General features: G+C 34.7%; 2 non-coding genes and 1 pseudogene across 2 annotated transcripts; all 3 read left to right on the top strand.

Moving 5' to 3' along the window:
- Nucleotides 1–26,691: 26,691 nt before the first annotated feature.
- LOC149516128 (18S ribosomal RNA) lies at nucleotides 26,692–29,617 on the top strand (annotated as a pseudogene).
- Nucleotides 29,618–29,910: 293 nt separating this feature from the next.
- LOC149516129 (5.8S ribosomal RNA) lies at nucleotides 29,911–30,066 on the top strand. The gene has a single exon (XR_016346729.1). It is a non-coding gene; the product is annotated as a 5.8S ribosomal RNA (ribosomal RNA).
- Nucleotides 30,067–30,298: 232 nt separating this feature from the next.
- On the top strand, nucleotides 30,299–33,676 carry LOC149516130 (25S ribosomal RNA). The gene has a single exon (XR_016346719.1). It is a non-coding gene; the product is annotated as a 25S ribosomal RNA (ribosomal RNA).
- The last annotated feature ends 38,413 nt before the right edge of the window (nucleotides 33,677–72,089 follow it).

The raw sequence follows: 72,089 nt of genomic DNA on the forward strand, positions 1-72,089 counted from the left end.
CCAAGGGTGACTCGATCTCCTTTTCCCTTGGCTCCTCATACTTCAAGGCTGCCAAAAAGGTGTCTTCCTCTCTACTCACCGTCTTGGCAAATTGGATGGCTGACACCACCCTTGACCTAACTCTGAACCCTCTCTTCAATGGTACTAGGCATTGGCACTGTACATCCAAGATGCAAATACAATTGGCGAAAGGCATAAGGAGGCTATTAATCCGAACAAGAAAATCTAACCCAATCACAAACTTATAGTCGTCAAGGGGTATTACCTTTATGGTCTCTATGCCTTTCCATTTTCCAAGCTATAACTCCATTCCTCACATTACTCCAATGGCTGGAACCTTCTTAGAGTTCACCATTTTAATGGTATAAGTCCCTTTCTGCACGTTTAGTCTGAGCTTTTAGGCTCCATCATCTGAAACAAACAAGTGTGAGGCACCTGTGTCCACCAGTGCACTCACCTTCTGACCCACAACCATCAGATCAGCAAACATCAAGCCCTTTTGCTTATGGTTCCCCTTACTCTAAATAGCATTGAGCATCAACGACCCAAGCTTTGCTACCCTTATCTCCAGCTCCTCGTCAAACTCTTTTTCTACAACAGCCAGTTTGCCCTTTTATGGGTAGTTGCATGCTATGTGGCTTCCTTCACATAGGTAGCATGCGAGTGGCTCTCGCTCCCTCTTCGCTTTCCACTTGCCTGCTGGTGGCTTCCTTTCACCATCCTTGTTTGAAGGCTCTTAATCCCAATCCTTAGACTTTCGGTCATGGTCCCTACCCTTAGACTGCTTCTTTCGATCCTTCTCGTCCTTACCCTTACCCTTAGGCTTGGAAGACTCGAACTTGTTCAGTAACTTAAACTTTATCAAGGACTCAGCAGTAGTCATGGCTTTAGCCAAGTCATGAACTCCCCTCTGTTATAGCTCATGCTTCACCTATGGCTTTAACCTGTCCATGAAAGCAAACAAGGTAGTGAGCTCCTCTATCCTCTTGTTCATGGCCTCCAGGCCATCGCGCATGGTCTCCACCACAACCTCCAAGGACTCATTCTTTTGAGTGATCACGTCTATGACTTGGTTGAAAGCAGCTTGTAACTCACCTTTGAGCTTCTTCTCCATAGAATCTAGTGCTTCAACACAAGTCTCTACCTCATCAAGCTTCTCTCCCATGTCACCCATAGTCACCTCCATCTTGGCCAGCCTACCATCCATGGTAGACCAGATGTCTCTCAAATTAGCCTTCTTGCCTCCTCCATGCCCCTACTCCTAGGCCTCTAGTTGTAGGCTAGCAATGTCACTCTGAGATACCATCTCCTCGACTGTGATCTAACTTGAACAACATAAACACGTAGAATCAAACTCGCTTTGATACCAATTATCACGGGCTTTGACTTTAAACTTAGAATCTGTGCGGCCTTAGACTTGAAATCACCTCCTTCTAGCCTAAGTCAGCCTAAAACACCAGTATGCGGGCACTAGAACAAATGGAAAGGTAGAATGCGCAAGTTTGAGAAAAACAAGAAAACAAGATAGCTTACTAAAATATGCTCTATATTCACTGAAATCGAAGTGTATGATGATGTACAAATAAGGGTAGAGCAGCCCTCTATTTATAGTTGAGGCTTCCAACTACACTTATGGCTAAATCCCTAGTATTAAGGCTAAAATCAGGGAATTACAAAGATTACAATCAATCAGGATTCTATCTCTTAATTCTAAGGTTTAACCAAATCTGCCAGAAGGCTCTTGCTAATCCTGAGGGCTTCTAAAAGATCCCTTTGCGCATCTTCCCTCTTGGGCCCTTCTGGATGTGGTGTGGGCATCATGTAGGCTAGGCCTTGGCCGTGCGGGCTGGCCTGCAAGTTGTGCAAGCGTTTTGGCCTTCCCTCCAAGGTCTTGTGCCCAAACTCCCACCAGTGTGCCTGGTGTGCGAGCTTTAACCTCGTGTGTGCATGTTGGTGCACCTGATGTGCCTAGCGAGCCCGCCCAGGGCGTGACACTTGCACCATGTGTATCATGATTAGGTAATAGGTAGGTTCAAGCACATATTTATATTTTTGCCATGCCATGCCATTTTTATGGCTTGTAAATTCATATAATGGTCCCCTAAGCCTTCATGTGAAGTTTCATGGCAAGATGACTTGTATTTTATTTTTTCGTGATTTTTAAAATTTTTTACACTATAGGATTTTTTAAAATTTTTTAAAAGGAATTTTGGCCCCAAATTGGTATATGTGATCCTTGTATTTTTGTTTGCATGCATAAAAATTTTAGCTAAAAAATCAAAATGGTTATTGAAAAAAGCTTTTGTGGCAATTTGAAAAAACTGTCCTCATTTTAAACACTTCAATGGTTATTGGCTCCAACCCTGTAAAAGCTCTTATATTCTTTAAGGGAGTGTGAGTTGTCGAGGTTTCTTTGGGGATAAAGGCCCAATAGGAGGGCCAAGGACCAGCACCATCACACATCATGCATACACACCCCTGGCCTCCTAGCCTCAATTGCCAAAATCCCCAATGCCATCAGTCATGTTTTCTGGTGATGCTCTGACTATGGTGCCTTAGGCAAAAAAATACAGAACCAGCACATGCCCGAGCCCAACATATGCACTATGGCCCACAATCAAACTTTGGCCAAGTCCTCAATCATCAACAGCACACGCAAGTGCATGGTATAGGTGCCACACACTGGGCGGGCACGCCAGGAGCCAAGGCTCGTGTACCAGTGGCCCAGGCTCAAACACCAGGGACAAAAGTTAAGGTTTGTGCAATAGTCATGATAGAAGCATCTAGACAACTAGCTTGTAGCAGGCCTACCCGTAACATTAGGGTCATACCCGCATCATGCCTGCACCACACCTAGGTGGACCAAGGGAGTAGGATCACTCCAGAATCATCTAGAAGCATCTAGAATTAACAACACACAGCAGGAGATTTGGTCAACCCTTAGAATTTGGAGAGGATCCTTAGAATCAAGATGTGATCTATATTTTAATGTGTAATCCCTTAATTCTAAGAATTATGTAATCTCTTAATTTTAGGACTAGCCACACCAGTGCTAGGGCCTCAACTATAAATAAAAGGTCACCCCACCCTCATTTGTACCATCTAGCTTTTAGTAATATATAGATCATTCTAGCATTCTCTTATTTTCTTAGCTTGCATATTTTGCCTTTCTAGTTGGTTTAGTGCCCACATGCTTGGTTCATAGGCTGACTTAGGCTTAAGGAGTTCAATTCTAGTCTAAAGCCGCACAGATTTTGGCTTAAAGGTTAGAGCCCGTGAGAGTTGGTATCAAAGTAGGTTATGTTCAAGTTACACCCAAGGCATTCACAAGAATGGCGTCTCAGAGTGATGTTGCTAGCCAACAACCAGAGGCCCAAGAGTAGGGTCATGGAAAAGGTAAGAAAGCTAGTTCGAGGGACATTTGGTCTACCATGGATGGGTGGCTATCCAAGGTGGAGTTGACAATGGGTGATGTGAAGGAGAAGCTTGACGAAGTGGAGGCTCACATTGAGGATTTGGACTCCATGGAAGAGGTACTCAAAGGTAAGTTGCAAGCGGCTCTAAATCAAACCATTTACATGTTCACCCAGTGAAATAAGGCCTTGGAGGCCCTAGTGGAGACATTACGTAAAAAGATAGAGAAGCTCAAAAGGGAGGTCACTACCTGTAAAATAGCCATTGGGAATGGTGTGATCGCTCGAGTGCCTAAGCCTTATGTGGATTTCCCCAAGCCTAAGGAGTTCAAGAGGACCAGGGCTACCAAGGAAGTGGACAACTTTTTATGGGAGATGGACTAGTACTTTTAGGCAACGGGCATGTAAGATGATGCTACCAAGGTAAGCATTGCTTCAATGTATCTTACTGATGTTGCCTTGTTGTTGTGGAGTTGCAAATGCGATGATGTAAGGTGTGGTGGTGCCTTGATTGGAACGTGGGAGGAGTTTCAAAAAGAATTTAGAGATCAGTTCTACCATGAACACGCCAATGATAAGGCACGGGCAAAGTTACACTGGCTTACTCAACAAAGGGAGATACAGAAGTATGTCTAGAGTTTCTCTAAATTGATGCTATAGATTTCATATTTGAGTGAGACTGAGGGTCTGTTTGCCTTCGTGGATGGACTCAAGCCATGGGTAAAGCACGAGTTGCAAAGAAGGGGAGTTCGTGACCTAGCCAAAGCCATGATCGCCACTGAGTCCCTGGTGGAATTCAAGTCACAAAACAAGTCCAAGTCTACCAAGCCTAAAGGGAAGGGCAAGGGTAAAAGGGACCAAGAACAATAGTCCAAGGGTAGAGACTGTGGTCGACAGTCCAAATATAGAAATCAAGACTGTTCAAACAAAGATGGCCAAGGGAAGCCATCAACAGGGAAGTGGAATGCTAGGAGAGATTGGGGATCAATCTCTTGCTTTATATGTGATGGGCCACATAGAGCCCAAGCTACCCCAAGAAGGGTAAGCTAGCTACCATAGATAAAAGGTCAGATGAAGACTTGAAAAAAAGACCACAAAGCTTGGCTCGATTGTGCTTAATGTAGTCTAAGATAAAGGGAGTTGCAAGCCAAAAGGACTGATGTATGTGGATCTATTGGTTATGGGCAAGAAGGTGAACACCCTGGTGGACACAATGGCTTCACATTTATTCATTTCAGCTAATAGAGCCCAGAAACTTGGCCTGAAGGTGCAAAGGGGACTAGTACCATTAAGATAGTCAACTTTAAGGAGGTTCTAACCATTGGAGTGGCACATGGGGTAGAGCTACAGCTTGGAGATTAGAAGGGCAAGGAGACCATCGAGGTAATATCCTTGGACGATTATGAATTTGTGGTTGGTTTAGATTCGTTGTTCAAATTAATGCCCTCATTGTGCCTTTTGCTAATTGCATATGCATTCTGGATGTATAGTGCCAATTCCTTGTACCACTGAGGTATACCTTCTTAGCTACCTTGAAGTACGTGATACCCCAGCCTAAATAATAATTAAGCTAGACTAATACCAAAGCCCATCAATTTATTAAGAGATTAATTAGTAAAAGAAAAAAGGTTGAGGTATTAAATGAAAGAAAACCTAGCTATCGAGAAACATAAAAGAAATAGGAGTTCTTCTTTCTTATCTTTCTTAGGGTTAAAGAATATGAAAAATCAAGTTGGCAATTCAAAATTAGAGGCTACAATCAAGTTAATCCCCTAAAGGTGAGTATATGCCATCTTTTTATTTAAGAAAAAAATTGTATGTTGATTGCTATTATATGAAGTTAAAGTTTTGAGAGAAAAACCAAGAAAATTATGAAACCTTTCATTAATCTTCATGATCTATTTAGGTAAATTACTGGGCTTTGTTTAATTCATGTTTATAAGATTTATTGATGATTATTGAATGGAGTTTAAAGGCTGAAAGTGAGGATTTGAGTTTTTAAAGATTAAAAGAGAAATTATGTTTTTGGATGAGATGCTATGATCTGCAATAATGAATTAAAATAGAATTCTATATTAATGGATAGATTATTGCTATGGTTATTATATCATTGGAAAGCATGTTGAATCTACTTTCTAATGAAATAAATGAAAGTCAAATCCGAGTTTTCTATGAAAAGTTGTCTAATTTTTACTTAAAGATATATAGGCTGTAAGGCAACAATATTAGGGTTGAATTACGAAAATTGCCTTAATTTTTATACAAGGAATTACAGATTAAGCCATATATATTTGGAAAGCTTATTGAGTCTACTTTCCAATAAAACAAACCAAAATTGAATTTGGAGTTTCTTATGAATAAATACATAATTATTTTATAAGAAGGTAAATAGGCTATCTAGCAGCAACATATAACATGGATTGAAAAATGGATATAATTAAAATATAATGAGTTACAAGGTGGATTTGAAAGCTTATCAAGTCTAGTTTCTAACACATTAAAGAGATCTTAATTTCGATTTAGATATATTAAGATATGGTCAATTTAATGAAAGACACTCAGGCTGCCAATATTAGTTAGTTTAGTTAACTTTTGTCTAACTTAATTGTTTTGGTATCATTGGTCTTGAATGGGTGTATTAATTTCTATTATGTTGAAATTATCTTGAATAGGCCATTAATTATTTTGGGGGAAAAAAAACTAAGTGGTGGAATCAAAATGTGGTAAGTAGACTCTCACAAACTTTACTTTTGAATGATGTAAATGAGGTAAATGATGGATCATACTTTTAAATGAAATGAGAAAATGATTTATGTTTAACAAACCATTTTATGATAGCTACATTTTTACATCCCTGCAAAGTGGGATCATCGACACTAGAACTAGTTCTACGGCCATGGCTAACGAGTAATAGTAGTTAGTATAGACATGATCTTACGGCCTTGCTAACGGGTTATAGCAGTTAGCATAAGGCCCTGGCTAGCAGGTTATAATAGTTAGCAATGATCATGAAGATGAAATTGTTAATACGGCCAATGTCACGGATTATAGCAATGACCGTAGCTAACGATAAACAAATGATAATGATGATTTATGATGATGATTTATGATGATTTTAAAGATTGATCCATGATTTGTATGAAATATGTATTTAACCATGATTTATGATTCATAACTAATGAATTGACATGTTCTGATATTGATTTATGATCTATGAAATGTCTGACATAATGATGATTTTTAAAATATTTTGACTTTATGATTTGATGAATATTTTGAATGATCTATATGATATGTATAAAAATGATGCTTGATCTGATAAGGTGTGTGAACCTATACTTGTTAAGTTGTGGATTGCTTATTTTCCTTTTACTTTTTCTTTACTAATGAGTAAGCGATAAGTTTGCTTAGTTTTGTGAAAAGCTAGAAGATCAAATAGGAAAGATTACTTAGTAGTCGGAGATAATGTTGGCCAGTGAGATCTTATGAAATGGTTTTGTATTTTTATATGGTTTGTATTTGGATTTATAAAGATGCATCATTAGTTAGATTAAAGATATGGATTTTACTTGGTAGACTATATCAATTTATTGAAGAATTTTAGAATGATTAAAAAAGAAAGCTTTGTATTACTTTGGGGTTTACTTCAAGGTAATATAATCGTGTTGCGTCTTGGTCTTAGGGCATGACAAAGTATGATGAAACAAGTGAGCCAAAAACGGACACCCCTTTGGAAATGCAAGAGGTGCTGGAGGTGTTTAGCGATATGATGCCTGCACAGTTGCCTAGCAAGCTACCATCAAGAGAGAGGTGGACCATAAGATCAAGTTAGTGCTGGAGGACAAACCACCAGCCAAGGCTCCTTACTGAATGTGACACCTAGAGTTGGAGGAGTTGAGGAAGTAGCTTAAGGAGCTAATTGATGCTGGCTACATCAAGCCATCTAAGGACCCATATGGTGCCTCAATCATATTCCAACACAAGCATGATGGGTCCTTGCAGTTGTGTATCAACTATCGAGCATTAAACAAGCTGACCATCAAGAACAAGTATCCTATCCCCCTTATTGCTTACTTGTTCAACCAACTTTAAGGCACAAGGTGGTTCACGAAGCTGGATTTGTAATCAGGGTATTACCAAGTTAGGATTGTAGGGGGAGATGAGCCTAAAATTTGCTCATATCACTTGCTATGGCTCTAATGAGTTCTTGGTCATGCCATTTGGACTCACTAATGCTTTGGCCACATTTTGCATGCTTATGAACAAGGTATTGCAAATGTTCCTTAATCATTCTATTGTGGTTTATCTTGATGATATTGTGATCTATAACAAGACATTGGAGGAGCATGTGGACCACTTGAGGCAGGTGTTCTAGGTTTTGTGGGTAAATGAACTATTCATAAAGAAGGAGAAGTGCTTATTTGCCTCAGCAAGAGGCACCGTTTCTAGGCCACATAATGGAAGGTGGCAAGATGTGCATGGATGCTAGCAAGGTTCGTACAATTCTAAATTGGGAACCACCAGCCAACATCATCGAGCTGAGATCATTCCCTAGGCTGGTTAACTACTACCAACACTTAATCAAAGGCCACTCAGCCACCACCACACCATTGACTGATTTCGAAGAGCCATTCTTGGCCTTGCCAAACCATATAAGATGCATACGAATGCATCAAACTTTGTGATAAGGGGTGTGCTAGTGCAGGAAAACCATTCGATTGCATCTGAGAGTTGGAAGTTCAGTGAGACTGAGCACAGATACATGGTCCAAGAGAAGGAGATGACAGCAGTGGTGCATTGCTTACGCACTTGGTGGCATTACCTATTGGGGTCAAGGTTTGTGGTCAGAACCAACAATGTTGCAACTAGCTATTTTCAAACATAGCAGAAGCTATCCTCGAAGTAGGCTCACTGGCAAGACTTTCTTGGAAAATTGAATTATAGGTTGGATTACAAGCCTAGGCATACAAACACAATGGCTGATGCCTTTAGTTGAAAGGCAAGCCTTGCTACCTTCAGCCAACCATAAGGGTCATTGGTGCCACGCATCAAAAAAGGGCTATCACATGATCCTACAGCAAAGACTCTCATCGACCATGCTAAGCAAGGTAAAACTAAACAATTTTGGCTACAAGATAATTTATTGTACACTAGGGGCAATAGATTGTTTGTGCTCTAGCATAAAAAGCTCCGTAGGAAGGTTATACAATAGTGCCATGACTCAAAGTATGTTGGTCACCCAGGCGTGCATCACACCTTAGCCTTGCTAGAGGATCGATACTACTAGCCGCACATGAGGGATGATGTTGAGGCCTATATGAAGACTTGCCTTATGTGCTAGTAGGACAAAGTAGAGCTCAAGCCACCAGTCGATCACTTAGAGCCTTTGGCCATACTAGAGTGACCATGGGAGAGTGTCACTCTAGATTTCATAGTTAGTCTATCCAAGGTGGATGGGTTTGGGAGCATTATGGTAGTGGTGGATAGGTTTTCCAAGTATGAGACTTTCATTTTAGCAACCAATGAGTGCATAGCTAAGGAGGCAGCCTGTTTGTTCTTGAAGAACATGTTAAAGTACTAGAGAGTACCAAGACCATTGTTGGTGATGGGATGAGTGATTCACAGAGTAGTTCTAGATTGAGTTGTTCAAGCTATTGGGGTCAGACTTGAACTTTTTCACTAGCATGTACCCCCAGACCAATGGGCAGATCAAATGCATAAATGGATTGTTAGAGGTCTACTTCAAGCACTATGTGAGTGCCACACAATGGGACAAGCCCAAGCAAATTAATATCACCCAATTCTCATACAACCTACAGTGGAGTGAAGCAATGAACCATACCCCTTTTGAGATCATGACAAGGCAGCAATCATTGACACCTGGTTCAATTGTAGTAGGTTACACAGGGCCTAACCTAATAGCATATAAGCTTGCCAAGGCTTGGTAGGAGCCATCTAACTTGGTCAGAGTCTATCCATACAAAGTCACAAAGAAGTCCAAGAAATGGGCAGACTAGAAAAAGAGGGACGTTTAGTTCCAAGTGAAAGACTTAGTCTTGGTGAAGCTACAGCTTATCGTGCATGACAAGGGCCTGCATAAGGGCTTAGTTTAGAGGTATGAAGGACCTTTCAAAGTTCTTAAGAGGGTAGGCAAGGCTACCTACAAGCTAGATATGCCACCAAAGCTGTGGGTACCCCCAACTTTCCATGTTAGCATGCTCAAGCCATTACATGAGGACCAAGGGAATCTAGGGCAGGCAAAGTCCAAGAATGCACCATTAGGAGCCAAGGCCTCAAATGAGAAAGAGGTCCAGTGCATTCTGGTTGATTGATTTGTAAAGTAGCAGAATTATCAACCAAGACAAGAGTACTTAGTACAATGGAAGGGATTTCTAGACAATGAAGCTAGTTGGGATCCAGTAAAAGATTTATGACAATTCTAGGACCAGATCAAGTAGTTCCACATAGAAGATGCGACAGAGGCATCACAAGATCAGGTGGGGGAAAATGTCATAACCTGGGTGGGTGTGCCGAGAGCCAAGCCCGTAAACCAACAACCTAAGCTCAAGCACTAGGGGTAGAAGTGGGGGTTTACATAATAACCATGGTAAAAGCATCTAGATTGCCCACCCAGTAGTTAGGCCTACCCAGAGCATCAAGGTCATACCTGCATCATGCCTGTACTGCACCTAGGTGGACCCAAAAGAGTGGGGCCACTCTAGAATCATCTAGAAACATTAAGGATCGATAGCACACAACAAGGGATTTGGTCAACCCTTAGAATCATAAGAGGATCCTTAGAATCAAGATGTGATTTATAGTTTAATGTGTAATCCCTTAATTCTAGGAATTATGTAATCCCTTAATTCGTTGGAACCTCAACTATAAATAAAGGGCTACCCCACCCTTATTTGTATCATCTAGCAATATATAGAGCATTCTAGCATTCTCTTGTTTTCTTAGCTTGCGTATTCTACCTTTCCAGTTGGTTTAGTGCCTGCACGCTTGGTTCATAGGCTGACTTAGGCTTAAAGGGTCTAATTCCAATCTAATGCTACATGGATTTTGGCTTAAAGGTCAGAGCCCATGACATAGGCACATGCTTCGACCATCAACGGCACTTGCTGGCACATGGTGCGAGCATATGCCTTGACCACCATCGGTATAAGCTAGCCCTTGGCATGGGCACTTGTCTCGACCACCATTGATACATGCATGCCCCGACTAGCATCAGCACAATCTAGAACTGATGCGAGTGCATGCCTTGATCAACATCAACAGAAGATGGCCCTTGGTATGAATAATTTCTTTGAACACCAACGACTCATGCTCGATGTCATAGGTCGCACATTCTTTATTCCGAAACCATACGTCATTACAGCACCAAGACTACTCATAGTTGAGGTCAGCCTTTCTCGAGTCCATTTTCCCATAAACAGCTCGATATCTATCCTTCAAACTGCATACTTATGAGCCTTTCTTAGCTCTGACCCTATAGGGTCACACTTCGATGGGGAGGAATCCAACTCCTATCAACACATCAACCTACGATTCTTAGGGTGGCCTCGACCACCCATCTATGCCCACAAGCATCAGGGTCCTGAGCATCGACCATTAGATTCTCATAGGGGCTTGTAGCCTCGGTTCTTATAATATTATTGCTTTTTGGCATGGTGAGAATCCAACATCATGCCTACCCACATTGTACACAAGCTCTTATACCAAATCCCGCAGGCACAACTCCAATGCAGGCCAACAACCAGCCAGGAACATCTAGCTCATCTCGTCCCACAAAATTCATTTTTTAGGGCCTCAGCCCTTAGCCTTATTTTAGGTTGCCCGCCCGCATGATGGATACTCAACATCATGCCTGTCCCGCATCAGGGACTCAGGTGTGCCACTTCAGCTGTAGCACCCCTCTACCAATGCACCACAAGGGTCTAGCAGCATGCCTACCTGCTATCTCGCTCATCCTTCAGGCTTGATGGTGCCCCTCCTAGACAAACACCATCTATGATCCTTTTGGCTCAAAGAGGGGAAACTAAAGGGCATAGCAAACACTATCACCTAACCCTATGGCTCAATGCAAAGGTGCAATATAAGGCCTACCGACCTTAACCATCCCTAGGCTTACCATAACCAAGGAGACACCGTGCCACACTCATGACCCTACGATGCCCACCTACCTAAACACCACATATGCCTAGGAGTAGCACACTTCATACTAGCTAGGCCCCCACCTACTCGCTAGCCAAAGGAGTGGTAGAAAGCTGACACTAGTCATCCCCCCATAAAGAGTGTAAGAGATTTTTCAAGTCTCCTACCAGGAGCCATAAGATTGTCTGAAATGGGGACACTTTTCTCTATTATCATCTTAGGGCATTTCTTTCCTCTAGGTCACCATGATTCTCTAATCCTGCTTGTTGCTCCACCAACCCACTCGAAAGAGCTTGCACATGGCTTCAAATGATAGCACTGGACTCTTTAACTCGCTCCAGGGTGCCCACCTACTAGCTTGCACTTACCCACGCATCTTGGTGCCTAGGGCTCACATTGCCCACACACAATATCAGCACAATGTTCCCATGCTCAAAATGCCCTCACATAGCTCCAGGAACACAGTTTCGCCAATCAGGCCTCAACCCCTGTTCAGCTCAAGATCAGTCATGGCAGGACCGAGGCACACCAGGGCCTAACCATGACACTTTCCCCTGCTTACTATGTCGATGCCCTCATTGACACCAAGACCACACCCAATTCTCTTGTTGCACATAGTTGACATTTTCCCATATGTCTCTCACTTGTGCCCTCAAGGATTGGGTCAAGATCCTGTCACATGAGGCATCACCCATAATATTCATCCATTATCGATGTAGAGGGATCATCCCAGCTTCGATGCACCTCTACCTTGATTCCCCTTCTGCTCTATGCACTCAATCTATTCCTTATTTGTGCCACTGCACCAACACAACCTTGACCTTATAATGTTGCAACCTTGAGGCACCCTTGTTGATCATGACCCTTAATAAAATGAATGACCACCCACTTTGCCACACATTGGTGTGCCCCGCTAGATGTGACCCATCACACCAACTGCACACCTGTGGCACCAACTCTTTGATGCACCCCTTTGGATGTGGTGCTTAGGTCAACCGCACTCATACAACACCACCCATGATAGACCCTAGCTTAGTGGTATTTAAACACTTTGGTCATCTCACAACTTGGGTCTTTTGGGCCTCTACAAGGTCACCTCTCTAGGTGTGGCCTTAGTCTCTATCTCAAACTCAAGCACAGTGCTCAATAAATGCAGACTTCACTACCTTGGCTCAATCCCATGAGAAATCACAATTCTCCCCCACTTTTACTCAAACTCAGCTTGGCTCTGCATGCAACCATGTCTGCTCGATGGTTCCACAAGTCATTTGCTTTAACTCTGGCATAGCTCATAGGGTATCTCAAAGCCCATTCAATGCTTAAGGATCCACTGATCCAAACAATCACATTGTCCACTAACTTTCTCTACACAAGGGTTCGCCAACCCATTCAATTTTCAAGGTCCACTAACCTACTCAAACTCAAGGCTATCCTATAGGCTGACATTTTGCCCAAAGACTCCATATTTGGCTCAACCCAATCAGCTTATCCTTTGCCTTGCTCAAACTCATACAATCCACTAACTAGATGCACAACTCAAATGCCTATACCCTTGGCTAACTCAACTCGATCAATCCTTTAACCAATACATCTCAAGGCCTTGTCCACTGGCCAAATTCTTGCTTGCTCATTCCATTGAACAACACATTATCATGGCCCACTGACCACCACCACCCATAATGCCATCTCTCTTAGCCAACACAAGGCATGGTCCATTGATTGGCACACTTTCGTGATACTCTAACCACTATAACTAATGGTTCACTGATTGTCAAAACTTAAGGTTCAATCATCAGCCAACTCAAACTCATCTACCTCTATAAAATGGCTCCACACTTGGACCGAAATACTTGGCTTGTACTCCTACTAGGGCACCTACACCATACAACAAGTGCACACATTAGTAACTGATTTCAATAAGCATTACTCATGTCCCTTAGGATAAAACTTGTTTAAACTCACATCAACCCTCATGGCCTTACTTAACACCATTTCATGGTGATGCCTTATTTGCATTTCGGTCTCACCATGGTTTTCCCACCGTAAGGGCATCACATACCCATACATACCAACACCTTCTACTAGGTAAGGCTAGACTCCCATGCCCTTTCACATGGCATCTAGAAGCCTAATCAAAGGCCTTCCACCTAGGCCAATTTTTCCCACAGCATGCATCATTGGCTCATTCTCTAGCCTTTATAGCCACAGAACCACATTCACATTGTGATAGCTATCTTTGAGCTTAGCACTACCTCAATTTCACATTATCATGCCCACACATGGGGCCATGTTAGTCCCACCACTAAGCTAAACATGGCTTTGATACCAAAATGTCACAGGCTACACGTTCCTTATTTTGAAACCACGTGTCCATGTACCACCAAGACTACTCATAGTCGAGGTCAGCCTTTCTCGAGTCCATTTTCCCATAGACAGCTCGATATTGTGAGCCTTTCCTGACTTGGCCTCGTAGGGTTACACCTCGATAGGGAGGAACCCAATTCCCATCAACGCATCAGCCCACGATTCTCAGGGTGGTCCTGAACACCTATCTTTGCCAGCAGGCATCAGGGTTTCGAGCACCAACCCTCAAATTCTCATAGGGGCCTGTAGCCCCAGTTCTCATAATATTATTGCTTTCTAGCATCGTGTGAAAACAACACCATGCTCGCTCACATTGTATGCAAGCTCTCATACCAAGATCCCATAGGCATAACACCAATGCTGGCCTACAGGCAGCCAGGAGCCTCTAGCTCATCTCATCCCATGAAACTCATTTCTTAGGGCCTCAGCCCTTAGCCTCATATTAGGTTACCCGCATACATGATGGACACTTAGCATCATTTTTGTCTGGCATCAAGGACTCGGGTGTGTTACCCTATTTGTAGCACCCCTCTACTAGTTTGCCATAAAGGTCTAGTAGCATGCCTGCCTGCTAGCCTACTCATCTCTTAAGCTCGATGGTGCCCCTCCTACACAAACACCATCTCATGATCTTTTCGACTCAATGAGTGGAAACCAAGGGGCATAATGAATGCTACCACCTAACCCCATCACTCAATGCAAAGGCATGATATGAGGCATGTTGGCCTCAACCATCCCTGGGCTTACCATGACCCAAGAAGACACTGTGCCACACTAGTGACCCTATGACGCCAACCCACCTAGACACCGATGTGCCTAGGAGTAGTTTACTTCAAACTAGTCAGGCCCCAGCCTGCTCACTAGCCAAGGGGGTGGTGGGGAGTTGGCACTAGTTGTCCTCCTATAAAGAATGTAAGATATTTTCTTTGTCTCTTACTAGGAACCGTAAGACTATTTAAAATAGGGACACTTTTTTCTCCAGTCATCTTAGGGCCTTTCTTCAGCTAACTCAAGGCCTTGTGACTTTCCTCTTACTCACCATGATTCTTTGATTCTGCTCGTTGCTCCACTAACCCACTCGAAGGTGCCCGTATACCAGTTCGATCAATAGCACCTAATTGGCTAATCGACTCTAAGGTGCTTGCCTATTGGCTTACACTTACCCGTGCATCTTGGGGCCTAGGTCTCACAATGCCCACACACAACTCTAGGACCACAATCCCGCCAACCAAGCCTTGATCACTGTTCAGCTCATGGCCAATCATGGCAAGACCTGGCACATCAGAGCCTGACCATGACATTGTACTTGGTGCGGGCACATGCCTTCACCACCATCGGCACCTATGGACCCTCAGTGTGGGATATGCCTATTTGAAAGAAGTGTCCTTATTTGAAACACTTTAATGTCTACTACTAACATATCTATAAAATCTCTCATGCTCTTTAGGAGGTGGTAGTTTAGGCCCCCCTCTCCCCTTATGAGGGAGTAGGTGTGCCTGATAGGCCTATCATTGCATACATCAGGTCATGCATGCCTTTTGGCTATTTTATTAGGTGATTGGTTACCCTAGTGACCTGCAAGTACCCATGGCCTCAGCTGGTTGGCATGCATGCATAAAAGGGGAGCCAACCTCAAGCCCGTGTGTCACAGGCCGTGCATTCCTTAGACCAAAACCATGCATCTATGCAGCACTAAGACTACCCATAGTCGAGGTCAACCTTTCACGTGTCCATTTTCCCATGGATAGCTCAATGTTGATCCTTCAAGTTGTATGAGCCTTTCTTGGCTTTGATCCCATAGGGTCACCTCGATGGGAAAGAACCTAACTCCTATCAACTCATCAACCCATGATACTCAAGGTGGCCCCAAGCACCCATCTCTACCCCATGAATCAAGGTCTTGAGCACCGACCCTTAAATTCCCATAGGGGCTTGCAGCTTTGGTTCTCATAATATTATTGGTTTTTGCAATGGTGGGAAACTAACACCATGTCCACCCACATCGTATGCAAGTTCTCATGCCAAGATCCCACAAGCACAACATAAATGTTGGTCAGCAGCCAACCTGAAGCCTCTAGGCTCATCTCGTCTCATGAAACTCATTTCTTAGGGCCTTAGCACTTAGCATCATTTTAGGCTATCCACATGCATGATTGACACTCAACATCATGCCCATCTCACTTTGGGGACTTGGGTGTGCTACCTCAACCGCAGCACCCCTCTATCAATTGGCCACAAAGGTCTAGCAGCATTCCTACCTACTAGCCCGCTCATCCTTTAGGCTCGATGTTGCCCCTCCTACACAAACACCATCTCATGATCTTTTTAGCTTAAAAAGGGAAAATTGAGGGGCATAGCAAATGCCACCGCCTAACCCCATGGATCAATGCAAAGGCATGTTACGAGGCTAGTCGACCCCAACCGTTGCCCGACTTACTATGACCTGAGGAGACATTGTGCCACTCGTGACCTATAATGACCACCCATCTAGACACCATATGTGCCTTAGAGTATCTCATTTCAGACTAACCAGGCCCTCGCCTATCCACTAACCAAGGGGGTGGTGGAGAGCTGACACCACTCGTCCCCTTATAAAGAGTATAAGAGCTTTTCCATGCCTCCTACCTGGAATCATAAGAATGTCTGAAATGAGGACACTTTTCTCCCTAGCCATCTCAGGGTTTTTTTTCACCCAACTCAGGGCCCAATGAGCTTCCTCTTGGTCACCATAATTCTAGTGTTCCACTCATTGCTCCACTAACCCTCTTGAGGGTGCCCATATATGGCTTCGATTGACAGCACCCAACTGGTTAACCGGTTCTGAGGTACCACCCACTACCTCGCACTGGCCTACACATCTTGGGGCCTAGGGCTCACACTGCTTGCACACAATATTAACAATATTTTCCCATGCTTAAAATGCTCACACATAGCTCTAAGACCACTGTCTCATTAATAATTCATTGACTGTTACGTAGCTCTGGGTCATTCATGGTAGGACCAAGGCACATCAGGGCCTGACATGACACTCTTCCCCACTTACTATGTTGATGCCCTCATCGACTTCAAGACCACACCCAACTCTCTTGTTGCACATAGTTGACATTTTCCCATATATCTCTCACTTGTGCCCTTAAGGATTTAGTCAAGATCCCATCACATGAGGCACCATCCATAATACTTTTTCATTGTTGATGTAGAGGGATCATCCTAGCTTTAATGCACTTTCATGTTGTTTCCATCTTGGACCATCAAACTCTATCTCAATCACTCAGTATGTCCCACTGCATGTTTTTCTCCATAATCTCATAATGTTGCAACCTCGAGGCACCCTTATCATTCATTACCCTCAGAAGAATGAATGACCACCAGCTTTGCCACATATTGGTGCACCCCACTAGACGTGACCCATCACACCAACCGTACACCTGTAACATTGACTCTTTGATGCACCCCTTCTGGATGTGGTGCTTAGGTCAACCACACTCATATGGTACCACCCACGATAGACCCTAACATGGTGGCATTCAAATGCTTCGATCATCTCACAACTTAGGTTCTTTCGACCCCTTCAAGTTCACCTTTCTAGGTGTGGCCCTCTAGCCAACCACCCTCATGGTGGCACCTTAACGCGTGCTACTCGATCTCTATCTCAAACTCAAACATGGTGCTCAATAAACTCAGGCTTTGTTCCACTTGGTATCACAAGTCTCTGCCACTTTTACTTAATCTTAGCTCTGCATGTAACCATGTCTCAACGATGGTTCCATAATTCTTTTTGCCATACTCTAGCATAGCTTAAAGGGGCAACCCAAAGCCCACACACAACTCAAGGATCCATCGATCCACTCTAAACACAAGGTCGCCTAATCGACTCCATCTTAGGGTTCACCAACCCACTTAATACTCAAGGTTCACTGACCTACTCAAATGAAAAGCCATCCCATACGTTGGTATTTACTCAAACTATCCCATAAATGGCTTAATCACCATTGGCTTATCCTTTGCCTTTACTCAAACTTGTCTAGTTTACTAACTGGATGCCACTCAAATGCCATTACCCTTGGCTCACTCAACTCAATCAATCCTTTGACCCACATAACTCATAAGGCTTTGTCAACGAGCCAATTCCCACATGCACATTTCACTAAACTACACATTGTCATGGTCTATTACCACCATATCTCATAAGTCTTTTTCTCTCGACCAACACAAACTCATCTGCTTATACAAAAAAGCTCCATGCTTAGACCCAGATACTTGGTTCGCACCCTTACTAGGGCACCTGCACCATACAAAAGTGCAGACATTAGTAATTGATCTCAAAACACATGACACATATCCCTTAGGACAAAACTCACTCAGCCTACATGGCCTTACTCAACACCATTTCATGGTCTATGCCTATTTCACATTTTAGTCTCACCATAGTTTTTCCACCATAAGAGCATCACATGCTCATATGTGCCAACATTTTTCAGTAGGTGAGGCTAGACTCTTGTGGCCTTTCACTTGGCATCCAAAAGCCTACTCGAAGGCCTTCCACCTAAGCACACATCGTTAGCTCATTCCTGAGCCCTCATAGCCACACTATCACAATTGCACCTCAATAGCTCTCTTTGAGCTTAGCATCGCCTAATTTTCACATTATCATACCCACACCCAAGGCTAAGTTAGTCCCACCGCTGAGCCAAACATGGCTATGATACTAAAATGTCATAGGCCATGTATTCCTTAGACCAAAACCACATGTCCATGACCAAGACTACTCATAGTCAAGGTCAGCCTTTCGTGAGTCCATTTTCCCATAACAGCTCAATGTTGATCCTTCAAGCAACATACTAATGAGCCTTTCCTGGCTTTGACCCCATTTGGTCACACCTCAATAGGGAGGAACGCAACTCCCATCAACTCATCAGCCCACGATACTCAGTGTGGCCCTAAGCACATATTTCTGCTCGTAGGCATCAAGGTCTCAAGCACTGACCCTCAAATTCTCATAGGGCCTGTAACCTTAATTCTTATAATATTATTGCTTTCTGGCATAGTGAAAAACTAACACTATGCCTGCCTGTATTGTATGCAAGCTCTCATGCCAAGATCTTGCAGGCACAACATAGATGTTGGTCAAAATCCAGCTTGGAGCTTCTAGGCTCATCTCGTCCCATAAAACTCATTTCTTAGGGCCTCACCCCTAGCCTCATTTTAGGCTACCTGCATACATGATAGACACTTAACATTATGCTTGTCCTACCTCAAAGACTCAGGTATGCTACTCTAACTGCAGCACCCCTCTATCGATTAGCCACAAAGGTCTAGCAGCATGCCTGCCTACTAGCCCGCTTATATCTTAAGCTCGATGATGCCTCTTCTACATAAATACCATCTCATGGTCCTTCTAGCTCAAGAAGGGGAAACCTAAGGGCATAGCAAATGCTATCGCCTAACCCCATGGTTTAACACAAAGGTGCATTACAAGTCCCACCGGCCTCAACCATCCCCGAGCTTACCATGATGTAAGAAGACAATGTGCCACACTCGTGACCCTACAATGCCCTCCCACCTAGACACCACATGTACCTAGAAATAGCTCACTTCAAACTAACTAGGCCCTATGTACTTGCTAGCCAAAGGGGTGGTAGAGAGCTAACACCATTCGTCTCCCTATAAAGAGTGTAAAAGCTCTCCCAAGCCTCCTACCTAAGACTATAAGAATGTTTGAAATGGGGACACTTTTCTCTATAGCCATCTTAAGGCCTTTCTTCACCCAATTCAAGGCCCCTTGACCTTTATCTTGGTCACCATAATTCTAGCATTTCACTTGTTACTCCATCATACATGGCTTCGACTGATAGCACCCAACTGGCTAATCAGCTCCAAGGCACCCACCCATTGCCTTACACTTGCTCGTGCATCTTGGGGTCTAAGGCTCACACTGCCTACACATAATATCAGTAATATTTTCACATGCTTAAAATGCCCACACACAGCTCTAGGACCACTATCCTGCCAATAAGTCCTCGACCATTACTCAACTCAAGGTTAATCATGGCAGGACCAAGGCACACAAAGGCTTGACCATGACAGCGTGCCTACAATTGATGCTACCCGAAACCTCAGACCAAGTCCCTATGTCACACCCAAGGTGGGTGCACTAGGAGCCAAGGCCTGTGCACTAGTGGCCTAGGCTTGAGCATCAAAGATAGAAGTAGAGGTTCATGCAATAACCATGGTAGAAGCATATGGATCATCCGCTCAACAATCAGGCTTGCCCAATGCACTGATGCTAGACTAACAACATGTCTGCACTACACCCAAGTGGGACCAAAAGAGTGAGGCCAAACCAAAACCACCTAAAAGCCTCCAAGATCTACAGTATATAGAAGGGGACATGATCAATCCTTAGCATCAAGATGTAATTTGTAATTTGTAATTTTAAATTCAAAAATGTAATCTTTTGATATTAGAAACTACCATACAGAGCTGGGGCCTCAATTATAAATAGAGGGCCACCCCTCTCTTATTTGTATTCAATTCACCATTGATTAATATATAGGGCATTCTAGCATTCTTTTATGTTCTTAGCTTGTGTATTCTACCTTTATGTTTTGGTTTTGTGCTCGCACATTTGTTTTATAGGTTGACTTAGGCATGCGAAGTTCATTCCCTATCTAAGGCTACATAAAGTTTGGCTTAAGACTGGAGCCCATGACAGTTAGTATCAGAACAGGTTCTGCTTGAAGGTTGTATTTGGGTCGCACTCAAGGCATTTGTAGAAATGACATCCCAAAGTGATGTTTCTAGCCAATAATTAAATGCCAAGATCAAGGCCACGAAAGGGGCATGAAAGCTAGTTTGAGGGACATTTGGTCTACCATGGCTTGGTAGTTGTCCATGGTGGAGCTGACAGTGGTTGATGTGAAAAAAAAGCTTGATGAGGTGGAGACTCACATTGAGGATTTGGAATCCATGGAGGAAGTGCTCAAAGGTGAGATGCAAGTGACTCTAAACTAGACCATTGACATGTTCACCTAGCAGAATGAGGCCTTGAAGGCCTTGGTGGAAACCATGCATAAGGAGATGGAAGAGCTCAAGAGGGAGCTTACTACTTGCAAAATTGCCATTGGGAATGGCGTGATCACTAGAGTGCCTAAGGAGTTCAAGGGTACTCATGCTACTAAAGAAGTGGATAACTTTTTATGGGGGATGGACTAGTACTTTCAAGCCATGGGCATGCAGGATGATGCTACTAAGGTAAGCACTACTTTGATGTATCTTACTGATGTTGCCTTATTATGGTAAAGGTACAAGTACGATGATGTAAGGTGTGATAGTGCCTTGATTGGAACTTGGGAAGAGTTTCAAAAGGAATTCAGGGAATACTTTTACCTTAGTTCTACCCCCATCTCATTCAAATCTAAAATCTATAATATCAATTCAGTAAGGTAAGAGTAAGAGTTTATCTAGAAGTTCTCTGAATTGATATTACAGACTTCAGATTTGAGTGAGATCGAAGGTCTTTTCACCTTCATGGATAGACTCAAGCCATGGGTGAAGTATGAGCTGTAGAGAAGGGGAGTTCGTAATATTGCGAAAGCTAAAATCACTGCTGAGTCTTTGGTAGAGTTTAAGCCACAAAACAAGTTCGAGTCTTCCAAGCCCAAGGGGAAAGGCAAGGGTAAGAAGGATCAGAAATGATAGTCTAAGGGTGGAGGCCGTGGCTGACAAGCCAAAGATAAGGACCAAGATCATTCAGCCAAAGATGGCCAGGGAAGGCCACCAACAGGGAAATGGAAGGCTAGGAGAGACTGGAAGTCGATCTCTTTTTATATGAAAGGCCACATGTAACATAAGACTACCCTAAAAAGGGTAAGCTGACTACCATAGACAAAGGGTCAGATAATGAGCTAGAAAAGGAGACTATAAAGCTTGGCTCTATTATGCTCAATATAGTCCAAGGTAAAATGAACCATAAGCCAAAAAGGCTAATGTATGTGGATCTGTTAGTTTGGCAAGAAAGTGACCATTCTGGTAGACACAAAAGCTTCACATTTGTTCATATCTAGTGATGGAGCCTAGAAACTCTATCTGAAGGTGCATAAGGAGACTAGTACCATCAAGATAATTAACTCCAAAGAAGTCCCAACCATTGGATTGGCACATGGGGTAGGGCTACAACTTGGAGCTTGAAAGGGCAAAGAGACCATTAAGGTAATGCCCTTAGATGATTATGAGTTTGTGGTTGGTTTAGATTTCTTTGTTTAGATTAACATCCTCATTGTGCCTTTTGCCAACTACATAAGCATTCTAGATGCACGGTGCCTATGCCTTGTACCATTAAGGCGTGGCTCTAGGCTTGAGACCAAGGTGCTATCGACCATTCAATTTACCAAGCTAGTGAGTAGGAATAAAGACACCTTTTTGACTGCCCTGAAGTATGATAAGCATAATAAGATAGAGTCTAAAACCACCTTGGAAGTGCTAAATGTGTTAAAGAACTTTAGCGATATGTTGCCTATACAGTTGCTGAGCAAGCTACCACTTAAGAGAGAGGTAAACCATAAGATCGAGCTGGTGCCTGAGGCCAAGCCACCAGCCAAAGCCCATTATTGAATGTCACCCCTAGAGTTGGAAGAGTTAAAGAAGCAGCTCAAGAAATTGATCGATGCTAGCTACATTAAGCCATCCAAGGCCCCACATGGTGCCTCAGTTTTATTCTAACGCAAGCATGATGGGTCCTTATGGTTATGTATTGGCTACCAGGCATAGAATAAGCTGACCATCAAGAACAAGTATCCTATCCCCCTCATTGCTAACCTGTTTCACTAACTTGGAAGCTAAAAGTGGTTCATCAAGTGGATTTGTGATCAGGGTATTACCAGGTTAGGATCGTAAAGGAAAATAAGCCTAAAACCACTTGGGTCATCCGCTATGGCTCTTATGAGTTCTTGTTCATGCCATTCGAACTATCCAATGCTTTGGCAACATTCTGCATGCTCATGAACAAGGTACTACAACCATTCCTTGATCGTTTTGTTTTGGTTTATCTTGATGATATTGTTACCTATAGCTAGATATTGAAAGAGCATATGGACCACTTAAGGTAGGTATTCCAGGTTTTATGGGTGAATGAACTATTTGTAAAAAAAAAAAAAGTGTTGATTTATCCATCGATAGGTACTATTTTTAGGCCATATAATGAGAGAAGGCAAGATACACATAGATGCTAGCAAGGTTCATGCAATTCTAGATTAAGAACCATAAGCCAAAGTCAAAGAGCTGAAATCATTCCTTGGGTTGGTTAACTACTACCAGCGCTTTAACAAAGGCCACTCATCCATCACCACAACATTGAATAACTTGCTTAAAAAAGGGAAAGTGTGGGATTGGAGCACCAAATGCTAGCAGGCCTTTGATCAGTTGAAGTGGGTAATGACTAAAGAGCCAATCTTAGCCTTACCAAACTGTATGAGGTGTATACAAATGCATCAAACCTTGCAATAGGGGGTGTGTTGATGTAGAAGAACATCCAGTTGCATTCGAGAGTTGGGAGCTCAATAAGATCGAGCATAGATACATGGTATAGGATAAAGAGATGATAACAGTGGTGCACTACTTACGCACTTGGTAGCATTACTTATTAGGGTTGAGGTTTATGGTCAGAACTGATAATGTTGAAACTAACTACTTTTAGACACATAAGAAGCTATCCCTTGAGCAGGTCCATTGGCAAGACTTCCTTGTAGAATTTGATTATAGGTTAGAATACAAGCCTAGGCATGCAAACATTATGGCTAACACCCTCAACAAAAAGGTAAGCATTGCTGCCATCAACCAACTAGAAAGTTCCTTGATGCTACACATTAAAGAAGGGCCATCCCATGATGCTACAACAAAGATGCTCATTAACCGTGCTAAGTAAGGTTAGAGTAGGGGCAGTCAGTTGTTTGTGCCATAACACAGGAAGCTCCCTAGGGAGGTTATGCAAGAATGCTATGATTCAAAGTGGGCTGGTCACCCAGGAATGCACCACACCTTAGCCTTACTAAAAGATCGATACTACTAGCCGCACATGAGGGATAATGTTAAAGCCCATGCGAAAACCTATCTTGTGTGCTAGCAGGATAAAATAGAGTTCAAGCTACCAACTGGTCTCTTTAAGCCTTTGCCCATATTAGAGCGACCATGAGAGTGTGTCACTCTGGATTTCATAGTCAGTCTACCCAAGGTGGATGGGTTTGGGAGCATTATGGTAGTGGTGGATAGATTTTTGAAGTACAAGACTTTCATTCTAGCAACAAAAGAGTGCCCAACTAAGGAGGCAGCCTATTTATTCTTGAAGAATGTGGTAAAGTTCTAAGGAGTATCATAGACCATTGTTAGTGATTAGGATAGGTGATTCACATGGCAGTTTTGGATTAAGTTGTTCAAGCTATTAGGGTCAGACTTGAACTTTTTCACCAGCATGCATTCCTAGACTAATGGGCAAACTAAACGAGTAAATAGACTATTAGAGGTCTACCTTAGGCACTATGTGAATGCCACATAGTGGGATTGGCCCAAGCTGTTTGATGTCACCTAATTGTCATACAACCTATAGTAGAGTGAAGCAATGAACCAAAGCTCTTTTGAGATCATGACAGGGCAGCAGCCACTAACACTAGGTTCAGTTGCAACAAGTTACATAAAGCCTAACATAACAGCATATAAGTTTACCATGGATTGGCAGGAGCAAACTGACTTAGCCAAAGTCTATCTACACAAAGTAGCAAAGAAGTCCAAGAAATGGGCAAACTAGAGAATGAGGGATGTGCAGTTCCAAGTAGAGGACTTGGTCTTGGTGAAATTGTACCCCATCATGCATAACAAAGATCTATATAAGGGCTTAGTCCAGAGGTACGAAGGACTTTTCAAAGTTTTTAAAAATGTAGGTAAGGTTGCCTATAAGCTAGATATACCGCCAAAGCTGAAGGTGCACCTAATTTTCCATGTTAGCATGCTCAAGTCATTCCATAAAAACCAAGAGGATTTATGGTGGGAAGAGTCAAGGCATGCACCATTGAGAGCTAGGGCCTCTTATAAGAAGGAGGTCTAATGCATTCTTGCTGATCAGGTAGTGATGCAGCAAAGTTATAAACCAAGATAGGAGTACTTAGTGTGATAGAAGGGGCTTTCAAACAATGAAGCTAGTTGGGAACCAATAAAAGACTTATGGCAGTTCTAGGACTAGATCAGGTAGTTCCACATAGAAAATGAGATAAAGGCATTACAATATCAAGTGGAGAAAAATGTCACACCCAAAATGGGCACACCTAGGGCGAGCGCACTAGGAGCTAAAACTCGCACACCAATGGCCTAGCTCGAGAGATAGAAGTGGAAGTTTGCACAATAACCATGATAGAAGTGTCTGGACCACCTACCTGATAGTCAAGCCTACCCACAGCATTGGGACTAGGCTCGTAACATGCCCACACTGCACCCAAGTGGGCCCAAGAAAGGGGCTGAACTAGAATCATCTAAAAGCCTTCAAGATTTGTAGCACATAGAAAGAGACCTAGTCAATCCTTAAAATCAGGATGTAATCTATCATTTTGAAATCAAAAATGTAATCCATTGATATTAGGAACTACCATATAGAGCTAGGTCTTTAACTATAAATAAAGGGCCAGCCCCTCATTCGTATTCAGTTCATCACTAATTAATATACAAAGCATTCCAACATTCTTTTATGTTCTTAGCTTATGTATTTTGCCTTTCAATTTTGGTTTTGTGCTCACATGCTTATTTTGTAGGCTGACGTAGGCATACGAAGTTTATTCCTAATCTAAGGCTACATGGAGTTTGGCTTAAGATCAAAGCCTATGACACCTGAATTAGGTAACGACTCCTTGGGGTGGTACAAGCAGAACCTATAGTCATGGGCTTGGCTTGGCCAAGTCTCTCAAGTATGTGGCAGTCTATGGTTCTTTCTTATCGACCATAAAAATGGCTTGGCCTAACTAAGCCCATGCATGTAGCCAATTCTACCCAAGACCCTAGGAACAAGTCTCTGAATTGGGCAATGTCTCATTGGGGTGGTGATAGTGGAGTTTGCATGTACGGTCCTGGCTAGACCAAGCATTAGTGGTGTTATGGCATTATTGCCTATTGGATGATAGGGGCAGTCTTGTGGCCTTTGCTTGTGTTTTCTATGCCAAACGATTACGGCATGGCCTCATACATTGTTTCCTCTACTTGCTTATTGAGTAATCAATCAGGTGGGCTATGGATCGATGCACGTGGATGCTACCACTTATACACAATGGGCATATGAGTGTTGCTATGATTGTTCATGTTGGCAGGCTTTATGCTTCATGCATCAAACTATCGATCGGTCATCTTCTTCAATCTCACCCTATGTGGTCATTGTACCCTAGAGGCACAATCAGGATCCTATGCTACATACCTAAATTAATGAAAACTAGATGTCTTGCCATCTTTTATCTATCTTGTGTCCTTAGGGGCTATGAGTTGGACCTCAATCGTGCCTCGTGTCCTAAGTGTGCCACCCAAACCTCTATGGCTGCATTGGTGCATTAGTGTTCAATCATGTTCTCAAATGCAGAACATTTTGTAGGTGTGAGCTCTTGACCCTTGTTCATCCAATGCTATGCATTTCACTTGCTCAACACGCATGATGCTTGTGCTCTGTGTTGGCTCTCTCCAACACTCAGTCAGTGCATTAAGGCCCAGCGATGCCAACATCCTGAAGGAATGCTACATGGTTGATCCTACCAATAGTCATATGCTTGTCTCAAATATTAAGCCATACATGTATAAGTATGAACTAATTTAGATTGTGAAACTGTAAATGGCTCATTAAATTAGTTATAGTTTGTTTAATGGTATCTACTACTTAGATAATCGTAGTAATTCTAGACTTAATACATGTAAGAAACCTTAACTTTTGGAAGGGATGCATTTATTAGATAAAAGGTTAACGTAGGATTTGCCCATTGCTTTATGATTCACGATAACTCAACGGATCGCATGTCCTTTATGCCAGCAATGCATCATCCAAATTTTTACACTATCAATTTTTTATAGTAGAAGAGTGGCCTACTATGGTGGTGATGGGTGATGGGTGATGGAGAATTATGGTTCTATTCTAAAGAAGGAGTCTTATGGTCAGGCCCTGGTGTGCCTCAGTCTACCCTGACTAACCCTTAGCTGAGCAGTGGTCAAGGCCTTATTGGCAAGATGGTGGTCTTAGAGCTATGTGTGGGCATTTTAAGCAAGAGAACATGTTTCTAATATTGTGTGAGGGCAATGTGAGCCCTAAGCCCCAAGATGCATGGGCAAGTACGAGCTAGTGGGAGGGATCCTAGAGCCAGGTAGCCAGTCGGGTGATATCAATCAAAGCTATGTGTAGGCACCCTTGTATGGATTAGTAGAGCAATGAGTGGAATACTAGAATTATGGTGACCAAGAATAAGATCACCGAACCCTGAGTTGGTTGAAAAAAGGCCCTAAAAAGGTTGGCAAGAAAAGTGTTTCAAATATTTTTATAGTGCCTGGTAGGAGGCCTAGAAAAGCTCTTACACTCTTTATAGGGGGACGACTAGTATTAGCTCTGCACCACCCCCTTGGCTAGTGGGTAGGCAGAGACTTGCCTAGTCTGAAGTGAGCTATTCCTAGGCACATATGATGTTTAGGTGGGCAGGCATTATAAGATCATGAGTGTGGCACAGTGTCCCCTTAGGTCATGGTAAGCCTGAGGATGGTGGGCAACAGCAAGCCTCGTATCGTGCCTTTGTGTTAAACAATTGGGTTAGAAGGTAGCATTTGCTATGCCATTCAGTTTCCCCTTCTTGAGCTAAAAAGATCATGATATGGTGTCTATATAAGAGGGGCACCAATGAGCCTTAGATATGAGCAGGCTAGTAGGCTAGCACATTACTAGACCTTTGTGGCCAATTAGCAAGAGGATGTTGTGGCTGGGGTAGCACACCCAAGTCCCTGAGGTGGGATGGGCATGATGTTGAGTATCCATCATGTGTGTGGGTAGCCTAAAATGAGGCTAGGGGTTGAGGCCCTAAGAAATGAGTTTCATTGGATGAGATGAGCCTAAAGGCTCTAGGTTGGTTACTAACCAGCATCTGTGTTGAGCTTACGAGATCTTGGCACGAGAGATTGCATACAATGTGGGCAGATATGTATTGGATTCTCACCATGCCAAAAAGAAATAATAAGATGAGAACCAAGGTTGTAGGCCCCTATGAAAATTTGAAGGTCAGTGCTCGAAAACTTGATGCCTATGGGTAGAGATAGGTGCTCGAGGCCACCCTTAGAATCATGGGCTCATGAGTTGATGAGAGTTGGGTTCCTCCCTATTAAGGTGTGACCTTACAATGTCAGAGCCAGGAAAGGCTCATGAGTATGCAGCTTGAAGGATCAACATTGAGTTGTCCATGGGAAAATGGATTCTTGAAAGGTTGACCTCGACTATGAATAGTCTTGGTGCTACACGGACAAGTAGTTTTGATCTAAGGAACACATGGCATGTGACAAGGAGCCTGAAAAATGGCTACCACATCCAAGAAAGGCAATAAGCATGCAAATTACCCAATCCTCACAAGAGGAAGTAGTGACAACAAATAACAATTTTGGGCTCTATGAGTCTAGTAATTGGAATGAGTACAATCTAAATCCATTAACGAGGATCCATTGGAGGGCAAGTTTGGTGCAAGTAGCCGTGGTAATTCTAGCTCTAATAACGTATATTTAAGATGTTATAGTTAAAAAGCTTATAGTTGGAACAAGGGTTGGATCATCTGGTCTGACTCACGATAAGCATCGGTTTACTCGTCCCTATTGTTGGTGATGCATTCCTGGCTTTAATTGGCTAGTTCATTCATCTAGTGCTATTACTTTGAAAAAATTAGAGTGCTCAAATTAGGGTTTAGGGTTTAGGCACAAAGGGCGGTATTAGTATTTCATAGTCAAAGGTGAAATTCTTGGACTTATGAAAGATGAACAACTATGAAAGCATTTTCTAATGATGTATTCATTAATTAAGAATGAAAGTCAGGGGCTCAAAGATGATCAGATACTGTCGAGACATAGTAAGGATTGACAAAATGAGAGCTCTTTCTTGATTCTATGAGTGGTGGTGCATGGCTGTTCTTAGTTAGTGGAGCGATTTGTCTAGTTAATTCCATTAATGAACAAGACCTTAGCCTGCTACCTAGCTACGCGGAGGTGATCTTTTGTGGCTAGCTTTTTAAAGGGACTATGGTAGCTTAGGCCAAGAAAGTTTGGGGCAATAACAAGTCTTGATGCCCTTAGATGTTCTGGACCACACGCACCTACACTGATGTACTCAATGAGTGTATAGCCTTGGTCAATAGGCCCAGGTAATCTTTGAAATTTCATTGTGATAGGGATATATCATTGTAATTGTTGGTCTTCAATGAGGAATTCCTAGTAAGCACAAGTCATCAGCTCACGTTGACTATGTCTCTGCCCTTTGTACACACCACCCGATGCTCCCACCGATTGAATGGTCCAATGAAGTGTTCAAATAGTGATGATATGATGGTTCACTACCCACGATGTCATGAGAAGTCCTCTAAACCTTATCATTTAACAGAAGGAGAAGTCGTAACAAGGTTTACATAGGTGAACCTGCAAAAGAGTCATTGTCAAAACTAGCTTAATGAACAACCCATGAATGTGTTAATGAAACACTGAGGGACCGAGGGAGCCTCAATGCCCCGAGCCTCTTCTGACCCTGGACAGGCATGACAGTCACTATGTTTTACCTCTCAGGTGGGCAATACGATCGGCATCATTGTCCATGACTGAATAAAATGAACCCTCAATGCAAATCACTCAAAGGAACTGGAATGAAAAAAAGTATGTGCACCATCACCATCCCATTCATGGTGCATGTATGGGTGGCACTATGAGACGTTTTGTCATGAAAAACCAAAACAACTCTCGAAAATAGATATCTTAACTCTCACATCAATGAAGAATGTAGCAAAATATGATACCTTGTGTGAATTGCAAAATTCCATGAACCATCAAGTCTTTGAAGGCAAGTTGCACCCTAAGCCATTAGGTCGAGGGCACACCTACCTAGATGTCATGCATCATCACCCCTTCCAACCCCCCGCCCATCGGGCTTCAAGTGAACGGGTAGAAGATGGCCTCTCATGATCTCATTGATCATGGTTAGCCCAAAAGTGAGTCATCGACAACGATAGCACCGTGATCGTCAGTAGTAAAGCTCTCGACATGCCTCTTCTCTGATGATGTGTGCTCATTATCCATCTAAACCCCATCAAAGCCCCCACATCACTCAATCGATGCTCACTTCACAACCTCAGGTCAGGCGTAATTACCCGCTAATTTTAAGCAAACCAATAAGTGGAGGAAAAAAACCTTACCAAGATTCCCCTAGTAACGACGAGCAAACCAGGAAGAGCCTAGCTTGAGAATCAGGTGCCCCTAGCATGTAAATTATAGTCTAGTGAAGCGTCCTCAATGGTGGACCGAGCCCAACTCTTCTTGAAAGAGGCACTAGAGAGGGTTAAATCCTCGTTGTGTGTAGACCCTGTCGCACTATAAGAGGCTATCTATAAGTCAAGTTATTTATGATGCAGCCCTAATCGAGCAGTAAGTTCCATCCTAGGCTGAATATGGGCGAGAGACCAATAACGAACAAGTACCATAAGGGAAAGATGAAAAGAACTTGAAAAGAAAGTCAAAGAGTGCTTGAAATTGTCAAGAGAGAAGTAAAAAGGGGCTGATGATACGTCCCATTCGGATATGAATGGCGAGAGCCAGTCCGTCAATCAATTCAAGGCATGGATCGATGCAGGTCATGGCTGTGGCCTAAGCCTGGGTTTCTGATATGCCCATGGAGACATCATCTCCATGATGGTGGAATGCAACACGCGTCATCTTGGCATGCCTTGGCACAAGCATGCTCCTAACATCAGCTTGCGGGCTCCCCATCTAGCCCATCTTGAAACACGAACTAAGAAGTCTAACATGTATGTGAGTCAATAGGCTAGAAAACCCATAAGACACAAAGAAGCTGATTAGCAAGATCCCTCATAGGTGCATCATTGATCGACCTTGATCTTTTGAGAAGGATTCGAGAGTGAGCATGCCTGTAAGTCCTAAAAAATGGTGAACTATTCATCAGTAAGGTGAAGCCAGAGAAAACTCTAGTGGAGGCCTGTAGCAATACTGACATGCAAATCATTCATCTAACTTGGGTATAAAGGTGAAAGACTAATTGAACCACCTAATAGCTAATTCCCTCCAAAGTTTCCCTTAAGATAGCTAGAACCTTTAGTGAGTGCTATCGAGTAAAGCTAATGATTAGAGGCATCGGGGATGCAATGCCATTGACCTATTCTCAAACTTTAAATAGGTAGGATAGCATGGCTGCTTCATTGAGCCATGCTATGGAATTAAGAGCTCTAAGTGAGCCATTTTTGGTAAGTAGAATTGGCAATGTGGGATGAACTAGAAGCTGGGTTATAGTGCCCAACTATGCACTAACCTAGAACCCACAAAAGGTGTTGTTCGCTTAAGACAATAGGATGGTGGTCATGGAAGTCAAAATCCACTCAAGAATGTGGAGCAACTCACTTGCTGAATCAAATAGCCTTGAAATGGATGGTGCTTAAGCACGTGACCTACCCAGCCATCGAGGCAAAGGCTAGGCCCTAATGAGTAGGAGAATGTGGCAATCGCCACAAAACCTAAGGCATGAGCTTGGACGGAGTGGCCATTGGTGCAAATCTTGTCAATAGTAGCAAATATTCAAATAAAAACTTTGAAAGCTTAAGAAAGGAAAGGTTCCATGTTAATGGCACTTGCACATGGATTAGTCGATCATAAGAGACGGGGGAAACCAATCAGATAGCGTATATGGCACGAGGTTTAAAAGGGAATCAAGCTAAAATTCTTGAACTGAGATATGATGACTGATAGCAATGTTAGAGAGTTCAGAGATGTCAATGGGAGCTTCAAAAAAGGTTTTCTTTTCTGTTTAATGACCTACCCACCATGTAACAGCTTAGCCAGAGGTAAGGTCTAGTGGCCAGAAGAGCACCGCATGTCATGTGGTGTTTGGTGCACCCCTTACGACCCTTGAAAATTTAAAGGACTGAGTGTTATCTGTGCCCAATTGTTCTCATAACTGCATCAGGTCTCCAAAGTGAACAGCCTCTAGTCGATGGAACAATGTAGGTAAAGAAAGTCAAAAAAATGGATCCATAACCTTGGGAAAAGGATTGGCTCTAAGGGCTGGGGATGGGGGGGCCTAGTCCCAAACCTATCAGCTACCGGTGCATTGCTTGAGCTCCTCCCAAGGTGAGAGCAGGTCATTACATGTCGGTGGAGGGATGGACTGGGAACAGCTCCCTCGAGGGCCTTCCCTGAGGGATAAATAATCGATTCAAAATTGGTACAGATAAGGGGAATCTGACTATTTAACTAAAACAAACTATTGCGATGGTCTCTGTGGATGCTCAACAATACGATTTCTGCCAGTGCTCTGAATGTCAAAGTGAAAAAATTCAACCAAGTGCGAGTAAACGATGAGAGTAACTATGACTCTTTTAAGGTAGCCAAATACCTCGTCATCTAATTGGTGACACTTATGAATGGATTAATGAAATTCCCACTATCTTTGTCTACTTCCCAGTGAAACCATAGCTAAAAGAATAGACTTGGTAGAATCAACAGGGAAAGAAGACCCTATTGAGTTTGACTTTAGTCTAACTTTGTGAAATGACTTGAGAGGTGTAGGATAAGTGGGAGCCCTCAAGAGAAATTGAAATACGACTACTTTTAACGTTATTTTACTTATTCTTTGAATCAAAAAAGAGGCACGACCTCTTCTTTTAGACCCAAGACTAGCCTCGGCCAGTTGATCCTAGTGGAAAACATTGTCAGGTAGAAAGGTTAGCTAAGGTGGCATATCTATTAAAAGATAATGCAGGTGTCCTAAGATGAAATCAATAAGAATAAAAATCTCATGTGAAACAAAAGGGTAAAAGCTCATTTGATTTTGATTTTCAATATGAATATGAATGGTGAAAACATGACTTATCGATCTTTAGATCTTTAGATTTGAAGCTAGAGGTGTTAGAAAAGTTACCATAGGGATAACTGGCTTGTGGTAGCCAAGTGTTCATAATGACATTGTTTTTTTATCCTTTGATATCAACTCTTCCTATCATTACGAAGCAAAATTCACCAAGTGTTGAATTGTTCACCTTTCAATAGGAAACGTGAGCTGGGTTTAGATCATCATGAGATAGGTTAGTTTTACCCTATTGATAGCAGCGTTACAATAGTAATTCAACCTAGTATGAGGGGAACCGTTGATTCGCACATTTGGTCATCATGCTTGGTTAAAAAGCCTATGGTATGAAACTACTGTGCACTAGATTATGACTAAATGCCTCAAAGTTAGAATCCATACTAGAAGTGACACTCAAGTCCATTCCCCGATTATTGACCCATAGTAAGGGCCCATGGCCCCCAAGGGCATGTATCATAAGTGCAGCCCCTGTGGTGGACAACTTGTGCAGGCCTTCTTAAAGCTCAATTCCCATCGAGCGATAGGTAGAATCCTTTGTAGATGACTTAATATGTGACAGAGTATTGTCAATGGTAGAATGGCCTTATTGCCATGATCCACTGAGATTTAGCCCTTTGTCACTTTGATTCATCCCTCTCTCCCCCCTACACCTACCAAAGTCCTCTCACTTTATTTTTTACACTGCACACCTCTGGGGTTAGGGATGAATGGTGTTTTCCATTGCAACTGATTTAGTTGAGCGATGACATCCTTCCTTCAAGCATCCAAGTAAACAACAATCGAATGCCCTTAGTATTCATTATAGGGATGAGCTTGTCCTTAGTGCAAGAACTTGCCTCGAACTCCATTGGCCCTCGTTGGCCCTTGGTGTGGGTTGTTGGCTTGAATGCCATCGATAGCATCTGGCCTTTGGTTGGCATGGGCAGTTGCATCCAACACCATTGACAGTTGCTAGCTCGTTGTTGCCTCAGACACCATTGCCAAATGCTGGCCCCTTAGTGTGGGATGTTGCTTCAGACACCATCACCAGATGCTGGCACTTCATGTAGGCACTTGCCTCGATCACCATTGGTGCAAGCTAGCCTTTGGTTGGTGTAGGTTGTTACCTCAAACACCTTTTTAGTAGGTGCTGGTGTCACGGGTAGAGATTTAAGCTTTAGGTTTGTATAGCTTCAAGACATGAGGATGGTCTCTTCCATGTCCTATATTAACCTAACTATATTGGTCCATACCCTTGTGAGGTATTATCCTCTTCGACCCCCTTGGACCTCACGATTTTATCCTACAAAATGCACTTAACAAGGAAAAGGTGGTATGAACCCTTATATCTCAAGACCAACTCTAGTACACAGTTGATATAGGATTCATGGCTCATCTCTAGGACCATGACATCCTACCCCACTCCAACAAAGGCCCACCATCCTCGAGGGCACATTACTAGTACCCCCAAAGTTGGCTCAATACACTTGTCACAGGTCGAGACTCAAGTTCCAGGCTCATAAGGCTCCATGACATAGGGATAGCCTCTTCCATGTTCTAGATCAACCTAACTATCACAGTCCACAGCCTTATGAGGTATTATCCATTTTGGCCCCTTTAAGCCTCATGATTTTATCCTTCAAAATGTGTCTCATAAGGAGAAGGTAGTGTGAACCATTATTCCCAAGATCAGTTCTAGTACACAGCTGATGTGAGATTTATGTCTCCTCTCTAAGACCATGACATCCTTGCATCTCACCTTTGTGCTCTTTCTTTTTGGAGTCTAAATCCTCAAAGTGAGCATTCACCTCATCAAGCTTCTCATTCACATCACCCTCTATCACCTTCACCTTGGCCAACTGCATATCTATGGTAGACCAGATGTCCCTTGAACTCACTTTCTTGCCTTTTCCATGGCCTTGCTCCTGGGCCTCTAGTTGTTGGCTTGCAACATCACTCTGAGATGCCATTTTCATGAATGCCTTGAGTGTGACCTAATCACAACTAAATAGAACCTATTCTAAATGAGACCATCAACATGTTCACCCAACAAAATGAAGCCTTTGAGGCCTTGGTAGAGATCATGCGTAAGGAGATCAAGGAGCTCAAAGGGGAGCTCACTGCTTGCAAAAGAGCCTTTGGGAATGGCATGATTACCGGAGTGCCAAAGTCCCATATGGATATCCCTAAGCTTAAGGAATTGAAGGGGACTAGGGCTATTAAGGAAGTGGATAACTTTCTATAGGGCAGTACTTCTGGGCCACGGGCATGCAGGATGATGCTACTAAGGTAAGCACTACTTTGATGTATCTTACTAATGTTGCCTTATTGTGGTGAAGGCACAGGTGTGATGATATGAGGCATAATGGTGCCTTAATTAGAACTTGGAAAGAGTTCCAAAAAAAATTTAGGGAGCAGGTCTACCATGAGACAGCCAATAATGAGGCACGAGCAAAGTTATGCTAGCTTACTCAGTAAAGGGAGGTCAAGGAGTATGTCCAAAAGTTCTGTGAATTGATGCTTCAAATTTCATATCTGAGCGAGATCAAGGATCTATTTACCTTCATGGATAGGCTGAAACAGTGGGTGAAGCACGAGCTACAAAGGAGAGGAGTTCATGATCTAGCCAAGGCCATGACCACCGCTGAGTCCTTGGTGGATTCAGGCCACATAACAAGTTCAAGTCTTCCAAGCCCAAGAAAAAGGGCATGGGCAAGGGCAAAGGGATCGAGAATAACAGTCTAAGGGAAAAGACCATGACTGACAGTTCAAAGATAGAGACCAAGACCATTTGGACAAGGATGGTCAAGGGAAGCCACCAACAGGGCAATAGAAGGCTAGGAATGACTAAGAGCCGATCTCTTGTTATCTATGTGGAGAACTGCATAGAGTTTGAGACTACCCAAAAAAGGGCAAGTTGGCTACCATAAACAAAGAGTCAGATGAGCAACCAGAGAGGGAGATAGCAAAGCTTGGGTTGATTATGCACACAGTGCAAGGTAAAAGGAGCCGTAAGCCAAAGGGACTGATGTACATAGATCTATTGGTTGCAAGCAAGAAAGTGAATGCCATGGTGGACACAGAAAAATCACATTTGTTCATTTCAAGTGATAGAGCCTAGAAACTCGGCCTGAAGGTGCACAAGAGGACTGATACCATTAAGATAATCAACTCTAATGAGGTTCCAACCATTGAAGTGGCACATGCGATAGAGCTATAGTATGGAGATTAAAAGGGCAAGGAGACCATTGAGGTAATACCCTTCGATGATTATGAGTTTGTGATTAGTTTAGATTTTTTTTATTCAAATTAATGTCCTCTTTGTGCCTTTTACCAACTATTTATGCATCCTAGATGCACGATGCCAATGCCTTGTACCACTAAAGCATGAGTCCGGGACTAGGACCAAGGTGTTGTTGGCCATTCAATTTGCCAAGGTGGTGAATAGGAATGAAGATGTCACAAGCTTGACCTTTAAACCAAAAACCATGTGACCTTAGACTAGGAATCTGCTCTTTATGTCTAAACCAACCTATGAACCAACCATGTGGGCACTAGCACGACTAGAAAAGTAGAATAGGCAAGTTAGAGAAGATAAGAGAATGATGGAATATGTTGTATATTACTGAAGAATAGTGGGCTAGATGATGTACAACTAAAGGTGAAGTAACCCTCTATTTATAGTTGAGTCCCCTAGCTCTACTTATGGCTACTTCCTAAAATCAGGGGATTACATGATTTCTAGAATTAAAGATTTACACATTAATACATAGATTACATCCTGATTCTAAGGATCCTCTCATGATTCTTAGGGTTGACCAGATCTTCTTCCTGAATGTTGTCAATCTTGGATGCTTTTTTATTATTCTGGATTAGCCAAGCTCCCTTGGGTCCACCTTAGTGTGGTGGAGGCATGTTACAAGCCTGGCCCTAGCTGTAGGTGTAGGCTTGCATGTTGTACGAGTGGTTGGACACTTTTTCCATGCTTATTGCACCAACCCTCGCAACTATTCTTGATGCTCGAGCTTTGGTCGTGGGTGTTGGGCCTTTACTCTTAGTGCACCCGCCTAAGGTGTGACATTCTCCCCCACTTGATTACGTGATGCCCTAGTTGCATCCTCTGTGTGGAACAACTTGATCTAGTCCTGGAGCTATCATAAGGCCTTTATTGATTCTCAACTCACCTCACTATCTAAAAGTCCCTTCCAGCATACCAAGTACTCTTATCTTGGCTGATAGTTCTTCTGTTTCAATTCTTGATTAGTAATATTACTTTGGACCTCTTTTCATATGAGGCCCAAGCTCCTAATGGTGCTTACCTTAACTTTACCTGTCTTGGACCCCCTTTTCCTTATGAAATAGCTTGAGCATGCTAACATGGAAAATCGAGTTTACCCTCAGCTTAGGTGGCATATCCAACCTGTAGGCAACCTTGCCTACCCTCTTTAGAACTCTGAAAGGCCTCTTGTACCTCCTAACTAAGCCCTTATGTAGCCCCCTATAGAGCATGATGGGGTGCAGCTTCATCAAAACCAAGTCTCTCACTTAGAACTACACGCCCCTCCTTTTTTGGTCTACCCACTTCTTTGACCTTTTCACGACTTTGTGTAGACAAACTCTCACTAAGTTAGCTTGCTCCTGCCAAGCCTTGGCAAACTTATATGTTGCTAGAATATGCCCTATATAACCTGCAGCAATTAAATTGGGTGTTAGCAGTTGCTAACCTATGATAATCTCGAAAAGACTCTGATTCATTACTTCACTCTTCTGCAGTTTGTATGAGAACTAGGTGACATCTAGCAACTTAGGCCAGTCTCATTGTATGGCATTCACATAATGCCAGAAGTAGACCTCCCACAATCCATTCACTGGTTTAGTCTGCCCATCAGTCTACAGATGCATGCTAGTGAAAAGTTCAAGTTTGACCCTAATAGCTTGAACAACTCAGTCCAGAACTGCCCTATCAATTGCCTATCCTGATCACTAACAATGGTCCTCCATACTCCCCAATACTTCACCATGTTCTTCAAGAACAAATGGGTTGCCTCTTCAACTAGGCACTTCTTGGTTGTTGGAATAAAAAATCCCATACTTGGAAAACCTGTCGACCACTACCATGATGCTTCTAAAACCCTCTACCTTGGGTAGACTAACTATGAAATCTAGACTAATGCTCTCACATGGTCGCTTTGGTATGGGCAAAGGCTCCAAGAGACCGCCTAGTGGCTTGAGCTCTACCTTGTCCTATTGACACACAAGATAACTCTTCACATAGGCCTCTAAATCATCCCTCATATGCAATCAGTATTAATGGTCCTCTAGCAAGGCTAAGATGCAACTCACCCCCGGTTGACCAACTCACCTGGAATCATGACACTCATGCAAAACTTCTCTACAAAGCTTTCCACTGTGGCACAAACAACCTACTGCCCTTGGTGTATAACAAGTCATCCTACAACTAAAACTTTTTAGTCTTACCTTGCTTGGCATACTCGATGAGAGCTTTGGCTGTAAGATCATGTAGCAGCCCTTTTTTTATGCGTGGCACCAAAAGCCCTTCTGGTTGGCTAATAACAGCAAGGCTCACCTTTTGACTCAGGGCATTAAACACTGGATTCACCTACCCAGGCTTGTATTCCAACCTATAATCAAATTTCGCAAGAAAATCCTACCAACAGGCCTATTTGGGGGATAGTTTTTTTTGTGTCTGGAAGTAGCTAGTTGCCACATTGTTTGTTCTGACCACAAACCTCGACCTTAATAAGTAATGTTGCCAAGTGTGCAAGTAACACACCACTACTATCATCCCCTTCTCTTGGATCGTGTATCTACGTTTGGTCTTATTGAGCTTCCAACTCTCAAATGCGACTGAATTATTCTCCCACATCAGTACTCCCCCTATCACAAAGTCTGATGCATTTGTATTTACCTCATATGGCTTGTTGTGGCTAGCATCTAGCATCTTTTAGCTCCTTGAGTAGTTTCCCTAACTTTTCCAACTCTAGGGGTGATATACTGTAAGGGGCCTTGGCTGGCGGCTTGCCTTGGTCACCAATTCGATCTTATGGTCCACCTTTCCTTTGGGTGGCAACTTGCTAGGCAATTGTGCAAGCATCACATCGTTAAAGGTATCCAACACCTCTAGCACCTCCAAGGAGGTGTCAAACCCTATTTCTCTTTGTTTTTCATACTTCAAGGCAACCAAGAAAGTGTTTTCATTCTTACTCACTGCCTTGGCAAATTGAATGGCCGACAGCACCTTGGTCCCAAACTCAGACCTACACCTCAGTGGTATAAAGCATGGCATCATGCATCCAGAATGCATATATAGTTTGCAAAAGGCACAAGGAGGGTGTTAATCGAAACAAGGAAATCTAGCCCAATCACAAACTCATAATCATCCAAGGGTATTAACTAGATGGTTTCCTTGCCCTTCCAATCTCCAAGCTATATCTCCACTCCAAATGCCACTCTAATGGTTGGAACCACCATGAAGTTGACTATCTTGATGGTACTAATCCCCATGTGCACCTTCAGGCCAAGTTTCTAGGCTCCATCACCTGAAATAAATAAATACGAGGCACCTGTATCCACTAGTGTGCTCACCTTCTTACTTGTAACCATTATATCTACATACATCAATGCCTTTGGCTTATGGCTTCCCTTACCTTAGATAGCATTGAGCACAATCGAGCTAAGCTTCGTAGCCTCCCTCTCTGGCTTGTCATCTAACCCTTTGTTTATGGCAACTATCTTGCCCTTCTTGGGATAGTCCATACTCTATATAGCCTATCACAGAAGTAAAAAAAGACCAACTCTCGATTCCTCTTAGCCTGCCACTTTCTTGCTGGTGGCTTGCCCTGGCTGCCATTGCTGAATAGTCTTGGTCTCCCTCTTTGGACTATTGATCATAGTCTCCTCCCTTGGACCATCGTTTCGATCCCTCTTTTACCTACCCTTCCCCTTGGGCTTGGTAGATTTTGGCTGGTTCTATGGCTTCAACTCCACCAAGGACTCAGTAGTGGTCATGGCCTTGACAGTTCATGAACTCCATTTCTTTGTAGCTCGTGCTTCACCCATGGCTTAAGCCCATCCATGAAGGTAAATAGACCCTTGGTTGCTCAGATCTAAAATTTAAAGCATCAATTTAGATAACTTTTGGACATACTCCCTTATGTCTCTCTACTAAGTAAGCCGATTAACTTTGCCCATGCCTCATCATTAGCATACTCTAGGTAAAACTGCTCTCTAAACTCCTTTCGAAACTCCACTCAGGTTCTAATCAAGGCACCTCTGTGCCTCATATCATAACACCTGTGCCTCCACCATAATAAGGCAACATCAGTAAGATACATTGAAGCTGTACTTACCTTAGTAACATCATCCTACATGCTCATGGCCTAAAAGTATTGCTCCATCCCCTATATATAGTTGTCTACTTCCTTGGCCACCCTAGTCCCCTTAAACTCCTTGGGCTTAGGAATCTCAACACGAGTGTTAGACACTCTAGCGATCATGCCATTCCTAGTGGCTTGCAAGTAGTGAGCTCCCCCTTGAGCTTTTCCATCTCCTTGTGTCACACCCTGGGCAGGTACACTAGGCACTCGGGCCCGAGCATCAGTGACCAAGGCTCGAGCATCAGGGATAGTTGTGAGGGTTTACGCAATAAGCTTGGCAGAAAAGTCTAGACTACCTGCACATCACTTAGGCCTACCCATACAACCAGGGCCAGGCCTGTAACTTGCCAGCACCGTATCTAGATGGATCCAAGAGAGTTAGGCCAATCCATAATCTTCTAAGAGACCCAGGATCAATAGCACTCAATACAAGATCTAGTTGATCCTTAGAATTAGGAAGAGCCTTATGAAATCTATGTATTAATGTGTAATCCCTTATTTTTAGGGATCATGTAATCTCTTGATTTTAGGAGTAGCCATACGATGTTGGGGCTATAAATAGAGGGTCGTCCCTCCCTCTTTTGTACATCATCAAATACTTGTTTTCAGTAACATACAGAGCATATTCTAACATTCTATTATGTTCTCTTCTAACTTTCATATTCTGTCTTTCCTTGTTGTTGCTTGCCCTCATGCTTCTTTAGTAGGCTAAACTTAGGCTAAGGAGTTCATTTCTTAGGTTAAAGCTGTACGAATTTAGGCATAAGACTAGAATCTATGATAGTTGGTATCAGAGTAAGTTCTACTTATTTGTGTGCAGGTTACATCCAAAGCATTACGGAGATGGCATCCTAGAGTGATGTTGCTAGCAAACAACTAGAGGCCCAAGACCAAGGCCATGAAAGAGGCAAAAAAGCCAATTCGAGGGACATTTGGTCTACCATGGATGGGCATGTGGCCAAGGTAGAGGTGATAGTGGGTGATGTGAAACAGAAGCTTGACGAGGTAAAGGCTTATTTTGAGGAACTGTACTCCCAAGAGGAGGAGCTCAAAGGTGAAATGCAGGTTACTATGAATGAGACCATCAATAGGTTCACCAAGCAAAATGAAACCTTCAAAGCCTTAGAAACCTTGGTGGAGACCATCTGCAAAGAGATTGAAGAGCTTAAGGGGGAGCTCACTGCTTGCAAGATAGCCATTGGGAATGGCATGATAGCTGGAGTGCCAAAGTCTCATGTGGCGATCCCTAACCCCAAAAAGTTCAAAGGGACTAGGGCTGCCAAGGAAGTGGATAACTTTTTATAGGGAATAAAGTAGTACTTTCGAGCTACTGACATGCATGATGATGCCACTAAGGTAAACACTGCTTCCATGTATCTTATTGATGTTGCCTTGTTATGGTGGAGGCATAGTTGTGATGAAGTAAGGTGCAGAGGTGTCTTGATTGGGACTTGGGTAGAGTTTCAAAAAGAATTTAAGAAGTAGTTCTACCCCAAGCATGCCAATGATGAGGTGCAGGCAAAGTTACACTGGCTTACTTAGCAAGGGAATATCAGGGAATATGTCTAGAAGTTCTTTGAATTGATGCTTTAGATTTCATATCTAAGCAAGACTGAGGGTCTAGTTGCCTTCATGGATGGGCTTAAACCATGAGTGAAGCACAAGTTGCAAAGAAAAAGAGTTCATAAACTGGCCAAGGCCATGACTACAGCTAAGTCCTTGGTGGAGTTGAGGCCATAGAACAAGTTCAAGTCTTCCAAGCCCAAAGATAAGGGTAAAGGCAAGAGAGATCAGGATCAACTGTCCAAGAGATGAGACCATGACTGGTAGTCCAATGATAGAGGCTGAAACTATTCGGATAAGGATGGCCAGAGGAAGCCACTAGCAAGAAAGTGAAAGGCAAAGAAGGAGTGAGAGTTACTTTTTTGTTACCTATGTGGAGAGCCACATAGGTTCTGAGATTGCCTAAAGAAAGGCAAGCTAGCTACCATAAACAAAGAGTTGGATGTGGAGCCAAAGAGGGAGATAGCAAAGCTTGTGTTGATCATGCTAAATGCTATCCAAGGTAAAGGAAGCCGTAAGCAAAAAGGACGGATGTTCATGAATTTATTGGGTGCAGGTAAGAAGATGAGTGCCCTGGTGGACACAAGGGCCTAAAACTTATTCATTTCAGGTGAAGGAGCCTAAAAACTCAACCTGAAAATGCAAAAAAAGGCTGGTACCATCAAGATGATAAACTCCAAAGAGGTTCCAACCATTAGAATGGCACATGAGGTAGAGCTATAGCTTGGAGATTGGAAGGGTAAAGAGAGCATTGAGGTAATACCCTTGGATGATTATGAGTTTGTGATTGGCTTAGATTTTTTTGTTCAAATTAATGCCCTCCTTGTGCCTTTTGCCAATTATTTATGCATTCTGGATTATGGTGCCAATGCCTTGTACCATTAAGGCACAAAGTGGGGCTTAGAACCAAGGTGCTATCAACCATTCAATTTGCCAAGGTGGTGAGCAGGGATGAAAACACCTTTTTGGCTGCTCTAAAGTATGATAAACTAAGGAAAATGGAGTTTGACACCCTTTTGGAAGTGCTAGAGGTGCTGGAGACCTTTAGCGATGTGATACCGACACAATTGCCTAACAAGCTACCACCTAAGATAGAGGTGGACCATAAGATTGAGTTAGTGCCCAAGGCCAAGCCACCAGCCAAGGCCCCTTACTGAATATTAGTCCCATAGTTAGAGGAGCTGAGGAAGCAGCTCACAAAGCTAATTGATTCTGGCTACATATGGTGCCCCAATTTTGTTCCAACACAAGCATGATGGGTCTTATAATTGTGTATTGACTACAGGCACTAAACAAGCTGACTATCATGAACAAGTATCCTATCCCCATCATTGCAAACTTGTTTGACCAACTTGGAGGGGCAAAGTGGTTCACCAAGTTAGACTTACGATCAGGGTACTACCAGGTCAAGATCGTGGAGGAAGATGAGCCAAAAACTGCTTATGTCACCCGCTATGGCTCTTATGAGTTCCTAGTTATGCCATTCAGACTCACTAGTGCTCCGGCCACGTTTTGCATACTTATGAACAAAGGTACTTTAGTCATTCTTTGATCATTTTGTTATGGTTTATCTTGATGATATTATGATCTACAGCCAAACATTGGAGGAGCATGTGGACCACTTGAGACAAGTGTTTCAGGTGTTACAAGCGCACAAACTATATGTCAAAAAGGAGAAGTGCTCATTTGCCCAATGAGAGGTACCACTTCTTGGCCACATAAAGAGAGGTGGCAAGATAAGCATGGATGCTAGCAAAGTCTGTGCCATCCTGGTGTGGGAACCACCAACTAAGGTCATCAAGTTGAGATCATTCCTCGGGTTGGTCAACTACTACAACCTTCATTGAAGGCCACTCAACCATAACCACACCATTGACTGATTTGCTTAAGAAGGAAAGAGGATGGGAATAGAGCACTGAGTGCCAAGAGGCCTTTGATCGGATGAAAAAGATAATGATCGAAGAGCTAGTATTGGCCTTACCAGACCAGGCCAAGCTATATGAGGTGCATATAGACGTATCAGACTTTACAATAGAGGGTGTGCTGATGAACGAGAACTAACTAATTACCTTGAAAGCCAAAAGCTTAATGAGACCGAGTGCAAGTACACGATCCATAAGAAAAAGATGACAGTGACAGTGCATTATTTGCGAACTTGATGGCATTACCTATTAAGGACAAGGTTTGTGCTTAAAACTAACAATGTGGCAACCAGCTACTTCCAATCACAGAAGAAGCTGACCCCCAAGTAGGTTAGTTACACGACCTTTTTACATAATTTGATTACAAGTTAGAGTACAAGCCTAGGCAGGCAAACACAATGCCTAATGCCCTGAGTCGAAAGGTGAGCCTCGCTGCCATTAGCCACCAGAGGGGTTTTTGGTATCACACATCAAAAAAAGGCTCACACCTGATCTTATAGCATAGGCCCTCATTGACCATGCCAAGCAAGGTAAGACTAGATGGTTTTGGCTATAGGATGATTTGTTGTACACAAAGGGCAGCAGGTTATTTGTGTCGCAGCATGGAAAGCTCCATAGGGAGGTGATGCAAAAGTGCCATGACTAGAAATGGGCTGGTCACCCAGGCATGCATAGCACCTTAGCACTTTTAAAGGATCGATATTATTGGCTGCACATAAATGATGATGTGAAGGCCTATGTTAAAACCTATTTTATGTGCCAACAGGACAAGGTAGAGCTCAAACCACTAAGCAATCTCTTAAAGCCTTGGCCAATACCAGAGCAACTATGGAAGAGCATCATTCTAGATTTCATAGTCAGTCTACCCAAGGCAGAAAGGTTTGGGAGCATTATGGTAGTAGTGGACAGGTTTTCCAAGTATGGGATTTTCATTCCAGCAACCAAGGAGTGCCCAGTCGAAAAGGCAGCCCGATTGTTCCTGAAAAATATGGTGAAGTACTGGAGAGCATCGAGGACCATTGTTAGTGATCAAGATGAGCAATTCATAAGATGGTTCTGAATTGAGTTGTTCAAGTTGTTAGGGTCAAACTTTAACTTTTCCACCAGCATACATCCATAGACTGATGGGCAAACTGAGTGAGTGAATGGTTTGTTGGAGGTCTACCTCTAGTACTATATGAGTGTCGAAAGGACTAGCCAAAGTTGCTTGATGTCACCCAATTCTCATACAACCTGTAAAATAGTGAAATAATGAACCAGAGTCCATTTAAGATTATGATAGGTCAGCAACCACTAACGCTTGATTCAATTATTATAGGTTATACAGGGCCTAATCCAATAGCCTACAAGTTTGCCAAGGCTTGGCAGGAGCAAACGAACTAGCCCAAGTTTGTTTGCACAAAGTCACGAAGAGGTCCAAAAAGTGGGCAGACTAGAAAAGAAGGGATGTGTAGTTTCAAGTGGGAGACTTGGTTTTAATGAAGCTACACCCCATTATGCACCTTAAAAGGTTGCACAAATGACTAGTCCAAAGGTATGGGGGACCTTTTTGAGTTTTTAAAAGGGTAAGCAAGGTTGCCTACAAGTAGGATATGCCACCAAAGCTAAGAGTACACCTAGTTTTCCATGTGAGCATGCTCAAGCTGTTCCAAAAAAACCAAGGCAATCCAAGTCAGGTAAAGTCAAGGCGTGCACTATTGAGAGCCAAGGCCTCATATGAAAAGAAGGTCCAATGCATTTTGGCCAACAGGGTTGTTAGGTAGTAGAACTATCAATCAAGACAAGAGTACTTAGTGTAATAGAAGGGGTTTCTAGATAGTGAAGCAAGCTAGGAACTAGCAAAAAACCTATGGCAGTTTTAAGACTAGATCAGGTAGTTCGACACAAAGGACGCAATCAAGTGAGAGAGAATGTCATGCCATAAATGGGTGAACCAGGTGCTTAGGCCCAAGCATCAGTAACCAAGGCTTGAGCACCAAGGACAATTATGAGGGTTTCCATAATAAGCTTGGTAGAAGAGTCCAGACCGCCCACACATCACTCAAGCCTACCCGCACAACCAAGGCTAAGCCTGCATCATGCTCGCACCACACCTAGATGGATCGAAAAGAGTTGGACCAATCCAAAATCTTCCAGGAGTGCCCCAGATCGATAGCACTCAATGCAGGATCTAGTTCACCCTTAGAATTAGGAGGAGCTTTATGTAATCTGTGTATTAATGTGTAATCTTTTATTTTTAGGGATCATGTAATCCTTTGATTTTAGGAGTAGCATACGGTGCTAGGGCTATAAATAGAAGGCTGCCCCTCCCTTCTTTGTACATCATCAAACACTTGTTTTCAGTAATATATAAAGCATATTCTAAGATTCTGCTATGTTATCTTCTAACTTATGTAGTATGCCTTTCCTTGCTATTGCTTGCTCGCACACTTCTTTAGTAGGCTGAACTTAGGCTAAAGAGTTCATTTCCCAACTTAAGGCCATGCAAATTCAGGCTTAAGACTGGAGCCTATGACACTTGTGCATGCTCTCTACCTGGGCCTCTAAGGCTTCATTCTGTTGGGTGATCATGTCAATGGTCTCATTTAGAGTAACTTGTAACTCACCTTTGAGCTCCTCCTTCATGGAATCCAATGCCTCAATGTGAGTTTCCACCTTGTCAAGCTTCTCTTTCACATCGCCCACTGTCACCTCCACCTTAGACAACCTCCCATCCATGGTAGACCAAATGTCTCTCAAACTAACTTCCTTTCCCCTTTCATGGCCTTGCTCTTGGGCCTCTGGTTGTTAGCTAGCAACATCACTTTGGGATGCCATTTTCATGAATACCTTAACTGCAATCTGAAGACCACTGAATAGAATTAGCACCGAACCTACTTTGATACCAACTATCACGGGCTCTGACCTCTAAACCAAAAATCTTGAGACCTTAGACTACGAATCCACTCCTTATGTCTAAGTCAGCCTATGAACCAATCGTAGGGGCACTAGCACAACTAGAAAGAATACACAAGTTAAAGAAGATAAGAAAATGCTAAAATATGCTATATATTATTAAAAGACAATGTATCTGATGATGTATAACTGAGGGTGGGGTAACCCTTTATTTATAGTTGAGGCCTCCAGCTCTACTTATGGCTACTTTTTAAAATCAAGGGATTACATGATTCCTAGAATTAAGGGATTTACACATTAATAAACAGATTACATCCTGATTCTAAAGATCCCTTTCTGATTCTTAGGGTTAACCAAATCCTTCTACTAAATGCTACCGATCTTAGATGCTTCTGGATTATTCAAAATCAACCAAGCTCTCCTAGGTCCATCTAGGTACAATGCAGGCATGTTGCAGGCCTACCTTTAGCTATGCAAGCAAGATTACATGCTGTGCAAACAGTCTGGACACTTCTCCCATGCTTATTGCACCAACCCCTACAATTGTCCCTAGTGTTTGAGCCTTGACCATGGGTGCTCGGGCCTCAACTCCTGGTGTGCCTACCCAAGGCATGATAAAGACACCTTATTGGCTGCCCTGAAGTATGATGAGCCTAGTGAGATAGAGACTGACACCACCTTAGAAGTGCTAGAGATGCTAGAGGCTTTTAGTGATGTAATGCCCACATAGTTGCCTAGCAAACTACCACATAGTCAACCACTACCAGTGCTTCATCAAAGGCCACTTAACCATTGCCACACCATTGATTGATTTGCTCAAGAAGGAGAGTGTATGGGAGTGGAGCACTGAGTGCTAGCAAGCCTTTGATTGGTTGAAATGAGCAGTGATAGAAGAGCTAGTGTTAGCCTTGATGCTAAATAGTATAAGGTGCATACAAACGCATCAAACTTTGTGATAAGGGGCATGTTGATGTGGGAGAACCATTCAGTTACGTTTGAGAGCTGAAAGCTTAATGAGACCGAGAATAGATACACAATCCAGGAGAAAGAGATGACAACAGTGGTGCATTGCTTGTGCCCTTAGTGGCATTACCTATTAAGGTCAAGGTTTATGGTCAGAACCAACAATGTTGCAACTAGCTACTTCTAGACGTAAAAGAAGATATCCCCCAAGTAGGCCCACTGGCAAGACTTTCTTGCAAAATTTGATTACAAGTTGGAGTACAAGCCTGGGTGTGCAAAACATAGTGGCCGATGCCCTGAGTCGAAAGGCAAGCCTTGCTACCATTAGCTAACTAGAAGGGTCCTTGGTGCCGCACATTAGGGAAGGGTTGTTACATGATCCTACAGTAAAGACTCTCATCGACCATGCCAAGCAAGGTAAGACTAGATAGTTTTGGCTAGAGGATGATTTGTTGTACACCAGGGGCAGTGGGTTGTTTGTGCCGCAGCACGAAAAGCTCCACAAAGAGGTGATGCAAGAGTGCCATGACTCAAAGTGGGCTAGTCACCTGGCGTGCACCACACCTTAACCTTGTTATTATATTGTCATGCATTTATCATTTTATTATGGTCATGCATCTCATGCATTGGTTTTTAAAAATTAGTTTACAAAGAAAATGTTTTCAAATAAGATAATATCTCAAAGTAAATATAATCATCCAAATTTTGCCTAACTACAAGAGGACTCTCGATGATTATTATTTATGAGAGATATTATCTCTATTTTGTGGGGCAATTTGAAAACCTTTAAATTAAGGATATTTTTTAAGCTCTACCTAATTATAGGAGAGTAGAAAAAATATTTTGATATTTAAAGTGTTTTCTCTTTGATCCAAAAATTAAAAAAAAATGTTTTAAATTTGATTTGACCTTTTATTTTGTCATAAAACAATTATTTCAACTTATACAAGTTTATTTGGAATAAAATAAAACTAATATATTAATATTTCAAAATTTTATAAGTAAGAGATTTAAAAAATAATTCTATTTACCAAACCAATTTAAATAATTATAACTATTTAAACAATTATCTATTTCAAATTGTTTTTGCTTTTTATTTTGCCATAAAACATTTATTTTTGTTCATATAAGTTTGTTCAAAATAAAATAATACCAATTTATTAATATTTAGAAAATTAATTAGTAAGAGATTTAAAAAGTGAATTTGTTTATCAAACTATTTCAAATAGTTTTGACTATTTGAATAATTATCAATTTTAAATCGTTAAAACTTTTTGTTTGATCATCAAACAATTGGTTTTGTTCATAATATTTTATTCGAAATAAAATAATACTAATTTAATAATATTTCAAAACTTAATAACCAAGAAAATTAAAAAAAAATCTAATTGCCAAACCAATTCAAATAATTAAGATTATATGAACGATTTATTTCAAACCATTTGTTTTGTCATAAAACAATTTTTTTGTTCATACAAGTTTATTCGGATTAAAATAATACAAATTTAATAATATTTCAAAAATTAATAAGTAAGAGTTTTAAAAATAAATTGTTTACTGAACCAGTTTATATGATTAATACTATTAGAATAATTATCTATTTTAAATCGTTCTGACATCTTGTTTAGTAATAAAATAATTGTTTTAGTTCATAAAAGCTTATTCAAAATAAATTAATGCTAATTTATTAACGTTCAAAAAACTAATAAGAAAGAGATTTAAAAAAATAAATATATTTACTGAACAAATTTAAATAGTTATTATTATTTGAATAATTGTCTATTTAAAATCACTATGACATTTTGTTTTATCGTAAAAAAATTGTTCAATTAATACAATTTTATATGAAATAAAATAATACTAATTTATTAATATTTCTAAAATTAATAAAAGATTTAAAAAATAAATTTTTTTACCGAATTAGTTAAATAATTATGGCCATTTAAATAATTATCTATTTCAAATCATAATAACTTTTTGTTTTGTTATAAAATAATTTTTTTTTATCATACAAGCTTAATCGAAATAAAATAATAATAATTTATTAATATTTCAAAAATTAATAAGTAAGAAATTTAAAAAATAAATATGTTTCTCAAACTAGTTCAAATAGTTAAAACTATAAGGATAATTATCTATTTCAAATCGATCTGAAGTTTTTTTAGCCATAAAATATTTGCTTAATATCATGCAAGCTTATTTGGAATAAAATAATCCAAATATATTAACATTCAAAATATTAATAAGCAAGAGATTTAAAAAAATAAATATGTTTACTAAATAAGCTCAAATAGTTATGACTATTTGGACAATTACTTATTAAAATTGTTATGACCTTTTGTTTTGTCATAAAACAATTATTTTAGTTTATAATAGCTTACCCAAAATAAAATAATACTAACTTGTTAATATTTCAAAAATTAATAAGCAAGAGATTTTAAAAAATAATTCTATTTTCTGAATAAATTCAAATACTTACGACTATATGAATAATTATATATTTAAAATTGTTATGAGCTTTTGCTTTGTCATAAAACAATTGTTTCAGTTTATAAAAGGTTATTCGAAATAAAATAATAATAGTTTATTAATATTTCAAAAATTAATAAGTAAGTGATTTAAAGAGTAAATCTATTTACTAAATCGGTTCAAATAATTATGGCCATTTCAATAGTTATCTATTTCAAATTATTATAAATTTTTGTTTTGTAATAAAACAATTATTTTTCATCATATAAGCTTATTCGAAATAAAATAATACTAATTTATTAATATTTCAAAAATTAATAAGTAAGAGATTTAAAAATAAACCTATTTACCAAATTAGTTCCTATTTAAATAATTATCTATTTCAAATCATTATAACATTGTGTTTTGTTATAAAATAATTTTTTCAATTTATACAAGCTTATTCGGAATAAAAAAAAATACTAATTTAATAATATTCCAAAAATTAATAACTAAGATATTTAAAAAATAAATCTATTTGTCGAAGCAGTTTAAACAGTTAAGACTACATGAACAATTATCTATTTCAAATTGTTATGAACTTTTTTTTTGTCATAAAACAATCGTGTCAGTTCATACAAGCTTATTAGAAATGAAATAATATAAATTTATTAATATTCTAAAAATTAATAAGTAAGTAATTTAAAAAGTGAATCTGTTTATCGAATCATTTTAAATAATTATGGCTATTTCAACAATTATCTATTTCAAATCGTTATTACCTTTTGTATGGTCATATAACAAATGTTTTTGATCATTCAAGCTTATTCAAAATAAAATAATACTAATTTATTAATCTTTCAAAAATTAATATGTATGTGATTTAAAAAATAAATCTATTTATCGAACCAGTTCAAATAATTATGACTATTTGAACAATTGTATACTTCAAATTGTTATAACTTTTTTGTTTTGTCTCCAAAAAATTATTTATGTTCATACAAGTTTATTTGAAATAAAATAATACAAATCTAATAATATTCTAAAAATTAATAACTAAGAGAATTAAAAAAAAATTTGTTTATTGAACTAGTTCAAATATTTAAGACTATACAAATAATTATCTATTTCAAAACGATATGACTATTTGTTTTGTGATAAAACAATTTTTCATTTCATACTTGCTTATTCAAAATAAAATAAAACGAATTTGTTAATATTTCAAAAATTAATAAGTAAGAGATTTAAAAAAATATTTTTGTTTACTTAACCAGTTCAAATAATTATGACTATTTAACAATTATCTATTTCAAATCATTATGATCTTTTGTTTTATCATAAAACAAATATTTTTGTTCGTATAAGTTTATTTCGAAAAAAGTAATACTAATTTATTAATATTTCAAAAATTAATAAGACATTTAAAAAATAAATCTATTTATCAAACCAGTTCAAATAGTTATGATTACTTGACAAATTATTTATTTCAAATCATTATGACCTCCTGTCCTGTTATAAAACAATTAGTTATGTTCATATAAGCTTATATGAATTAAAATAATACTAATTTATTAATATTTCGACAATTAATAAGTAAAAAATTTAAAAAATAAATATGTTTACCGAACTAAATCAAATAGTCTTGACTATTTGAATAATTATCTATTTCAAATCGTTATGACTTTTTGTTTTGTCATAAAAGATTTGTTTCAGTTCATATAAGTATATTTGAAATAAAATAATACTAATTTATTAATATTCTAAAAATTAATATTTAAGATATTTAAAAAAAGAATTTATTTATCGAACAAGTTTAAATAATTATGACTAATTGAATAATTATCTATTTGTATTATTTTCTTTTGAATAAGCTTGTATAAATTGAAAAAATTATTTTATGATAAAACAAAATGTCAGAATGATTTAAAATAGATAATTATTTTAATAGTCTTAACTATTTGAACGGGTTTGACAAACACATTTATTTTTTAAATTTCTTACTTACTAATTTTTGGAGTATTATTAAATTCGTATTATTTTACTCTGAATAAGCTTGTATGAAAAGAAATAATTATTTTACGACAAAATAAAGTTTATAACGATTTAATATAGATAATTATTCAAATAGTCATAACTATTTAAACTGTTTTGGTAAACAGATTAGTTTTTAAATCTCTTATTAATTTTCAAAATATTAATAAATTAAGTTTTATTTTATTTTGAATAATTTTGCATGAATAGAAACAATTGTTTTATAACAAAATAAAAAGGTAATAATGATTTGAAATAGATAATTGTTTAAATGGAAATTACTATTTGAACTAGTTTGGTAAACATATTTATTTTTTAAATCTCCTACCAACTAATATTCAAAATATTAATAAATTAGTATTAATTATATTCTGAATAAACTTGTTTGAATAGAAACTATTGTTTTAAGACAAAAAAAAAGATCATAACTATTAGAAATAAATAACTGTTTAAACAGTCATAATGATTTGAACTTACTTGGTAAATAAAATTATTTTAAAAAATTTTTATTTATTAATTTTTGAAATGTTAATAAATTAGTATTATTTTATTTTGAATATGCTTGTATGAATAGAAATAATTGGTTTATGACAAAACAAAAGGTCATAAATATTTGAAATAGATAATTGTTTAAATAGTCCTAACTATTTAAACGTGTTGAAAAAAATTATTTATTTTTAAAATTTTTACTTGTTATATTTTGGAGTATTGTTAAATTTATATTATTTTAGTTAGAATAAACTTGTTTGAATAGAAACGATTATTTTATGAGAAAACAAAAGGTCATAACAATTTGAAATAGATAATTATTCAAATAGTCATAACTACTTGAACCTGTTCAGCAAATAGATTCATATTTTAAATCTCTTACTCATTAATTTTTAGAATATTAATAAATTAGTATTATTTTATTTTGAATAAACCTATATGAACTGATACAATTGTTTTATGACAGAATAAAAGGCCATAACAATTTGAAATAAATAATTACTTAAATAGTTATGACTATTTGAACTTGTTCAACAAATATATTTATTTTTAAAATTTTTGATTTATTAATTGTTGAAATATTAATAAATTAATGTTATTTTAATTAGAATAAGCTTGTATGAATAAAAACAATTGTTTTATGATAAAACAAATAGTTATAACGATTGTATAATTGTTTAAATAACCATAACTATTTGAACTGTTTCAATAAACATATTTATTTTTTAAATCACCTACTTATTATTTTTTGAAATATTAATAAATTAGTATTATTTTATTTTGAATAGGCTTATATGATGAAAACAATTATTTTACGACAAAACAAAAGTTTAAAATTTTTTGAAATCGAGAATTATTCAAATGGTTATAATTATTTGAACTGATTCAATAATTTGATTTAATTTTTAAATCACCAACTTCTCAATTTTTAAAATATTAATAAAGTAATATTATTTTACTTTGGATAAGCTTTTATGATCTGAAGCAGTTGTTTTAGGATAAAACAAAAGGTCATAATGATTTTAAATAGATAATTGTTCAAATAGTCATAACTATTTGAACTTGTTCGGTAAACATATTTTTTTTTTTTAAATTTCTTACCTATTAATTTTTTGAATGTTAATAAAATAGTATTATTTTATTTCAAATAAGCATGTTTGAACTGAAACAATTATTTTATGACTAAACAAAAGGTCAGAACGATTTGAAATAGATAATTATTCTAATAGTCTTAACTATTTGAACTCGTTTGGCAAACACATTTATTTTTTTAAATTTCTTACTTATTAATTTTTAGAATATTATTAGTTTAGCAATATTTTACTCTGAATAAGCTTATAAGAATAGAAACAATTGTTTTATGATAAAACAAAGATTATAACAATTTGAGATAGATAATTTTTCAAATAGTCATAACTATTTGAACTGATTTAGTAAATAGATTTAGTTTTTAAATGTCTTATTAATTTTTGAAATATTAATAAACTAGTATTATTTTATTCTGAATAATTTTGTATGAATAAAAACAATTGTTTTACAACAAAATAAAATGTCATAACGATTTGAAATAGATAATAGTTTGAATAGACAAGACTTTTTTGAACTTGTTTGGTAAATAAATTTATTTTTTAAATCTCCAACTTATTAATTTTTATAATATTAATAAATTAGTATTATTTTATTTCAAATAAACTTGAAGAAATAGAAACAATCATTTTATAACAAAACAAAAGATCATAACGATTTAAAATAAATAATTGTTTAAATAGTCATAATTATTTGAACTCGCTTGGTAAATGAATTTATTTTTCAAATATTTTACTTATTAATTTTTGAAATTTTAATAAATTAGTATTATTTTATTCTAAATATTCTTTTATGCACAGAAACAATTAGTTTATGACAGAACAAAAGGTCATAATAATTTGAAATATATAATTATTCAAATAGTCATAACTATTTGAACATGTTCAAAAAATATATTTATTTTTTAAAATTTTTACTTATTAATTTTTGGAATATTAATAAATTTAAATTATTTTATTCAAAATAAACTTGCTTGAATAGAACCAATTGTTTTATGAGAAAATAAAAGGTCATAATGTTTTGAAATAGATAATTATTCAAATAGTTATAGCTATTTAAACTTATTCAGAACATAAATTCTCTTTTTAATTTTGTTACTCATTAGTTTTTGGAATATTAATAAAGTAATATTATTTTATTTCAAATAGGCTTATATGAACTAAAACAATTATTTTATTACAAAAGAAAAGGTCATAATAATTTGAAATTGATAATTATTCAAATAGTTATAACTATTTGAACTTGTTCAGTAAACATATTTATTTGTTTAAATCTTTTACTTATTAATTGTCGAAATATTAATAAATTAATATTTTTTAATCTGAATAAACTTGTATCAACAAATACAATTGTTTTATGTCAAAACAAAAAAGTAATAACAAGTTGAAATAAATAATTGCTCAAATAGTCATAATGATTTAAACTTGTTCGGTAAACAGATTTATTTTTTAAAATCTTTTACTTATTAACTATCTTAATATTAATAAATTTGTGTTATTTTATTTGAAATAAGCTTGTGTGAATAGAAAAAATTATTTTATAACAAAACAAAAGGTTATAGTGATTCTAAATAGATAATTGTTCAAACAGTTATAATTAGTTAAACTTGTTCAATAAATAGATTCATTTTTTAAATCTATTTATTATTAATTTTTAGATTATTGTAAATTAGTATTATTTTATTTTGAACAAGCTTATATGAACTGAAACAATTCTTTTATGATGAAACAAAAGATTATAATTATTTGAAATAGATAATTATTCAAATATTCATGATTACTTGATCTAATTCAATAAACATATTTATTTTTTAAATTTTTTACTTATTAAGTGTCAAAAATATTAACAAATTAGTATTATTTTAATTCGAATAAGCTTGTATGTATAGAAACAATTATTTTAAAATAGAACAAAAAGTCATAACAATTTAAAATAAATAATTACTCGAATAGGCATAACTATTTGAACTAGTTTGATAAATAAATTTATTTTTAAATCTCTTATTAATTTTTGAAATATTAATAGATTAGTATTACCTTATTCTGAACCAACTTATATGAATGAAAAAATTTGTTTTATAACAAAACAAAAGGTCATAATGATTTGAAATAGATAATTGTTACAATAGTCGTAATTATTTGAATTGGTTAGGTAAACATAATTATTTTTTAAATCTCCTATTTATTAGTTTTTGAAATATTAATAAATTCATTTTATTTTATTCCAAATAAGTTAGTATGAATTCAAAAAAAACTTATTTTATGACAAAACAAAAGGTCATAACGATTTGAAATAGATAATTGTTCATATAGTCTTAAATATTTGAACTGGTTCAACAAACAAATTTATTTTTTAATTCTCTTAGTTATTAATTTTTGGAATATTATTAGCTTAGTTTTATTTTATTTGGAATAAGCTTGTATGTATAAAAGTAATTATTTTTTGACAGAAAAAAGGTTATAATGATTTGAAGTTTACAATTGTTCAAATAGTTATAACTATTTGAATTAGTTCGGTAAACAAATTTATTCTTTAAATTGCTTACTTATTAATTTTTGAAAGATTAATAAATTTATCATTATTTTATTCTGAATAAGGTTGAATGTTCAAAAACAATTGTTATATGACTAAACAAAAGGTAATAATGATTTGAAATAGATAATTATTGATAGAGTTATAATTCTTTGAACTGATTTAGTAAATAGATTCACTTTTTAATTTTTGAAATATTAGTAAATTAGTATTATTTTACTTTGAATAAGCTTGTATGTACTAAAACAATTATTTTATGACAAAAGAAAAAGTCATAACTATTTGAAATAGATAGTTGTTCATATAATCTTAACTATTTGAACTGCTTCAGCAAATAGATTTATTTTTTAAATCTCTTACTTATAAATTTTTGGAATATTATTAAATTAGTATTATTTTATTCCAAATAAGCTTATATGAACTGAAATAATTTGTTTATAATAGAATAAAAAGTTTATAATAGTTTAAAATAGATAATTGTTCAAATAGGAACTGGTTCAATAAGCTTTTGAATAAACTTGTATATATAAAAAAAATTGTTATTTGACCAAACAAAAGGTAATAATGATTTCAAATAGATAATTATTGAAATGGCTATAATTATTCCAATTGATTCGGTATATAGATTCATTTTTGAAATCACTAACATATAAATTTTTGAAATATTAATAAATTAGTATTATTTTATTTTGAAAAGATTGAATAAACTGAAACAATTGTTTTCTGACAAAAAAAAAGGTCATAACGATTTTAAATAGATAATTGTTCAAATAGTCATAACTATTGAATTTGTTTGGTAAACAAATTTATTTTTTTAACTTATAGTTATTAATTTTCAAAATATTAAGAAATTAGTATTATTTTATAAGATATGAAACAAATATTTTATGACTAAATAAAAGGTCAAACTATTGGAAATATATAATTATTTTAATAGTTTTACCTATTTGATATGTTCGGTAAACACATTTATTTTTTAAATCTCTTATTAATTTTTAAAATATTATAAAATTAGTTTTATTTTTAACTAAATAAGCTTCTATGATAAAAAACAATTGATTGACAAAACAAAGATCTTAATGATTTGAGATTAATAATTGTTCAAATAGCCTTAATTATATGAACTGGTTCAGTAAATAGATTTATTTTTAAATATCTTATTTATTAATTTTTGAAATATTAATAAATTAATATTATTTTATTTCAAATAAGTTTGTGTGACCAAAAACAATTGTTTTATGACAAAACAAAATGTCATAACAATTTGAAATAGATAATCATTTAAATGGGCATAATATTTTAACTAATTCGATAAAAAATTTTATTTTTTAAATTTCTTACTTATTAATTAAGGAAATATTAATAAATCTATATTATTTTATTCCATCTAAGCTTGTATAAACTATTTAAATTTATTCGGTAAACAAATTTATTTTTTTAAATATCTTTCTTATTAATTTTTTGAATGTTAATAAATTATTATTAATTATTATTAATTTATTCTGATTAAGCTTGTATGAACTGAAGTAATTATTTTTTGACTAGACAAAAAGTCAGAATGATTTAAAATAAATAATTATTCTAATAGTCTTAACCATTTGAATTGATTCAGTAGATAAATTTATTTTTTAAATCTCTTATTAATTTTTGAAATATTATTAAATTAGTATTATTGTAATAAGAATAAGCTAGTATAAACAAAATAATTGTCTTACGACAAAAGAAAAAGTCATAACAATTTCAAATAGATAATCATTCATATAGTCTTAGCTATTTGAACTGGTTAGGTAATTAGATTTATTTTTTTATTTTCTTGGTTATTAAATTTTAGAATATTATTAAATTATTATTATTTTATTTTAAATAAAATAGTATGGACAGAACTAATTGTTTGATGACAAAATAAAAGGTTATAACGATTTAAATTATATAATTAGTCAAAAGTCAAAACTATTTGAAATGGTTTGTATGTAGATTTATTTTTTAAATCTCTTATTGATTAATTTTCTAAATATTAATAAATTAGTATTATTTTATTTCAAACAAACTTATATTAACAAAAAAAATTGTTTTATGACAAAACAAAAAGTAATAAAGATTTGGAATAAACAATTGTTCAAATAGTTATAATTATTTGAACTGGTTTGGTAAACAGAATTATTTTTTAAATCTCTTACTTATAAATTTTTGAAATATTAATAAATCAATTTTATTTTATTCTGAATAAGCTTGTACTAAAATAATTGTTTTATGACAAAACAAAAGTCATAACTATTTGAAATAAATAATTGTTCATATAGTCTTAATTGTTTGAATTGGTTCAATAAACAGATTTATTTTTTAAATGTATTAGTTATTAATTTTCAGAATATTACTAAATTAATATTATTTTATTTCGAATAAGTTTGTATAAGTAGAAACAATTATTTTATAATAGAACAAAAAGTTATAACAATTTGAAATAGATAATTGTTCAAATAGTCATAACTATTTGAATTAGTTCGATAAATAGATTTAATTTTTAAATCTCTTATTAATTCTTAAAATTTTAGCAAATTAGTATTATTTTATTTCGAATAAGCTTGTATGTTGAAAAACAATTTTTTTATCACAAAACAAAAGGTAATAACGATTTAAAATAGATAGTTGTTTAAATGGCCATAATTGTTTGAACTGATTCAGTAAGTTGATTTATTTTTTAAATCTCTTTCTTATTAACTTTCAAAATATTGATAAAGTAGTATTATTTTTGATGGAAAAGCTTTTATGAACTACAATAATTGTTTTATGATAAAACAGAAAGGTCATAAAGAGTTTAAAAATATAATTGTTAACTATTTGAACTTATTCAGTAAACAAATTTATTTTTTCAAATCTCTTGCTTATTAATTTTTTGAATGTTAATAAATTAATATTATTTTATTTTGAATAAGCTTGTATAACTGAAAACAGTTATTATATGACTAAACAATAGGTTAGAACAATTTGAAATAGATAGTTATTTTAATAGTCTTAACTATTTTAATTAGTTTGACAAACACATTTATTTTTTAAATCTCTTATTAATTATCAGAATATTATTAAATTAGTATTATTTTTATCCAAATAAGCTTGTATGATAAAAAAAATTGTTTTATGACAAAACAAAGGTCGTAACGGTTTGAGATTGATATTTATTCAAATAGTCATAACTATTTGAACTAGTTTGAAAAACAACTTTAATTTATAAATTTCTTTCTTATTAATTTTTAAAATATTAATAAAATAGTATTATTTTATTTTGGGTAAGTTTTTATGAACTAAAATAATTGTTTTATGACAAAACAAAAAGGTCATAACGACTTTAAATAGATAATTGTTCACATAGTCAAATCTATTTGAACTTGTTGGGCAAATAGATTCACATTTTAAATCTCTTACTTATTAATTTTTATAATGTTAAGAAATTAGTATTATTCTTTTTCGAATAAGCCTATATGAACTGATACAATTGCTTTATGATTAAAAAAAGGTCATAATGGTTTGAAATAGATAATTATTCAAGTAGTTATGACTATTTAAACTTGTTTTCATAGACATATTTATTTTTAAAATTTTTTACTTATTAATTGCCAGAATATTAATACATTAATATTATTTTAATCCAAATAAGCTTGTATAAACAAAAAAACAATTGTTTTATGATAGAATAAAAAGTCGTAACAATTTAAAATAAATAATTATTTAAATAATTATAACTATTTAAACTTATTCAATAAATAGATTTATTTTTTAAATCGTTAACTTATTAATTGTTTGAATATTGATAAATTTGTTTTATTTTAATTGAAATAAGCTTGTATGAATAGAAAAAATTATTTTATGACAAAACAAAAGGTTATAGCGATCTAAAATAGATAATTTTTCAAATAGTCATAATTATTTGAACTTATTCGATAAATAAATTCAGTTTTTAAATATCTACCTTATTAATTTTTGGAATTTTAATAAGTTAGAATTATATTATTGTAAATAAGCCTGTACGAACAGAAATAATTATTTTATGACAAAACAAGAGGTCATAATGATTTGAAATAAAAAATTATTCAACCTGTCATAATTATTTGCATTAGTTAGGCTAACCGATTTATTTTCTAAATCCATTATTTATTAATTTTTAGAATATTAATAAATTAGCATTACTTTATTCTAAATAAGACTGTATCAATAGAAATAATTGTTTTATGACAAAACAAATGAAAAAAATTATTTGAAATAAATAATTGTTCAAATTGTTATAACTAATTGAGCTAGTTTAGTAAATAAATTTATTTTTAAATCTCTTATTAATTTTCAAAATATTAATAAATTAATATTATTTTATTCCAAACAAACTCAATTGAACAAAAACATTTATTTTACGATAAAATAAAAGGTCATAATGATTTAAAATAGATAAGTATTCATATAACCTTAACTATTTGAACTGGTTTGGCAAACAAATTTATTTTTTAAATCTTGAAGTTATTATTTTTCATAATATTATTAGAGTAATATTATTTTATTCCGAATAAGCTTGTATTAACATAAATATTTGTTTTATGACAAAACAAATGGTTATAACAATTTGAAATATATAATTGTTCAAATAGTATAACTATTTGAACTGATTTGGTAAGCAGATTTATTTTTTAAATTTTCTACTCATTAATTTTTGAAATATTAAAAGTTAGTATTATTTTATTTTGAATAGGCTTATACGATGAAAAATAATTATTTTATGACAAAACAAAAATTCATAATGATTTGAAATAGATAATTATTGAAATGGCCATAATTATTGAATTGATTCAATAAACTGATTTATTTTTTAAATCTCCAACTTTTCAAAATATGAAATATCAATGAAGTAATATTATTTTATTTTGCATAAGCTTTTATGAATTGAAACAATTGTTTTATTATAAAACAAAAGGTCATAATAATCTTAGGTAGATAATTGTTCAATTGTTCAAATAGACTTAACTATTTGAATTTGTTCAGTAAACAGATTTATGTTTTTTAAATTTCTTGCTTATTAATTTTTTGAATATTAATAAAATAGTAATATTTTATTTCAGATAAGCATGTATAAAGTGAAACAATTATTTTATGACTAAACAAAATGTTAGAACAATTTAAAATAGATAATTGTTCTAATAGTTTTAACTATTTGAACTAGTTTAGCAAATACATTTATTTTTTAATCCCTTACTTATTAATTTTAGAATATTATTAGTTTAGCAATATTTTACTTTGAATAAGCTTGTATGAACAGAAACAATTATTTATGTCAAAACAAAGATTATAACGATTTGAAATAGATAATTATTCAAATAGTCATAACTATTTAAACTAGTCTAGGAAATATATATAGTTTTTAAATATCTTATTAATTTTTGAAATGTTAATAAATTAGTATTATTTTATTCTAAATAATTTTGAATGAATAAAAATAATTGTTTTACGATAAAACAAAATGTTATAACGATTTGAAATAAATAATTATTCAAATGGTCATAACTATTTGAACTTATTCGATAAACATATTTATTTTTTAAATCTTTTACTTATTAATTTTTGAAATATTAATAAATTTATATTATTTTATTTGAAATAAGCTTGCATCAATAGAACCAATTCTTTTATGACAAAACCAAAGGCCATTATGTTTTGAAATAGATAATTGTTTGGATAGTCATAACTATTTGAACTTATTCTATAAACAGATTCTTTTTTTAATTCTTTTACTCATTAATTTTTGGAATATTAATAAATTAGTATTATTTTAGATCAAATAAGCTTATATGAACTGAAACAATTGTTTTATTACAAAAGAAAAGGTCAAAATAATTTTAAATAGATAATTACTCAAATATGACTATTTGAACTTGTTCGATAAACATATATATATTTTAAATCTTTTACTTATTAATTGTAGAAATATTAATAATTTAATATTATTTTAATCTAAATATGCTTGTATAAATAGAAACTATTGTTTTATAACAAAACAAAAAGTCATAAGAATTTGAAATAAATAATTACTCAAATAGTCATAACTATTTAAATTGGTTTGATATACAGGTTTATTTTTTAAATCTCTTATTAATTTTTGACATATTAGTAGATTAGTATTATTTTATTCCAAACAAACTTTTATGAAGAAAAAATTGTTTTATGACAAAAAAGATGGCCATAATGATTTAAAATAGATAATTATTCATATAGCCTTAATTATTTGAATTGTTTGGCAACAAATTTATTTTTTAGATATCTTAGTTATTAATTTTCATAATATTATTAGATTCATATTATTTTATTTTGAATAAGCTTGTATGAACATAGATACTTGTTTTATGATAAAACAAAAGGTTATAATATTTGAAATATATAATTGTTCAAATAGTCATAACTATTTGAACTGGTTTGCTAAATAGATTCGTTTTTTAAATCTCCTACTCATTAATTTTTGAAATATTAAAAATTAGTATTATTTTATTCTGAACAGGCTTATACAATGAAAAACAATTGTTTTATGACAAAACAAAAGGTAATAACAAATTGAAATAGATAATTGTTCAAATGGCCATAATTATTTGAACTGATTCGATAAACTGATTTATTTTTAAAATCTCCAACTTCTTAATTTCTGAAATATGAATAAAGTAATATTATTTTATTTTGCATATGCTTTTATGAACTAAAACAATTGTTTTATTATAAAATAAATAGCCATAGTGATTTTAAATAGATAATTGTTCAAATAGACTTGACTATTTGAATTTGTTCAGTAAATATATTTATTTTTTAAAAAATTTCTTGCTTATTAAGTTTTTGAATGTTAATAGAATAGTATTATTTTATTTTGGATAAGCATGTATGAACTGAAACAATTATTTTATGACTAAACAAATGGTCAAAACGATTTGAAAAAAATAATTGTTTAATAGTCTTAACTATTTGAATTGGTGTAGCAAACACATTTTTTTTTAAAAATCTCTTACTATTATTACTTTAGCTATATTTTACTCTGAAAAACTTGTATGAACACAAATAATTGTTTTATGACAAAATAAAGATCATAACAATTTAAGATAGATAATTGTTTAAATAGTCATAACTATTTGAACTTGCCCAGTAAAGAGATTTAGCTTTTAAATCTCCTATTAATTTTGAAATATTAATAAATTAATATTATTTTATTTTGAATAATTTTGTATAAATAAAAACATTTTTTTATGACAAAACAAAATGTCATAACGATTTGAAATAAATAATTGTTCAAATAGTCATAACTATTTGAACTCATTCGGTAAACAAAATTATTTTTTAAATCTTTTACTTATTAATTTTTTAAATATTAATAAATTTAAATTATTTTATTCGAAATAAGTTTGCATCAACATAACCAATTGTTTTATAACAAAACAAAAGGTCATTATGTTTTGAAATAGATAATCATTTAGATAGTCGTAACTATTTAAACTTATTCGGTAAACAAATTCTTTTTTAATTCTCTTACTCATTAATTTTTAGAATATTAATAAATTAGTATTATTTTACATCAATTAAGCTTATATGAATTGAAACGATTGTTTTATTACAAAAGAAAAAGTCAAAATGATTTGAAATAGATAATTTCTCAAATAGTCATTACTATTTGAACTTGTTTGGTAAACATATTTTTTTAAATCTTTTACTTATTAATTATTGAAATATTAATAAATTAATATTATTTTAATCTAAATATACATGTATGAACATAAACTATTGTTTTATAACAGAACAAAAAGTCATAACTATTTGAACTATTTTGATAAACAAATTTATTTTTTAAATCTCTTATTAATTTTTGAAATATTAGCATATTGGTATTATTTTATTTCGAACAAACTTTTATGAATAAAAACTTTTATTTTGTGACAAAACAAAGGTCATAATGATTTGAATAGATAATTGTTCAAATAATCATAATTATTTGATCTAATTAGGTAAATAGAATTATTTTTTAAATCTTTTACTAATTAATTTTTGAAATATTAATAAATTCATTTTATTTTATTCCTAATAAGCTAGTATGAATTGAAAAAATTATTTTATGACAAAACAAAAGGTCATAGCATTTTGAAATAGATAATTATTCATATAATATTAACTATTTGAACTTGTTCGACAAACAAAATTATTTTTTAAATATGTTAATTATTAATTTTTGAAATATTATTAGATTAGTATTATTTTATTTTGAATAAGCTTGTATGAATAGAAATAATTTTTTTTATGATAGAATAAAAGGTTATAACAATTTGATATATAATTGTTAAAATAATCATAACTATTTAAATCGGTTCGATAAATGAATTTATTTTTTAAATCTCTTATTAATATTTGAAAGATTAATAAATTAGTATTATTTTATTCTGAAACAACTTGTATGATAAAAAACAATTGTTATATGACCAAACAAAAGGTAATAACAATTTGAAATAGATAATTGTTGAAATAGTCATAATTATTTGATCTGATTTGGTAAACAGATACTCTTTTTAAATTTTTTACTTATTAATTTTTGAAATATTAATAAATTAGCGTTATTTTATTTTGAATAAGCTTGTATGAACTGTAACAATTGTTTTATAATAAAAAAAAGTCATAATAATTTTAAATAAACAATTGTTCTAATAGCAGTAACTATTTGAATTTGTTTGATAAACAAATTTATTTTTTTTAACTCATGCTTATTAATTTTTGAAATATTAAGAAATTAGTATTATTTTATTTTGGATAAGTTTTTTTGAACTAAAAGAATTGTTTTATGGAAAAACAAAAGGTCTTAACGATTTTAAATAAATAATTATTCAAATAGTCATAACTATTGAAATTTATTTGTAAACATATTTATTTTTTCAAATCTTTTGCTTATTAATTTTTTGAATGTTAATAAGTTTTGATTATTTTATTCCAAATAAGCTTGTGAGATATGAAACAAATATTTTATGACTAAATAAAAGGTCATAAAGTTTGAAATAGAAAATTATTTAATAGTTTTAACTATTTTAATTGGTTCAGCAAACACATTTATTTTTTTTAAATCTTTTACTTATTAATTTTTAAAATATTATTAAATTAGTATTATTTTTAATCAAATAAGCTTCTGTAATCAGAAACAATTGTTTTATGACAAAATGTAACGTCATAACGATTTGAAAAAGATAATCGATCAAATGGTCATAATTATTTTAACTGAGTTAGTAAAGAAATTTATTTTTTAAAATTTTTACTTAATAATTTAAGAAATATTAATAAATTAGTATTATTTTATTCTGTCTAAGCTTGTATTAATTGAAACAATTGTTTTATGACAAATCAAAAGGTTATAACAATTTTAAATAGACAATTGTTTAAATAATAGTAACTATTTGTACTTGTTCGATAAATAGATTTATTTTTTAAAATCTCTTTCTTATTAATTTTCTGAATGTTAATAAATTAGTATTAATTTATTCTGAATAAGCTTATATGAACTGAAACAATTATTTTATAACTAAACAAAAGGTCAAAATGATTTGAAATAGATAATTTTTCTAATTGTCTTAACCATTTAAATTAATTCGGTCAACAAATTTATTTTTTAAATCTCTTATTAATTTTTAAAATATTATTAAATTAGTATTATTTTAATCGAATAAGCTTGATGAACAAAACAATTGTTTTATGACAAAAGAAAAGGTTATAATGATTTGATATAGATTATCGTTCATATAGTTTTAACTATTTAAACTGGTTTGGCAATTAGACTTATTTTTTTAATTTTTTTGGTTATTAAGTTTTGAAATATTATTACATTAGTATTATTTTATTTTGAATAAAATTATATGAACAGAACCAATTGTTTGATGACAAAATAAAAAGTTATAATGATTTGAAATAATTAATTATTCAAATAGTCAAAACTATTTGAAATGATTTGGTAAGCATATTTACTTTTTAAATCTCTTACTGATTAATTTTCTAGATATTAATAAATTAGTATTATTTTATTTCAAACGAACTTATATTAACAAAAACAATTGTTTTATGACTAAACAAAAAGTAATAATGATTTGAAATAGATAATTGTTTAAATAGTTATGATTTTTTGAACTAATTCGATAAATAAAATTATATTCTAAGCTTCTTACTTATAAATTTTTGTAATATTAATAAATTAGTTTTATTCTATTCCAAATAAGCTTGTATGAGTTGAAATAATTATTTTATGACAAAACAAAAGGTCATAACAATTTAAAATAAATAATTATTCATATAGTTTTAACTGTTTGAATTGGTTTGGCAAATGAATTTATTTTCTAAATATCCTAGTTATTAATTTTTAGAATTGTACTTAATTAGTATTATTTTATTTCGAATAAGCTTGTATGAATCGAAATAATTGTTTTGTGATAAAACAAAAGTTTATAACAACTTGAAATAGATAATTATTCAAATAGTCATAACTATTTGTAATAGTTTGGCAAATAGATTTATTTTCTAAATCTCTTATTAATTCTTGAAATATTAATAAATTAGGATTATTTTTTTTCAAATAAGCTTGTATGTTGAAAAACAATTATTTTATGACAAAACAAAATGTAATAACGATTTAAAATAGATAGTTTTCCAAATGGCCATAATTATTGGAATTGATTCAATAAACTGTTTTTTTTTAAATCTCTTATTAATTTTTGAAATATTAATAAAGTAGTATTATTTTATTTTGGATAGGCTTTTATGAACTAAAACAATTGTTTTATGACAACATAAAAGGTCATAACGATTTTAAATTGATAATTGTTCAAATAGTCATAACTATTTGAACTTGTCTAGTAGAAACATTTATTTTTTCAAATCTCATGTTTATTAATTTTTTGAATGTTAATAAATTAGTATTATTTTATTCTAAGTAAGCTTGTATGAACTGAAACAATTATTATATGAATAAACAAAATGTTAGAATGATTAGAAATAGATAATTATTCTAATATTCTTAACTATTTAAACTGGTTCAGTAAACACATTTATTTTTTTAATCTCTTATTAATTTTTGAAATATTATAAATTAGTATTATTTTTATTTGAATAAGCTTGTATGATCAGAAACAAATGTTTTATGAGAAAACAAAGATCATAACAATTTGAGATTAATATTTGTTCAAATATTTATAACTATTTGAATTAGTTCAAAAAATAGCTTTAGTTTTTTAATCTCTTACTTATTAATTTATGAAATATTAATAGGGTAGTATTAATTTATTTTGAATAAGCTTTTATGAACTGAAACAATTGTTTTATAACAAAACAAAAAGTCATAATGGCTTTAAATAGATAATTATTTAAGTAGTCAAATCTATTTCAACTTGTCGGTAAACAGATTTCTTTTTTTAATCTTTTCCTCATTAATTTTTTGAATGTTAATAAATTAGTATTATTTTATTTTGAATAAGCTTGTATGAATTGAAACAATTGTTTTATGACTAAATAAAAAGTCGGAATGATTTAAAATAGATAATTGTTCTAATGACTGTAAGTATTTGAATTGGTTCAGCAAACAACTTTTTTTTAAATCTCTTACTAATTTTTTGAAATTTTATTAAATTAGTATTATTTTAATCCAAATAATCTTGTATGAAAAGAAACAATTATTTTATGACAAAATAAAGATCATAATGATTTGAGATAAATAACTATTCAAATAGTCATAACTATTAGAATTGTTTCGGTAAACAAATGTAGTTTTTAAATCTTTTATTAATTTTCAAAAGCATTGTTTTATTTTGAATAATTTTGCATGAACAGAAATAATTGTTTTATGACAAAACAAAAGATCATAACAATTTGAAATAGATAATTGTTCAAATGGACATAACTATTTGAACTTGTTCAATAAAAGATTTATTTTTTACATCTCCTACCAATTAATTTTTAGAATATTAATAAATTAGTAATTTTTATTCCGCATAAACTTGTATGAATAAAAATAATTGTTTTATGACAAACCAAAAGTTCATAACTATTTAAAATAAATAATTTTTCAAATAATCATAACTATTTGAACTTGCTCGGTAAATGATTTATTTTTAAAATTTTTTCTTATTAATTGTTGGAATATTAATAAATTAATATTATTTTATTTTGAATATGCTTGTATGAACCAAATCAATTGGTTTATGACAAAACAAAGGTCATGACATTTGAAATAGATAATTGTTTTAAATAGTCATAACTATTTGAAAGTGTTCAAAAATTATTTTTTTTATTTTTTCTTATTAATTTTTGGAATATTAATAAATTTATATTATTTTCTTTGAAATAAGCTTGTATGAACAGAAACAATTATTTTATGAGAAAACAAAATGTCATGATGATTTGACATAGATAATTGTTTAAATAGTTATAACTATTTGGACTTGTTCGGTAAACAGATTCATATTTTAAATCTCTTACTCAATAATTTTTGAAATATTATTCAATTAGTATTATTTTATTTTCAATAAGGCTATAAGAACCAATATAATTGTTTTATAATGAAACAAAAGTTATAACAATTTGAAATAAATAATTATTGAAATACTTATGACTATTTAAACTTGTTCGTTAAACATATTTATTTTTAAAATATTTTACTTAGTAACTGTTGAAATATTAAGAAATTAATATTATTTTAATCCGAATAAAGTTGTATGAATAAAAACAATTGTTTTATGACAAAACAAACAATCATAATGATTTGAAATAGATAATTGTTTAAATAGTCATAACTATTTGAACTTATTTCGTAAACAGATTTTTTTTTTAAATCTTTTACTTATTAATTGTCTAAATGTTAATAAATTTGTAGTATTTTAATTGTTTGAATAGTCATAACTATTTGAACTAGTTCAATAAAATGATTTATTTTTTAAATCTGTTAACTTATTACTTTTTAAAATATTATTAAATTAGTATTATTTTATTTCAAATAAGCTTGAATGATAAAAAATAATTGTTTTATAACAAAACAAAAGGTCATAACGATTTGAAATAGATAATTATTCAAATGGCCATAATTATTTTAACTGATTCGATAAACAAATTTATTTTTTCAATCTCTTATTTATTGATTTTAGAAATATTAATAAATTTGTATTATTTTATTTTGTATAAGCTTGTATTAACTAAAACAATTATTTTATGACAAAACAAAATTTCATAACAATTTAAAAAAAATTGTTCAAATAGTAATAATTATTTGAACTTGTTCGGTAAATAGATTTGTTTTTTTTTTAAATCTCTTTCTTATTAATTTTTTGAATGTAATAAATTAGTATTAATTTATTACGAATAAGCTTGTATGAACTGAAACAATTATCTTATGACTAAGCAAAAGGTTAAAACAATTTGAAATAGATAATTATTCTAATTGTCTTAACCATATGACTGGTTTAATAAACAAATTTAATTTTTAAATCTCTTACTTATTAATTTTTGAAATATTATTAATTTTGTTTTATTTTAATTCAAATAAGCTTGTACGAACAAAAAATTATTTTATGATAAAATAAAAAGTAAAAACTATTTGAAATTGATAATCATTCATATAGTATTGACTATTTGAATTAGTTCCCCAATTAGATTTATTTTTTAATTTTCTTGGTCATTAAGTTTTGAAATATTACTAAATTAGTATTATTTTATTCTGAATAAAATAGCATAAACAGAACCAATTGTTTGATGACAAAACAAAAGGTTAAAATGATTTGAAATAGGTAATTATTCAAATAGTCAAAACTATTTGAAATGATTTGGTAAACAAATTTACTTTTTAAATCTCTTACCGATTAATTTTCTAAGTATTAATAAGTTAGTATTATTTTACGTCGAACAAACTTATATGAACAAAAATAATTGTTTTATGACAAAATAAAAAATAATAATGATTTAAAATAGATAATTGTTCAAATAGTTATAATTATTTAAACTAGTTCGGAAAGTTATGATTATTTTTTGTTTAGTTAAATAATTATAACTATCTAAACAATTATCTATTTTAAATCATTATTACTTTTTGTTTTGTCATAAAACAATTGTTTTTGTTAATTTAAGTTTGTTCGAAATAAAATAATATTAATGTATTAATACTTAGAAAATAAATCTGTAAGAGATTTAAATAGTAAATATGCTTACCAAACAATTTCAAATATTTTGATTATTTCAATAATTATTTATTTCAAATAATTATAACCTTTTATTTTGTCATCAAACAATTGGTTTTGTTCATACTATTTTATTTGAAATAAAATAATAGTAATTTATTAATATTTTGAAACTTAATAACCAAGAAAATTAAAAAATAAATATAATTGCTAAACAGTTCAAATAGTTAAGACTCTATGAACAATTATCCATTTCAAATCTTTATGACCTTTTCTTTTATCATAAAACAATTGTTTTGTTCATACAAGCATATTTGAATTAAAATAATACTAATTTAATAATATTTCAAAAATTAATAAGTAAGGGATTTAAAAAATAAATTTATTTAATAAATCAGTTCAAATGGCTAGGATTATTAGAATAATTATCTATTTCAAATCGTTCTGATCTTTTGTTTAGTCATAAAATAATTATTTCAGTTTATATAAGCTTATTCAGAATAAATTAATACTAATTTATTAACATTCAAAAAAATTACTAAGAAAGAGATTTAAAAAAATTCTATTTACCGAACAAGTTCAAATAGTTATTATTATTTGAACAATTGTCTATTTAAAATCGTTATAACCTTTTGATTTATCATAAAACAATTGTTTCAGTTCATAAAAGTTTATCCAAAATAAAATAATATTAATTCCCTAATATTTCAAAAATTAATAAGCAAGAGTTTAAAAAAATAATTTATTTATTGAACAAATTCAAATAGTTACAACTATGTGAACAATTATCTACTTAAAATTGTTATGACATTTTGTTTTGTTATAAAACAAATGTTTCAGTTCATACAAGCTTATTCAAAATAAAATAATGCTAATTCATTAATATTTTAAAAATTAATAAGTAAGTGGTTTAAAAAGTGAATATGTTTACCGAATCAGTTCAAATAATTATGGTCATTTCAATAATTATCTATATCAAATTGTTATTACCTTTTATTTGGTCATATGACAATTGTTTTTTATCATACAAGCTTATTCAGAATAAATAATGCTAATTTATTAATATTTCAAAAATTAATAAGTAAGAGATTTAAAAAATAAATTTGTTTACCGAACTATTTCAAATAGTTATGACTATTTGAGCAATTGTATACTTCAAATCATTATAACCTTTTGCTCTGTCATAAAACAATTATTTCTATTCATACAAGCTTATTCGAAATAAAATAATACTAATCTAATAGTATTCCAAAAATTAATAACTAAAAAATTTAAAAAATAAATTTATTTGCTTAACTAGTTCAAATAGTTAATACTATATGAACAATTATATATTTCAAATCATTATGACCTTTTAATTTGTCATAAAACAGTATTTTAAATTCATACTAGCTTATTTAGAACAAAATAAAACAAATTTATTAATATTTCAAAAATTAATAAATAAGAGATTTAAAAAATAATTATATTTACCTAAACAGTTTAAATAATTATGACTATTTGAACAGTTATATATTTCAATTTGTTATGACTATTTGAACAATAAA

This window comes from Durio zibethinus, chromosome 11 (genome assembly GCF_047325235.1).
Source record: "Durio zibethinus cultivar Kanyao isolate XHJ-2024 chromosome 11, ASM4732523v1, whole genome shotgun sequence".
Classification (NCBI taxonomy): Eukaryota; Viridiplantae; Streptophyta; class Magnoliopsida; order Malvales; family Malvaceae; genus Durio; species Durio zibethinus.